This window comes from Salvelinus namaycush, chromosome 18 (assembly GCF_016432855.1).
Source record: "Salvelinus namaycush isolate Seneca chromosome 18, SaNama_1.0, whole genome shotgun sequence".
Lineage (NCBI taxonomy): Eukaryota > Metazoa > Chordata > Actinopteri > Salmoniformes > Salmonidae > Salvelinus > Salvelinus namaycush.
This window is the reverse complement of record NC_052324.1, coordinates 32,534,704-32,606,792: the sequence shown is the minus strand read 5'-3', so window position 1 is coordinate 32,606,792 and position 72,089 is coordinate 32,534,704. Positions and strand designations below refer to the sequence as shown.

Here is a 72,089-nt window from a genome sequence, read left to right as displayed (position 1 = left end):
AGATTTTGAGTGAAAACCTCCTTCCATCAGCAAGGGCATTGAAGATGAAACGTGGCTGGGTCTTTCAGCATGACAATGATCCCAAACACACCGCTCGGGCAACGAAGGAGTGGCTTCGTAAGAAGCATTTCAAGGTCCTGGAGTGGCCTAGCCAGTCTCCAGATCTCAACCCCATAGAAAATCTTTGGAGGGAGTTGAAAGTCCGTGTTGCCCAGCAACAGCCCCAAAACATCACTGCTCTAGAGGAGATCTGCATGGAGGAATGGGCCAAAATACCAGCAACAGTGTGTGAAAACCTTGTGAAGACTTACAGAAAACGTTTGACCTCTGTCATTGCCAACAAAGGATATATAACAAAGTATTGAGAAACTTTTGTTATTGACCAAATACTTATTTTCCACCATAATTTGCAAATAAATTCATTAAAAATCATACAATGTGATTTTCTGGATTTTTTTTCTCATTTTGTCTGTCATAGTTGAAGTGTACCTATGATGAAAATTACAGGCCTCTCTCATCTTTTTAAGTGGGAGAACTTGCACTTGGCTGACTAAATACTTTTTTGCCCCACTGTATATACTCTATTTTATACCATCTATTGCACCTTGCCTATGCCGCTCGGCCAACGCTCATCCATATATTTATATGTACATATTCTCATTCACCTCTTTTAGATTTGTGTGTATTAGGTAGTTGTTGGGGAATTGTTAGATTACTTGTTAGATATTACTGCACTGTCGGAACCAGAATCACAAGCATTTCGCTACACTCACATTAACACCTGCTAACCATGTGTATGTGACCAATACAATTTGATTTGATTTGGAACTTTCCGAAGAACTTGGAATAAATGTCTGCCCTTAGTGTCTCTATTCCATTACTACTGCCATCTCGGCACCACCACTTTTTACCTCTGCCTTGCTCATTGAAACATCCATATCCCCACTACTAAGTGCTTGTTTAGTCAGTACATCAGCTGCCTCGTTCCCCTATCTGTGTAAATGGCCACAAAATCCTGATATACAGTATCCAGATGTCTATTAAACGAATCAGATGGATCAACCCCCTCCCTATCTTTCCGTAGTCTCTCCAACACTTCGAGATCAACTACTGGAGGAGGGAGTAGCCATGGTGGGTTCACAGGAATAACTACCGTGGGGCTAAACTCCCTTCCATAGAGTCCCATCTCCCTCGCCTGGGTATTACCCACCCACCCAAAGCTCATGTTCTGTCCTCTCTCATGTTCCCAGCATGCGTGTAGAATCCCTTTTGCAGGATGAGACACCCATGTCCCTGTAGGTTTACCCAACCAAGCCCCCCACTTCTTCCCTGTCAGACAGATCATCACATTTAGCACCTTCTTACACTTTCCCACCACTCTCTCAATGTGTTCTGCCCAGGTCAGCCTAGAGTCAAAGTACACCCCAAGGAACTTGAAGGCCCCCACTGGTAGCAGCCATCTTGCTCCTCTTACTTCAAAAACAAGCCTGTGCACATTTCCCATTGGATTTTTTTGTTTTAAGCCCTTCAACCATTGGTTAAATCAACTGCCCAGTATTTTTTTTTTCAATATTTTTTATATAATCTGTATGAATCCCAAAAGTCTACTGTAGAGGGCGCAATTTGAACATTCAATCTAGTCAATTGAGGACTACAGTACAGCTCAGGTGGCAATACTTGATATACATTTTTTGCATGTAAGTAGCCTACGATTCTCCATAAATTATGCCCATCTCTGGGAATTTCATATAACTATTTTATGAATGCATCATTGCTTATCTGTTTCAGGGATAGCAGTCAGGGCATCAGGTTTGAACATTGTAACTTACAGAAAGCAGCTCATGTCTTGGCCTAGCACAGCAGGGAGTGTGAACTGGTGAGTGTGGCATTGAAGTTTATCACAGGCTGCTCAGGGCTCTGATGTCTGACCTTGCTGTCACCCTCTCACTTGCAGTATCAGTGCATTTGATTCACAGAAAGCATAATTATTTATATCATCTAGGTTACTATACCAAAGTAAAGTTGTAGAGATGCATTTTATTACAAAATTACTTACATTTGACCATTATTGTTGAGAGAAGTGCTGGATTTATTAGGAATGATGGAAGGAGTAAGGAATGTATAGGTAAAGTTCCCCAAATGCAGGTCAACCCCTATGAGTTAGCACATTCTGATCCATGTGTACAATACTTCTACTCATCCACGTCTCATCTCACAAAGGATGATAGTGGGTGTGATTAATGACGTTGACTATTGACAACTAATTGGCACCAGCCGTCTTTTTTGGCAACATCCTAGGAGGAATTAAACTAATGCAGGTTACTGTGGGAGACGTTATTGCTCCCTAGAGAGAGGCTGGTCATTGAGTAACAAATTGAGGCTGGGAGGGAGAGACGGAAATGAGAGCGCCGATATGTAGACTTCCTCAGATCGTAAGGATCCAGCAAGTGACTTTAAATCATCAGTATTTCCCCTATATGTCCATAGGGAAGATAGTGCTTACATTGGAAAAGCTGCTGCTGAATGTCAGTTTATAGCTGAAACCTGAAACACCCCAGTCAGCCAGTCAGTCTGCCACATCCACTTTCCGACACCCACACAACACTATTTGTGCTTTCCATAATCCTAATTCCATAGAAATACATTCTGTATAGGTCTGAGTGTCATAAACCACTGATATACTGTATCGTGTGTGTCCTTTACTCAGCTTTGTGAGTGTGGCGGGAATTCAGAGCACCAGACCATGTTATTTACTGTCTTCTCCTGCTGTGTTGGTCTACCGCTTAATTCACATTGGTAATGTTAGGAGATCTTATAATGTCTTGCGGCTCCAGTCCCAGTGAGTCCTAGTCATATTCCATATATTGGTCTGTATGAACCAGGTTGCACCTGTTCCCATGGCCGTGGAGGGAGATGGGGGGGGGGGGGGGGGGATATCGTCATGTGTTGCTGCCTATGAGAAAGGAAGGTATTATTTTTAGAAGAAGCTCTTATCTTGTCATGTTTTTCAGATTCCCCTGTCACCAGGTTATCTGGTATAGCATACCTTCAGTGGCAGAAATCACCAATATATAGGCTACCACCGTAGGTCTAACAAATCCAGGTTGCGAGTATACGTAGACAAGCTATAATGACATACAATACATTTATTTGGTACAGATTGTCTATTTCTTGTTGTCCCTACAGACTGAATGTAAGTGGTTGGACTAGGCGTAATCAAACTTTCTTGGCCCGTGACAACAGGGATGGATGGACCAGCCTGGAGACATGGGAAACAGTACAAGTCCATGCACACCATTAGCACCTCATATTACTGTGTCTGGTCATTCTTAGTGCATTGCGTTTCCTTTTGACTTCAACCAGCCCATAGAATGGATGCACAGAATCAGTAAATGTGAATGTTCTGAAGAATTTTAAAAACCTGTTCCATCTGTCTGTCTGTCCCATCCATCCTCCATATCTTTACCAGTTGTTCACATAATCTACCATTACTGCCATGTCTCATTTTTGCATGTAGTTAGCTGTAAAGCAGTCTATTTTACAGTGTAAAATATGAATTCTATACACAGTTGAAACTCTCTTTCACTTAAAATCATGCATTGATTTGCGTAACAATTTGAATTTGGCATGTATTGACTTACAAGATAGATGATAGGTTCACAGGAGGTTGGTGGCACCTTAATTGGGGCTTGTGATTATGACTGGAGCGGAATCAGTGGAATGGTATCAAATACATCAAACATGGTTTCCAGGTGTTTGATGCCATTCCATTATGAGCCGTTCTCCCCTCAGCAACCTCCAATGATAGGTATAGCTATTTAGATAATCACAATGTAATTATTTGGTATCAGTTCAGTGTTTTCATTTTTTAAATATATTTTCTATGTAAATGTTTATTTTTTTTAATCTGATAGTGTATTTACAATGATGCTGGATTACTCTGATTATATGGATTGTATTTTTTACTAAGGTGTTAACCAGGACAGGGTTAATCCGGAGCATATTCATTGGGCCTTTTCTTCTTCACATTCATTGTGTACCTGAGAATGATGAGATACTGCTGCTCGATCATCCTATTTTTCCAACTTAATTGAGGAAAATGTATTTTTGATACTGTCGCAAAGCTAACGAAAAAGCAGCATTCCCCAAGTGAGGATGGCTTTCACTTCAGCAGTAATAAATTCATGAACTTCTTTGAGGAAAAGATCATGATCATTAGAAAGCAAATTACGGACTCCTCTTTAAATCTGCGTATTCCTCCAAAGCTCAGTTGTCCTGAGTCTGCACAACTCTGCCAGGACCTAGGATCAAGAGAGACACTTAAGGGTTTTAGTACTATATCTCTTGACACAATGATGAAAATAATCATGGCCTCTAAACCTTCAAGCTGCATACTGGACCCTATTCCAACTAAACTACTGAAAGAGCTGCTTCCTGTGCTTGGCCCTCCTATGTTGAACATAATAAACGGCTCTCTATCCACCGGACGTGTACCAAACTCACTAAAAGTGGCAGTAATAAAGCCTCTCTTGAAAAAGCCAAACCTTGACCCAGAAAATATAAAAAACTTTCGGCCTATATCGAATCTTCCATTCCTCTCAATTTTTTTTGAAAAAGCTGTTGCGTAGCAACTCACTGCCTTCCTGAAGACAAACAATGTATACGAAATGCTTCAGTCTGGTATTAGACCCCATCATAGCACTGAGACTGCACTTGTGAAGGTGGTAAATGACCTTTTAATGGCGTCAGACCGAGGCTCTGCATCTGTCCTCGTGCTCCTAGACCTTAGTGCTGCCTTTGATACCATCGATCACCACATTCTTTTGGAGAGATTGGAAACCCAAATTGGTCTACACGGACAAGTTCTGGCCTGGTTTAGATCTTATCTGTCGGAAAGATATCAGTTTGTCTCTGTGAATGGTTTGTCCTCTGACAAATCAACTGTAAATTTCGGTGTTCCTCAAGGTTCCGTTTTAGGACCACTATTGTTTTCACTATATATTTTACCTCTTGGGGATGTCATTCGAAAACATAATGTTAACTTTCACTGCTATGCGGATGACACACAGCTGTACATTTCAATGAAACTGTCACGTTCTGACCTTAGTTCCTTTGTTTTGTCTTTTGTTTTAGTATGGTCAGGGCGTGAATTGGGTGGGTTGTCTATGTTAGTTTTTCTATGATTTTCTATTTCTGTGTTTGGCCTGATATGGTTCTCAATCAGAGGCAGCTGTCAATCGTTGTCCCTGATTGGGAACCATATTTAGGTAGCCTGTTTTCTGTTGGGTTTTGTGGGTGGTTATTTTCAGTCTTTGTGTGTATACACCAGACAGAACTGTTTTCGGTTGTTTCTTTGTTATTTTGTTATTCAGTGTTCTGTTTTGATGATTATTAAACATCATGAACGCTTACCACGCTGCACCTTGGTCCCCACCTTCTTCCACCGACGACAGCCGTTACAGAAACATGGTGAAGCCCCAAAATTGCCCTCGCTAGAAGCCTGTGTTTCAGACATAAGGAAGTGGATGGCTGCAAACTTTCTACTTTTAAACTCAGACAAAACAGAGATGTTTGTTCTAGGTCCCAAGAAACAAAGAGATCTTCTGTTGAATCTGACAATTAATCTTGATGGTTGTAAAGTCGTCTCAAATAAAACTGTGAAGGACCTCGGCGTTACTCTGGACCCTGATCTCTCTTTTGACGAACATATCAAGACTGTTTCAAGGACAGCTTTTTTCCATCTACATAACATTGCAAAAATCAGAAACTTTCTGATCTGCACCAAAAATGATGCAGAAAAATTAATCCATGCTTTTGTTACTTCTAGGTTAGACTACTGCAATGCTCTACTTTCCGGCTACCCGGATAAAGCACGAAATAAACTTCAGTTAGTGCTAAATACGGCTGCTAGACTCATGACTAGAACCAACATTTTTTATCGTATTACTCCAGTGCTAGCCTCCCTACACTGGCTTCCTGTTAAGGCAAGGGCTGATTTCAAGGTTTTACTGCTAACCTACAAAGCATTACATGGGCTTGCTCCTAACTATCTTTCCGATTTGGTCCTGCCGTACATACCTACACGTACGCTACGGTCACAAGACGCAGGCCTCCTAATTGTCCCTAGAATTTCTAAGCAAACAGCTGGAGGCAGGGCTTTCTCCTATAGAGCTCCATTTTTATAGAATGGTCTGCCTACCCATGTGAGAGACGCAGACTCGGTCTCAACCTTTAAGTCTTTACTGAAGACTCATCTCTTCAGTGGGTCATATGATTGAGTGTAGTCTGGCCCAGGAGTGTGAAGGTGAACGGAAAGGCTCTGGAGCAACGAACCGCCCTTGCTGTCTCTGCCTGGCCGGCTCCCCTCTCTCCACTGGGATTCTCTGCCTCTGACCCTATTACAGGGGCTGAGTCACTGGCTTACTGGTGCTCTTTCATGCCGTCCCTAGGAGTGGTGCGTCACTTGAGTGGGTTGAGTCACTGACGTGATCTCCCTGTCTGGGTTGGCGCCCCCCCTTGGGTTGTGCCGTTGCGGAGATCTTTGTGGGCTATACTCGGCCTTGTCTCAGGATGGTAAGTTGGTGGTTGAAGATATCCCTCTAGTGGTGTGGGGGCTGTGCTTTGGCAAAGTGGGTGGGGTTATATCCTTCCTGTTTGGCCCTATCCGGGGGTATCATCGGATGGGGCCACAGTGTCTCCTGACCCCTCCTGTCTCAGCCTCCAGTATTTATGCTGCAGTAGTTTATGTGTCGGGGAGCTAGGGTTAGTTTGTTATATCTGGAGTACTTCTCCTGTCTTATCCGGTGTCCTGTGTGAATTTAAGTATGCTCTCTCTAATTCTCTCTTTCTTTCTCTCTCTCGGAGGACCTGAGCCCTAGGACCATGCCTCAGGACTACCTGGCATGATGACTCCTTGCTGTCCCCAGTCCACCTGGCCGTGCTGCTGCTCCAGTTTCAACTGTTCTGCCTGCGGCTATGGAACCCTGACCTGTTCACCGGACGTGCTACCTGTCCCAGACCTGCTGTTTTCAACTCTCTAGAGACAGCAGGAGCGGTAGAGATACTCTTAATGATCGGCTATGAAAAGCCAACTGACATTTACTCCTGAGGTGCTGACTTGCTGCACCCTCGACAACTACTGTGATTATTATTATTTGACCATGCTGGTCATTTATGAACATTTGAACATCTTGGCCATGTTCTGTTATAATCTCCACCCGGCACAGCCAGAAGAGGACTGGCCACCCCTCATAGCCTGGTTCCTCTCTAGGTTTCTTCCTATGTTTTGGCCTTTCTAGGGAGTTTATCCTAGCCACCGTGCTTCTACACCTGCATTGCTTGCTGTTTGGGGTTTTAGGCTGGGTTTATGTACAGCACTTTGAGATATCAGCTGATGTAAGAAGGGCTATATAAATAAATTTGATTTGATAATGAAGAGCCCTTAATGCTTCCTTTGGCAGGACAAGCTTCCTATAATCCATAGCCATTTATCCTGGCAATAACTGTCCTCTTTATCTTCCTGCAGACTGCACACATTAGGAACAGCCAAACACCTATTGAACATAAATATTCACGCTATTCAAATCAAAGGGCCTGAGAAAATATTGTCAGGCCCGTCTCTAGGACAACAGATAGTGTCCATCCCAAATGGCTCCGAAGTCTCTATAGTGCACTACTTAGTCAAAGTACTGCTCTATATAAGGAAAATGGTGCCATTTTGGACGCACCCATAGTGTCGGATGGCCTTTCATGTGCTTCTTATTCCTTATAGCTGTTTGTGCTGACAATAAGGAAAGCACATCGTCTTAATTGAAACTATAATTTCCAAACTATCCTCTATTAGGGATTTGTTATCCAGGCACATAAGTCAATATTTCACAGTCACAGTGACCTTATAAACTATTGGGAAACACTAAATCCGTCATAGTATACTCATTGGTCTGCATGGTGTTTACCGGTAACAACTTAGTATTCAATATGGTATATTGAAACAACCATAGGCAATCATCTGCCACGAGAGAATGAGCTGGAATGAGATGTTTTCCTTATTTTCAAAGAAAGAATACACAGTGTTACATGTTATGATTTATCTCTTTATAAAAATTACAGTTACAGTTGTATACAGTTCCTCAAATTTCCCAAAATCAATTCAAATGAGATGCTCTTCATTCAGTGAGCTATTCAACAACGCAGACACGCTGAACCATGAACATAGCATTCAGTATATTGATGTCCTTCCATCATTTGTAACCTGAAATGGTAATGGATGGGAAATTATCCATCAGGTTTAGAGGGTACGGTGTTACGTTCTTGTACATCTGTGTCATTGAATTTTCAAGACACTCTCCAGAACCAAAACAAGACCAAGGTCACTTGAATTTCAGCATTATCATAGCCAAGAAAAAAAACTTAAATTGTCAAACTTTCCATTAAAGGACAATAATAAAAGAAAGAGTTAGTTATCCTTGGTTTAAAACCGGCATGGCACTAAGGAGTTTGTGTGGGCGCTGTATTGAGTAGTTGTGTGTGTGTGGGGCAGGGGATTGAAACACTTTCATTTTGCTAAAGACCATCTGAGTGAGCACTGTGCACCACCCTCAAATACATCTCCCATTGTCCCAGGACCAAAATAAGATGCATGGGAGTGCCAATTGACTAACACCAAGTGACACTTTGGGTTTAGACACAACAAATGATCAATGAAATCCTCACATTTATGACATACTAAAAGGTTGTGATTAGCTAATAATTTTATTTAATATAGACCCCTTCCCTGATAACAGTTTGTCACTGGAGAGAATTCTCAAGGTCCTTGTATATAAAGACCATCTGAGTGAGCACTGTGCACCACCCTCAAATACATCTCCCATTGTGTATATCTTAGTAATCAGTGATTTTCAAAATGGTAACACCAATGACATAAAACTGAGGGATACATATACTAGTACATTTTATTTTATTTTAATAGCCTTCTTTGTTTTTATTGATCTATACAATATATGGCATATTTCTGTTCACTGTCTGGCTTTCAAAATAATAGATAGTTATCTCTAAGTCTCTACACATCACCAGTGGGAAAACCAATTTTATAGTGTCCACAACGCATACAAATAGATGTTTTGCAGTATAAAGGACTTACATATGTTTTCTTATTAAATAACAGATAAATAAAATGGAAAATGTATTATGTGTCATGTTTTTGGCATTTGAAAGTGTTTTTACATGGCGCCAAAGTCAAGGGACAGCATTTACCACTGCAATTCAATAATTACTCTTTTTCTTCCTGCTACATTGATGAAACGCAGTACCTTGAGGGTCTTCTTTTTCAGAGAAGGATCAACATTATATATCCCAAGAGAATGTCAAACTCTGAGAATGTTAGGGAAGAGGGACCAAGGTGTGGAGAGAGTGGCCTCTTTCATTCAGAGGTAATGCAAAATAATGATTGTGCTGGGCATTTTTAATCTCTGTGCTTTTCTAATAACCGTTTTCTGTGTTCATGCAAGTGACTGACTGAACAAATCCTCACTATCAGTAGCTGCAATTTGGCAGTACGCCCAGACCTTTGTTTTGAGAACAAAATATATCTTAGTTTCAAGGTCTCAGCTTAGAGAGAACAAGCATCGTATTGGTCTGTCACATGTTATGAACCAGTATTGGCCGGTCACATGAATGAAACAAAATGCTATTTATGAATTAATTACGCTTAATCATGCAAATATAACTTGTCTGTGTATAGCCGTAAATAAGACAACTGCTGGGACTGCCCCAGGAGAGCTCCTGATTGACATGTGTACTATGGTGCATTGAGTTGGTTGGAACCTCTCCAGCACGCTGATAATAAAGGATGTTTCATTTAAGATTGACTAAGTCTCCCTGGTGGTATTTTCCATGACATGGTGGTGAATTTCCACGACAGGATATGTCAGTAACAAGAACAAAGCACGTATCTACTCTGCCTACTTACCTACCCCTAATTAAAAGGCCTGATGGAGGGATTTGGAGATTTTTTTATTTTCGAGTGGCCAATCTCCTCAAGAGGATGTTGGGAGGACAAATGCTGAGGGCAGCCTTTGAGGATTATGTGTGTTTGTGTCTGTGTGTGTGTGTGTGTGTGTGTGTGTGTGTGTGTGTGTGTGTGTGTGTGTGTGTGTGTGTGTGTGTGTGTGTGTGAACCATTCAAAAGTTTGGGGTTACTAATACATTTCCTTGTTTTTGAAAGAAAAGCTAATTTATTTGTACATTAAAATCACATCAAATAGATCAGAAATACAGTGTAGACATTGTTAATGTTGTAGATGACTATTGTAGCTGGAAACGGCTGATTTTTAATGGAATATCTACATAGGCGTACAGAGGCCCATTATCAGCATATAAGGGCACAAGGTGAGACCCAAATGCAGACACAGGAGGCAGATGGTAGAGCTCTGATATTTATTATAACAAAGGGAGTAGGCAAAGGCAGGTCAGGGACAGGCGAGAGTTCATAAACCAGGTCAGAGTCCAAACAGTACCAGACGATAGGCAGTCTCGAGGTCAGGCCAGGCAGGGGTCAGAAACCAGATCCGAGTCCAAAAACAGTACAGGGGGATAGGCAGGCTGGTAGTCAGAACAGGCAGAGTGGTCAGGCATGCGGGTTCGGAGTCAGTACAGGCAAGGGTTGAAACCAGGAGGACTAGAACAAACAGAGACTGGGAAAAATAGGAGCAAGGAAAAATGCTGGTTGACTTGACAAACAAGACGAACTGGCACAGAGAGACAAGAAACACAGGGATATATACACCGGGGATAATAAGTGACACCTGGAGGGGGTGGAGAGAATCACAAGGACAGGTGAACCAGATCAGGGTGTGACACAGCAACCATCACTCCTGTGTTCCAATGGCACGTTGTGTTAGCTAATTGAAGTTTATCATTTTAAAAGGCTAATTGATCATTAGAAAACCCTTTTGCAATTAGGTTAGCACAGCTATTATGCTGATTTAAAGAAGCAATAAAACAGCAATAAAGCCTTCTTTAGACTAGTTGAGCATCTGGAGCATCAGCATCTCTTCACGGTTGACGTTGAGACGGGTGTTTTGCGGGAACTATTTAATGAAGCTGCCAGTTGAGGACTTGTGAGGCGTCTGTTTCTCAAACTAGATACTCTAATGTACTTGTCCTCTTGCTCAGTTGTGCACCTGGGCCTCCCACTCCTCTTTCTATTCTGGTTAGAGCCAGCTTGCACTGTTCTGTGAAGGGAGTAATGCACAGCGTTGGACGAGATCTTCAGTTTCTTGGCAATTTCTCGCATGGAATACCCTTCATTTCTCAGAGAAAGATTAAACTGACGAGTTTCAGAAGAAAGGTCTTTGTTTCTGGCCATTTTGAGCCTGTAATCGAACCCACAAATGCTGATGCTCCAGATACTCAACTAGTCTAAAGAAGGACAGTTTTATTGCTTCTTTAATGAGGACAGTTTTCAGCTGTGCTAACCTAATTGCAAAAGGGTTTTCTAATGATCAGTTAGCCTTTTAAAATTAAAAACTTGGATTAGCTAACACAACTTGCCATTGGAACACAGGAGTGATGGTTGCTTATAATGGGCCTCTGTACGCCTATGTAGATATTCCATAAAAATCAGCCGTTTCCAGCCACAATAGTCATTTAAAACATTAACAATGTCTACACTGTATTTCTGATCAATTTGATGTTATTTTAATGGACCAAAAAATTTGCTTTTCTTTAAAAACAAGGACATTTCTAAGTGACCCCAAACTTTTGAACGGAAGTGTGTTTATATATATATATATGTACATGTATATATAATTTTTTGTTGTTACAAATCACCTTTAACAAATTAGCCTATGTTCATTTAATACTTTTAAAATATTTTCATCCACTCCCCCCCACACAGGAAGGAAAAGGGTCATCAATAAACTGACTAAGCCTCATTGTACACTTTTCCTTTTGAGCTAAAGGATAAGGTCACAAATTACCGACTGAGTTTTAGGTTAAATCCACAGGGGTTGTCAACAGCAACCACTTACATCTTGCCACAGCTGCTCATTCCTCTGTTATTCATTAAGTATATAAAGTGGTTTCCATTTACTGGGAGTTCACTATCCAACAAAATCTTATTTTGCTTTAAAGCACAACAGAATTTACTCGGGATATAATGGTTGCCAGTGTGCAGTACTCTTAAGACACTTGGGCTGATCACCAAAGCAGTGTTAATTAAGGCTAAGCTTTAATTCTTAAGACAAATGATGAGCCTCTTGTGCTGAGAGTAGCCCTGTCTACTGAACTCAAAGGCTGCACAGTATATCTTTATATCCACCTTTCACATCTAAAATGTATGCGCCAAGGCTTGTGAATGAAAATCACTATTCAGCAAATACACTTGGACCACAAACTTTACACAAACCAAAGGTTTTATTATTGGGAAGAATCCATTTCAATAACAACAAGGCTATAAATCATTTGAAGCTGAGTGGAAGAGGAAAGTGAATGAAAAAGGGTTGAAGAAGGAGGAGGTAGCAGGTCCATAGAAATACATTTTCACACATTAGAACTATTAGCTTATTGAGAGGTGGCTGACAGATTGAGGGCTTGCAGTTAAAGGGAGCTGTACCTGTGAAATAGTCTCCTCGTCTGAGTATTGATGAGTTTGCCTTCAAGCGACCTCCTCTAGGGAACTGTAGAATGTGTGTGTTTGTATGTTTGTGTGTGTGTGTGTGTGTGTATCTTCTTACTACATCGTTCAACCGGAAACCTCTGTATGTGTATGTGCTGCACGTGTGTGTGTTGGGGGGTGGGGGGGCTGAATTGAGTAGCCTGGTGAATGGAGGCGCCTTTCTCATATTCTCCCAGACAGGACAGGACAACACCATACTCTTCGTGGTAACAGCTCCAGCTAAACACAACGCCATATTGACGTAGATAATTCATAGGGAGAAAAACATCAAACTATGATTTGAGGAAGTTATTTCAAACTGTCAAAAACTTTGCTAATGCTGTAAGTTGAGAGAGTTGGAGTCTTAAAAAAATGTAAGTGTTTACTTCAGATGTTTCAGTCTTATGTGTGATGTGCAAGCACCTCTCTGTCACTGACATCATTTATTACAGCAGATACCTCCATACCATCTCCAAGGTACAGACCTGTGGCAGCGCCATCCATTACAAAAGGCCTGAGGGATACAGCGCAAAGGAAGATAAATGCATAACGTAGCCTATTCTTCATTTTATTCTTCTTCATTTACCTTTCTCTACATTCATTATCTGGACTAATGTTCAATTCTATAAAGGTGCAGAAACTGCAGGACTTCCAATCACAGTTTACTGAGTCTGGCAGTCCTTTGCTAATCTTGAAGAGTAGCCCCATTTTCTGCACAGAAATGTCAATACAGTACTTTTAATGTGCTGTTTTGTGTGTTACTTTTACAATATACCCAATCCCAGGAGGCCAGCTATCCATCTCAGAAGGCAGGACAGTATGACAGAAACTCAGATGCCCCATGGGTCAGGATAGGGTCAGGATAGTCTAATTATACTAAACAAAAATATAAACATGTAAGTGTTGGTCCCATGTTTCATGAGCTGAAATAAAAGATCCTAGAAATTTTCCATTCACAAAAATAGCAAATTTCTCTCAAATTGTATGCACAAATTTGTTTACATCATTGTTAGTGAGCATTTCTCCTTTGCCAAGATAATCCATCCACCTGACAGGTGTGGCATATCAAGAAGCTGATTAAACAGTATGATCATTACACAGTTGCACCTTGTGCAACAATAAAAGGCCACTCTAAAATGCGCAGTTTTGTCACACAACACAATGCCACAGATGTCTCAAATTTTGAAGGAGCTGCAGGAATGTCCACCAGAGCTGTTGCCAGAGAATTGAATGTTCATTTCTCTACCATAAGCCGCCTCCAGGCCACACAGGCCACACAACCCGCAGACCACGTGTAACCACTCCAGCCAGGACCTCTACATCCGGCTTCTTCACCTGTTTGATTGTCTGAGACCAGCCACCAGAACAGCTGATGAAACTGAGGAGTATTTCTGTCTGTAATAAAGCCCTTTTGTGGATAAAAACTCATTATGAATGGCTGGGCATGGCTCCCAGTGGGTGGGACTATGCCCTCCCAGGCCCACCCAGGGCTGCGCACCTTCCCAGTCATGTGAAATCCATTGACAAATGTATTTCAATTGACTGATTTCCTTATATGAACTGTAACTCAGTAAAATCATTGAAATTGTTGCATGTTGCTTTTATATTTGTTCAGTCTAATAGGAGTCTAATAGGAGGCTCATTGAGTCTCAGAACTATGATGACATATTAATTTCATGTACAAAACTATTTCCCCCAGTGTATCAGGGAACCAGTAGGATCCTATATCAGCTCTGAATTTCAAACTACATCCTCAAACGAATAAACATGAACAAATAACCAAATGGTCAAGCCCTATAAATAACCCGAAGCGGGACTCAAGCCCTATAAATAACCCGAAGCGGGACTCAAGCCCTATAAATAACCCGAAGCGGGACTCAAGCCCTATAGAGGTTTGCCTCGATGTTTATGAGACCTATTGATCCTAGAGAAACTGTGAACATCAACAGTCCAAATAGGGTGTGACAAGGACCCTATGGGCCCTAGTCAAAAGTAGTGCACTACATAGGGAATAGGGTGCCATTTGGGACACCACCCCAGTCTATCTGTGCCAGTCGTCCACAGGGAATGGTGACAGGCAGCCACGCTAAAAGTTCAATTTCCAATGCTTTGTTGAAACATAATGTTTCACTTTATTTAATAATGCTTTAGTGATAATAGCTTTTTAGCTTTTGATGTTGATTCTGTTGAAAACAGATAATAGTGGTATCGCCTGTTCAAGGCCATAGCTACATACAGTGAGCTCCAAAAGTATTGGGACAGTGACAATTTTGTTGTTGCTTTGGCTCTATACTCCAGCACGTTGTATTTGAAATAATACATTAACTATGAGGTTAAAGTGCAGACTATCAGCTTTAATTTGAGGGTATTTTTATCCATGTCGCGTGAACCGTTTAGAAATTACAGCACTTTTTGTACATAGTCCCCCATTTAAGGGGAACAAAAGTATTGGCACAAATTCACGTGTATTAAAGTAGTCAAACATTTAGTATTTGGTCCAATACTCCTAGCACGCAATGACTACATCAAGCTTGTGACTCTACAAACTTGTTGGATGCATTTGCTGTTTGTTTTGCTTGTGTTTCAGATTATTTTGTTTCCAATAAAAATGTATGGTCAATAATATATTGTGTCATTTTGGAGTCCCTTTTATTGTAAATAAGAATATAATATGTTTCTAAACACTTCTACATTCATGTGGATGCTACCATGGTTACAGATATGCCTGAATGAATCGTGATTAATGATGAGTGAGAAAGTTACAGGCGTACAAATATCATACCCCCAAGACATGCTAACTTCACACCATTACAATGACATGGGAGGTTAGCATTTTGGGGGGGGTATGATATTTGTGCGTCCCAAGCCAGATTGTCTCCGTGTGGGCACACACACAAAGCACTCAAAGCAAAACAGTTTAAGCACCACCTTAGTCCCAAACCTGATACATCCAAATAACCAGTGAGAAAAAAAATCTAGAATTGAACTAATGCTGCTCGGACCTCACGCATCCCTTCAGTCCTGGCAGATTCTCTCGGTTTACACGCAGAATCTGCCCACGAGATTATCTGACCATGAGGCCATAAATAATGTACAAAATAAGAAAGGTCTGATCACCAGACCCTTATATAACTCCCTTCACATTGGTCTCCATACAGTCTCCCCATCACCTCACCACTCGGCTGCTGTGCATTTGATACCTATGTACCCCAGGGCGTCATCCCAAATGGCACCCTATTCCCTACATAATAATAACATTTGATTTGATGCACTACTTTTGACCAGGGCCCATAGGGAATAGGGTGCCATTTGGTACGTTACTCGGGACTCTCTCTTTTAGCACCTCTTCTCCTCTGTTTAACCACATTTCTTGTACCTCCAAAGTCCAAATATGTTCAGTCACACTGACCTGCTACTGTTAGACCATTCATCAACGTTCAACTGTCCAAACATCAGAGGTGTTAGGGAGACAGGATGGCCACAGTGGTTTGGAGAGCTTCCAGTGACCCTGGCCCTGGTTGTGACCTGTAATTCCATGGCCAGGTTAGGCTAGAGGACATGGCTATATTAGTGCTACAGAAGACATTGATCAGAGTTGTTTATAATTATAAATTGTTAAAGGCCCAGTGCAGTCGAAAACGAGATTTTTCTGTGTTTTATATACACTCATGGCCAGTTTATTAGGTACACCCATCTAGTACCAGGTCGGACCCCCCTTTGCCTCCAGAACAGCCTGAATTATTTGGGGCATGGAAACATTGTTCAATTGGTATCAAGGGACTTAACGTGTGGCAGGAAAACATTCCCCACACCATTACACCACCGCCACCAGCCTGTACCGTTGATACCAGTCAGGATCGTGCCATGGACTCATGCTGCTTACTCCAAATCCTGACTCTGCCATCTGCATGACGCAACAGGAACCGGGATTCGTCGGACCAGGCAATGTTTATCCACTCCTCAATTGTCCAGTGTTGGTGATCGCATGCCCACTAGAGCCATTTCTTCTTGTTTTTAGCTAATAGGAGAGGAACCTGGTGTGGTCGTCTGCTGCAATAGCCCATCAGTGACAAGGGCGGACGAGTTGTGCGTTCCGAGATGCCGTTCTGCACACCAATGTTGTATTGCACCGTTATTTGCCTGTCTGTGGCCCTCCTGTTAGCTTGCACGATTCTTGCCAATCACCTTCGACTTCTCTCATCAACAAGCATTTTCACCCACAGAACTGCCACTGACTGGATGTTTTTTTGTTTGTTGCACCATTCTCTGTACACCCTAGACACTGTCGTGGGTGAAAAGCCCAGGAGGGCGGTTGTTTCTGAGATACTGGATCCGGCACACCTGTCACCAACGATCATACCACGCTCAAAGTCGCTTAAGTCACTCGTTTTGCCCATTCTAACATTCAATCTAACAGTAACTGAAGGCCTCGATGCCTGTCATCCTGCTTTATATAGCAAGCCATGGCCAAGTGACTCACTGTCCTTAGGATCGAGACATTTTTGTGAACGGGTAGTGTACCTAATAAACTGACCTCTGAGTGTATTTTTCCACACTATGAGGTTGGAATAATAATGTGAAATTGTGAAAATTATGATAAGTAATGACCTTTTAGTGTAAGAGCTGATTAAAAAGGCTGCCTGTAATTTCAGCCTGTTTTGGTGGGATGTAGTTTTGGCCTGCCTGGTAACATCACCAGGTGGTAAATGAGTTAATAGACCAATAAGAAAGAGATTTCCAAACCGCTCTGTCAATAACAGTTAGTTTTCAGTTTTCCCCTCCACACTCAGACAACTCTCTGACAGTCCTACCAAGAATTTTACTTGAGAAATTGCTCTTTACTAGAAGTGATTTTTTTTTAAATTTTTGACCATTTAAAAAAAAAAGAAAATCACAGTAATGTCCTTAATTGTTACCCTGAAATTATTTGATAAAAACGGCTGCATTGGACCTTTAATATCTGCCAAGGAAATGTATTCCTGTCTGAACAATAAGTTAATAAAATAATTTGGCAAAATTATTGATTTGCATTGTACAGAATGCAATTCTGAATCCGCACACCATCAGTTCCAGTGTAGACTGTGGTACTATTTGTTCAGACTTTGAATGTGCTGTGGTGTGTCACCTAATAACCAACCCACTCCTCTGACAAGCTCACTCTATAAGACTAAGATATCAGATAAATGTTGAAGTCACTTTGGTGCATAGGAGAGGGACGATGCCTGTCACCATAACATCTTTGCTTCCTGTTATTTGAACAGTGATAAGGATGCTCTTCATGCTCCCAGTGCCCAAGAGGTCAGGGAACCTCCAGTAGAGGATGGTACATTGGGCCCTAATCTCAGTTAATCCACAACTACAGTATCATGTAATTGGTCAGCTGCTGGATTAAGTTCTGGGCCCATACATGAGAAGAGATAAAGAGATGATAGAACTAGTAGTGGAACCAGAATGAGGAGCTCCACCCAATCTCTTTGAAAGTTACGGGCTGAATGTCCCCTCCCTTTCCGAAATTTGAAAGATATTAACATCTGCGAAATCATGATTTGTCCAGATAACCAGTGACAAGAAACCCAAACACCGGAACTACTGCTGCTCGTTATCCCAACTGTAAGTCGTTCTGGATAAGAGCATCTGCTAAATGACTCAAGAGTAACTCCCACGCATCCCATTCCTTCCTGACAGATTCTTCGGTACCAGTTATATTTACGTAGATCTGTCCATGAGAGATGAATTGGGCCCTGACGACAAAAAACTGGTTGGCACGGTTTGAACCAGGGGTAGGGGTGTCTCCATTTTGGATACTCCCTGAGACTGTATAGCATGTGTACACTGTTTCCACTATACAGTGATACCAGTGCAGTCTGTGTTGATGATAGTTAGTGTTGGGTGACAACAAGGCTAAAATCTACTTCTGGGCAAGTGCTTCCCCAAGCACCCCTCAGCAAGTGGTGTCCCAGAGTCTGGACCCCTTATGTCCCTCATGTCCTAACAGGGGCATAATGTAGACGTTTTGCGGGGAGAGGATGTCGCTGGGCAGTGACCCAGTAGAACTCTGCGGTTTATCCTGTGACAGGTTTCACACGCAGCTTGTGGCCAAGCCTACAAATAACAGCCAGGCGTCTTGTTTGCTCTCATTCTCTGGCCTGTTTCAGATTACTCACTGAGCCTTTGAAGTTTGCTGATGGACAGGCAGGGTTTTCCCCTTCCTCTCCTGCCAGAAAAAGATTGAGTCATCATCAGTTCCGGCGCTGCTACATATCTAGTGTAACCCCAGAATTAGACGCATGCCTAGCTCAGGATTTTATCATAGGTCACATGTTGCTGTATCTCCTGAATTCACAGCAAGCCCCTGGGTATCAGAATGGTCATACATCAGTTGGGTTGCCATAGTGATCCCTTGGTTTTGTTCACTGGATCACTGTGTCAGCTCTACAGCACTGTGCTGTATACAGTGACTGCCTTACTTGCATTTTAAAGATGAAAGCAATCTATAGCGTAGTAGCATAAGCATTATGCCTTGTATCAATTCACACAAAATTGCAGAAAGGAAATTGACATTGTCATTAGTTTGATTTCACCAAGGCTGGCTCTGGAGGTTTAACGCCTGTCTGAGACGTTGTGTCATGAACCTGCCGCTCTCACTCACCGAAGGGTTTCACTGGTACGTTCCTAGCCTGCCATGGACCATTGAGCAATAAAAAGCTCTGTAACTAAATCCAGAGACTAATCCAGCCTGGACAATCGCTGGCAGACCTTCTAGCTGTGCAGAGCAGAGGCCCTGGCTGCAGACTGTCCCCATGCAGCACGGTTCTCATATCACAAGGCTGTCACAGTGTGGGTCCAGGAAACCATGGGGCACAGGAATGGTGTGGGAAGATTGAAGCACAAGGGAATGTGTTTTAATAGGAATGCCAGCATTTAGGATGGTCACTGGTATTTCCTTGATTGTGCAGCAGTTAAATGTGGTCTTGGTCTATAAAATGAAAAATGTCTATTGAAACACTTTAAAAAAGTGACAGCAGAAGACGAGGTAGACAGAGTTATTGACTTTGAAATAAGAGTTGTCTGGCCATCAGACATATTTGTTAAAATGATCACTGTCTGAACATTTGATTTGAGAAATAAATAAACATAGGCTACTTGATGATGAGACTGGTTTTGAATTGTAGCCAGGCATTTTGATCAATTGCCAATCCTGTAGAATTAATTCTTAAAAATTAGCCTATAGTGGATAATAGTTGTCAAGTATGCCCTAAACTTTCATTATGAAATATCTTTATGGTTCTAATCATTCAAAACGAAAGTCATGCTTATAGTTAATGGATTAGCCTAAATACCTAAATACGTTAATAATCAGACATTCTCCAGCATTTTAGCTGATAATCTGGAAACATACTGTATGCTACTGTCTACTATGTTTGCATAGCACATTTACCTTTTATTATAATAAGTTTGATTAATTTAGCAGACGCACCTATCCAGAGTGACTTACAGGAGAAATTCGGGTTAAGTGCCTTGCTCAAGGGCACATCGACAGATGTTTCACCTAGTCGGCTCGTAGAGTCAATCCAGCGACATATCGGTCCAACGCTCTTAAAACCACCTAGCTTCCTGCCGCCCCAATCACTGATTTTCTTAGAGGTAGCCTATGTTGTTTTTCATCTCAGCAAGGCAATGTGGATCAGACAATAAGCCTACTCAGTCAAATTATTGCTGAGATGTGGATTTCAGCACCACACGCACGTGGACAGCTCCTTGCTGCAATTATGCGCACTAAATTCTTGATTGCGCACTAACACTCCGTCCGACTTATTGGCTCTTGCAAAGTTGTCTTTTGATCACCAGTGAGGTGGCAGAGACAGGATCGCATGTCGACCCAACACCCCAGGTTACAATACTGCTTACTGAACTCGTCACCTGACCTGTAAAAACACACCCATAATGGAATATACGATTGGTCCAAGGTGTCAAAGAGCCAATCAACTCTTGCTCGGACGGTGCAACATATTCGCATAGTTCGGAAGGAAGACCATGAGCCAGGCGCACGCGGGTCTTTGATGGGATATTGCCTCTATCAGTTTTTTTTTCTGGTAATAGAACTCGTGAATAAGAATAGAAGAGAATTTATTGCAATGAAAGATGGAGATAGTCAATTATGAAATGCAATCAACCGGTAACATTTCTCCGGATTTAATTTCTACACAAACGTGACAAATAAAATTGGCTGCACTGAAATTCGAAATAGTTGGCTATAGTGCTAGTGTAACAGTATAACTTTAAACCGTCCCCTCGCCCCGACACGGGCGCGAACCAGGAAACCTCTGCACACATCAACAACTGACACCCACGAAGCGTCGTTACCCATCGCTCCACAAAGGCCACGGCCCTTGCAGAGCAAGGGGCAACACTACTAATAGGTTTCAGAGCAAGTGACGTAACTGATTGAAACGCTACTAGCGCGTACCCGCTAACTAGCTAGCCATTTCACATCCGTTACACTAGACCTATGCTAGTTTTTATTCTGATAATAGTAACTTTTACATTTCATTACGATGAAATGGCAACGAAATACCAGCTTGAAATAAACTTGAGAAAAATGTCACAGACTAGATATAGCCTCGCCCAAATATCAAACGTGTGTATTTAAGAAACGAAGGAAGACATCGGTTGTCCTATACCTTGAAACAACTTGAAATAAAGAGGCAGAATTATTTTTGAATGAGTGATCCAGTTGGACAGGGGGGTATGGCATTCCAACCGTTTTTACCAAACACTGCTTCGGATATCACCATCGACACAATGCTGGCCCGACAACCTCCGTTTTTCCCTGTCATTGCGCTAACTTCCCACAGGTCTCTTCCCTTGCCTGTTGCGCAAAGGCACCCCACGCTGGATCTAGGCAATGCCGAAACGATCCTCCGCTTATCCTCGCTGGAACACCATGCTGCCACCCAGTCTGCCAAGCTCAGGCCTCCTAAAACGGGGGGGACAGAGAATGCCACCGAGGATGATCCAAAGGTTAACTTGGAGGCGAGGGACCTTTGGACACAATTCCACAAATTCGGCACTGAAATGGTCATAACAAAATCAGGAAGGTAAATGTTATGACATATCATCAATAACCATGTAGATTATAACGTTGATCGTTTTTAATTTAGAGGACTGTAGGATGATTTGAAATCGATGTGTGTTCCCTTTACTCCAGGCGCATGTTTCCAGCGTTCAAAGCCAGATGTACTGGCTTGAACAAAATGGCAAAATATATTTTGCTGATGGATATTGTGGCGGCCGACGAGTGCAGGTACAGGTTTCACAACTCACATTGGATGGTGTCAGGAAAGGCAGATCCTGAAATGCCAAAGAGGATGTACATACACCCAGACAGTCCCGCTTCTGGCGAGCAATGGATGTCAAAAGTGGTCAATTTTCACAAACTAAAATTGACAAACAACATCTTGGACAAGCATGGGTTTGTACGTTCCAAATATGCGTTTTGTGTTAATAATGTAGTATTTGCATGTGTAGTTTGACTCATTTAATGTATTGTTACATTAGCTACAATATAACTGAAATATACTATTTTTTATTGAACTGCGTAAAGTTCCAGTTGATGACTAGGCCTAATGTATTCTTTAAAATGTATTTTGTCTCCAATTGCAGACGATTCTTAACTCAATGCACAAATACCAGGTTAGGTTTCACGTTGTGAGGGCCAACGCAATCCTCCAACTGCCATATAGCACGTTCATGACCTATGTCTTTTCTGAGACAGAATTCATCGCTGTAACTGCATATCAAAACGATAAGGTAGGCCCTTCGTAATTTTATAAAGCAAGTTTCAGAATAACATTATATTTTTCGTATTGGTAGACCTCAGGAAAATGGAAATTAAACGCATGACATAAATGACCCATAAAGAGTTTGTAAAGAGTTTATGTTGTGGCCTAAATTAATTACTGACTTATTGCTAAATAGCCTACTCTATTGCGGATTAGTTACCCAAGGCTCAATATCTGGCAAGCAATGAAATGTAGATTTTATGTTGTCAAATGTATTGTTCTAAATCTAAATGTGCAATATTTTAATAAGGTTAACTAACAGCTTATAAAACCTTTACGAACTTCTTGTGAAAAAAATATTTTGTTTGAAACTATTCCTGAGCTATCCCTGTAATTAGCCTAAGAGACTCTGATTATTAGTGTTAAAATGTGATAAATTACTGGTCTAATGTTTAGAAACATTACAGTCATTTCTATATTTTCAGATTACACAACTGAAAATTGATAACAATCCTTTCGCCAAAGGATTCCGTGACACTGGCAATGGGAGAAGAGAAAAAAGGTGAGACAAAAAAACCCGACAAAACGTAAATTAAAATAATAAATAATTTTATAAACTCTTAATTGTCAAAACTGAAATATGTTATTTTTTGAGTAGGAAACAACTGGGGATTAATACACAAAGGTCCAATGAGACGCAAATGCAAGAAGACAATGACATATCTTGTGACTCTTTGGATGAGGCTCCACTGAAAAGCGCAGGAAACTCAAAATCAACCGGTTTGTATGATAACGAAATGAATAGCTAAAAATGTTGCTTTAATTCTTACTATAAGAATTGTTTAGCCTCAACTTGTTCTCAGTTTACAAACAACATTGTATTTTTATAATCATGTTAGATGTTTGCGAAAGTGCCAACGAAAGCAGTCAAGAAAGCAAGGATGGGCATTACGTTGGACAAGACTTGCGAAAAATCTCAACTGCCACAGAGAAACCGAAACCTGGTCCAAATATTATCACAGCGCACTGCAAAACGGACAAGGCTTTAGCGGACTCATTCGGCGCCGAAACAGACCCAGATAATCCAAAACAGGACCATATAAATGCCATAACTGGCGGTAGGACACGTTGCTTTAGAGCAGAGGAGCCGAATGCAACGGAGTCATTCCAGCCTCTAACCGTGGAAACGGACCAAAGAGCTCACATCACAGGCCTAGAATGCAGTAATTTTCTTCACTGCTATTCTTATCCACCGGATTTAACAAGATATATCATCAACCCCTTGGGTGTCGCACAATGTCTCCTACACCCCGCTGCCCATGTCAACATGCAGGGGAGAACTTTCTCCAGTGTAGCAGCCATGGGTCACAGGCTGGCAGCTGTGTCATCTGGCGGAGTGTGCGCCATGGGCACGGCTGGTATCCTGGCATCTTCTTTACAAAGAGTGTCAGGAACGTCAGGATTACCCGTGAACTTTCAGCAGCATGATATGGCATCACAGGTATGCCAGTCATTTATTAATCCAGCAACGATACTCAATTGGCTGCCTTTATATGTGTGCCCATGACGCACGTAAATTAAGTAGTCTAATTTAAGTCCTTATTATGAAAATAACAGTAAACTTTACTAGCTCTAACCGCTCTTTCTTCATTTCCCATGCAGGGCCTCACCGTTTCGCCAATTGGTGATATTTCCCCCTACCCCTACTCCTATTTGGCAGCAGCGGCTCCTCACTCCACCACAGCATCGACCCCAGTGCGCCCTCGTACTCGGTTCAGACCCTACTCCATTCCCAATAGCGTACCAGACAACTGTTCGACACCACTGACATCAATTCATCTTATGACTGATAGAGACGTGAATTGTTACATTTTTGGAAATAGTCCGATTGCTGCCAGATTGAACTGTAGGCCTACGTCAGAGGTCAACATCGATTCCTTGCCACTTGGTTATTGTGCGCCACCGGCAAAAAGCGTATCCAGCAAGGATGGCATGGATCAGCTTCAATGTATGCAACAGTTGGTCGGTGGCATAGACTCCTAGACAGAGACTTATCTTCCTAGGGCATAAATCTAACAAACTGATTAAAATTATGAGATTTTTCTTTATTGCATACAATTACTTCTATAGAAACAGTTTTGAACCTCTATATTTTCCAACCAAAGAACGAGTGTAGTTTCAAATGTAAATATGATTTATTTCGGCTTAGAAGTCTTTGAGAAATTGGAGAAATTCGTCTTCTATTCATTCCCATTTTTATGGAGGAATATTTTTGCTGACTTGTTAAACATTGAAAAGTCAATGGTGTGTCAATTACCAATATAATTTGCAGTTTCAATATTTTATGAAGACAATATTGTCAAAATAACCATTACATGTTTTTGTAGATCCAAAACATTGTCACAATATTTTTAGGGAGAATATTGTATACCTATAAATTATTACAACCAATTATTGGTTTATCAGACATAGGCCTATAGCTCTTTGCATGTTTGTTAATTTGAATAACTGCACTTGAATGCGTTTTATGAACTCCACAAAATAATGTTGAACGAAATAAAAGTATTCTGTTAAACAGTCTATTTATGTTTTAATGATTGAGGAAGTTTTTGAATGGATGTTCATATCTATGCACTTTATGTTTTAAAAGTTTCATATTATTTAAAACGAAAAAAGTTATACATTAATTGGCTACATCCGTACTGTGTACGTTTTGAACACTTGAAAATGATACCTACTTTGCAAAATTATTTAATTTGTTTATCCCAATGTTGGCTACTTTCATTTGAATACTTATAAAAAAAAATGTTGTTCCAAAGATATGTATTTTTAAGTTATTGTTCTTCATTAGATGATAAATGATATTGTTGGATATATCGTTCCGTTATCTCTTTAAACAGGGGTTGTAATTTGGCTTGTAACCACAGCGGAACCCTTTTGCTGCTATATGGAACCTTTTATTGAAGATTCTATAAAGAACCGGGCTCATAAGGTTCTAAATGGAACCTGTATGGTGCTAAAAAGCAGGGTTTCCCAAACTCGATCCTGGGGGGCCCTGGTTGCATCACTACCCTAGCACTACACAGCTGATTTAAATGTGGGCAGGACCGAGTTTGGGAAACCCTGCTATAAAAAACATTTCCTCAAGTTCTATATACTACCAACAAAAGGTTACAACCCCTTTTGGGACTATGACACTTTTTATGGTTCTTTACAGAACATTTATGGAAAATGGCTTCATAAATAACCGTTCTCAATCTCAAAAGGTTCTTTAAAGAACCATACAGGATTTTTTTATTCTGGTTTAATAGCTACATTGTATTGTTAAAATCCCCCCTGGGTGCCAGTGGTGTAAAGTACTTAGGTAAAAATACTTTAAAGTACTACTTAAGTAGTTTTTTATGGTATCTGTACTTTACTTTACTATTTATATTTTTGACAACGTTTACTTTTACTTCACTAGATTCTTAAAGAAAATATTGTACTTTTTACTCCATACATTTTCCCTGACAATCTAAAGTACTCCTTGCAGTTTGAACGCTGAGCAGAACAGGATAATTTGGAAATTCACTCACTTATCAAGAGAACACGTGGTCATCCCTACTGCCTATGGTCTGGCGGACTCACGAAACACAAATGCATCTTTTGTAAATAATGTCTGAGTGTCTGAGTGTGCTCCTGGCTATCTGTAGTAATGTCTGAGTGTCGGAGTGTGCTCCTGGCTATCTGTAGTAATGTCTGAGTGTCGGAGTGTGCTCCTGGCTATCTGTAGTAATGTCTGAGTGTCGGAGTGTGCTCCTGGCTATCTGTAGTAATGTCTGAGTGTCGGAGTGTGCTCCTGGCTATCTGTAGTAATGTCTGAGTGTCGGAGTGTGCTCCTGGCTATGCATACATTTTAAAATAAGAACATGGTGCCGCCTGCTTTGCTTAATATAAGGAATTTGAAATGATTTATACTTTTACTTTCGATACTTAAGTATTGTAGCGACCCGCACAGACAGCTATGTGTTATGTGTTAGGCTAGTAGGTGGTTGTGTTGTACTTACTAGTACCCAGTGTTCGCGGGGTCCGACATGCCAATCAACCTGCTATCTGCCAATCACGGGAATGCCTGGAATGTTCTGATGCCGGGCATCCTGGCGGTTGGCGGAGTGGCGTGGAGGGGGGTTGGGCAGGGGGATGGAGCATTGGAAGTTAAGACCAGGTTTAGCCTTTGTTCTCTCTCTTATGTCTGGCCTTCACAAGAGAAGGTCACGGTTGGCTTGTGGTTATCTTTCATTTATTTGGCGTGGGCTACAAACAGTAGCCTGTGTAAAGTAGGGTTAATAAACCGTCAATTCGTAAACTCAATCCTCTGTTTGGACAATTGTTCCTTTATGATCTAGTCAGGTCATTACATTGGTGTCAGAAGTGGGATTGAGTTTACGAATAGGGGCACACTGAGCTTCCAGGGAGGGCCGGAAGTCACCATGGCCCCCCCTAATGTCACATTCACTCAACCCAACAAACCCTTTACTCCAACAGTTAAAGCAGCAGAGACTTATGGCTGCCCCCCCTCCCCCACATCTGTGTGTGACTTTTCCCCAGCCCCCCTGTCACCTACGGCGGTGTGTTACATTCCCCCAGCTACCTCCACGACACAGCCCTCTGTGAGCCCTAGGCGCACCCCCCCAGCCCAGCTACCCCAGATGGGAGAGGAGAGGACACTGTCTGCAGTGAGGGAGATATGGGGGAGGAACTGTGTTGGTCTTGACCCCGAGCAGCAGGAACGGTTGTGGCAGTTGCTGTTTGAATTCAGAGACAGCTTTGCGCTGAGTGAGGAAGAGGTGGGTCAGACTCATCTGGTGCAGCATGAGATCGACACAGGTGATGCTCGGCCCATGAAGATGCGTCCCCGCCGTATCCCGCTGGCACGCCAGGAGGCGGCAGACAAGGCTGTTTTGGAGATGCAGCGGGCAGACTTCATTGAGCCCTCAGACAGCCCCTGGGCGGCGCCAGTCATCATGGTTCCGAAGAAGGGGGGCAAGCTGAGGTTCTGTGCGGACTACAGGCGGCTGAATGAGGTAACCAGGAAGGACTCATACCCCATACCACGTATCGATGAGTCGCTGGACCTGGTTAGGTGGTCCTCCTGGTTCTCCTCACTAGATCTCCGCAGTGGCTACTGGCAGGTGCCCCTCTCCCCAGAGGCCAGAGCCAAAACTGCGTTCTCCACTAACAGAGGACACTGGCAGTTCAAGGTCCTGTGCTTTGGCCTGTGCAACGCTCCAGATACTTTTGAGCGTTTGATGGACAGGGTGCTGGATGGCATCCCCCGACAGCAGTGTCTGGTATACCTCGATGACATCCTGGCCCATGGCAGCTCCTTCCAGTCAGCCCTGGGGGCGCTACGGCGTGTGCTGGAGAGGGTGGCTGCCGCAGGTCTGAAGCTCCACCTCGAGAAGTGCCACTTCATGAGGAGAGAGGTGTCCTTCATGGGCCACCGAGTGGGGAAGATGGCGTGGCTGATGGCGTGCATGGAAGGAGCTACGGGAGAGGAGAGGTGGCAGGTGGTGGTCCCGAAAGGACTGCGGGAGGCTGTGCTCCAGAGTACTCAATGGGGGGGTGGGGACTGGACACTTTGGGGTCACAAAAACACTGCGCCGCCTCCGTCAGGGCTTTTACTGGGGGCAGCACAAGAGGGATGTGGAGGACTTTTGCCGCTGCTGTGACAACTGCACAGCGAGAAAGGGCCCCCCAGGCCGCTCTCATGCTCAGCTCCAACAGTTCCCAGTGGGGGCTCCCATGGAGAGGGTGGGAGTGGATGTAGTTGGGCCGTTCCCCACCACAGACAGTGGAAACCGCTGGGTGCTCACGGCCATGGACTATTTTACAAAATGGCCCGAGGCTTATGCTCTGCCTGACCAGGAGGCAGAGACCATCGTCGACGCCCTGACAGCGGGGATGTTCAGCAGGTTTGGAGCCGCGGAGTCCATCCACAGCGACCAAGGCAGAAACTTTGAGTCCCGTGTGTTCGCCACCATGTGTGAGAGGCTGGGTATGCACAAGACCCGCACTACTCCTCTCCATCCTCAAAGTGATGGCCTTGTGGAGCGCTTCAACAAAACGCTTGGACAGCAGCTGGCCATCGTTTCTGCCAAACACCAGCGTGACTGGGACAAGCACTTGCCTATGGTCCTCATGGCATGCCACTCTGCTGTTCAAGACTCCACCTCCTGCACGCCTGCCCTCCTCATGCTGGGGAGAGAGATCCGCACCCCTGCGGAGATGGCGTTTGGTCGGCCCCTGGATAACCCTCATGTTCCCCCGGGGCCGGAGTATGCCCGGAGACTCCAGGACCGCCTGGAGACAGCCCACACCTTCGCCAGAGAGCAGCTGGTGAATGCAGGTGTGAGGCAGAAGAGGAACTATGACGTGCACACCCGGGGAAGGCACTTTGTGGCTGGGGAGCTGGTCTGGGTCTACAGCCCCCTAAGGAAAAAAGGCAGATGCCCCAAGTTGGACAGTCACTGGGTGGGACCCTGCAGTGTCCTGGAGAGGGTAGGGGAGGTTGTTTACCGGGTGCAGCTTCCTCCCAGGGGGAGAAAGGTGGCACTGCACCGGGACAGGTTATCCCCATACAGAGGGGCCTCTTCACCCCAAACCCCAGGGACCCCCACAATTCCCCTCTCTGGCAATGACATTCTCCAGGCACCCACCCCCAGGTGCCGCAGACAAGGCTCCAGACAGCCCACTCCCCCTGTCTCCCTCCCTGCGTCACCGCGTGGTTCCCAAGAGCCACGGACTGTATTACCCGTTCCCGCTTCCTTGTCCCCCATATCCCTGCCTTCATCCCCTGGTTCCCAGAGGGGCACTCTGCGACCATCACGGCCACGCAGGCAAAGGAGACCTCCGGGTCGCTTCAGAGACTTTGTTTGTTCCCTCGGGGTCGAGGGACTTTGTGGTGGGGGGGCTGTATAGCGACCCGCACAGACAGCTGTGTGTTATGTGTTAGGCTAGTAGGTGGTTGTGTTGTACTTACCAGTACCCAGTGTTCGCGGGGTCCGACATGCCAATCAACCTGCTATCTGCCAATCACGGGAATGCCTGGAATGTTCTGATGCCGGGCATCCTGGCGGTTGGTGGAGTGGCGTGGAGGGGGGTTGGGCAGGGGGATGGAGCATTGGAAGTTAAGACCAGGTTTAGCCTTTGTTCTCTCTCTTATGTCTGGCCTTCACAAGAAGGTCACGGTTGGCTTGTGGTTATCTTTCATTTATTTGGCGTGGGCTACGGCCAAACAGTAGCCTGTGTAAAGTAGGGTTAATAAACCGTCAATTCGTAAACTCAACCTTCTGTCTGGACAATTGTTCTTTTATGATCTAGTCAGGTCATGACAGTATATTTTAGCAATTAAATGTATTGTTGATACTTAAGTATATTTAAAACCAAATACTTTTAGACTTTTACTCAAATAGTATTTTACTGGGTGACTTTTACATGAGTAACTTGTTATTAACGTATCTATACTTTTACTCAAGTATGACAATTGGGTACTTTTTCCACCACTGCTGGGTGCACGTTTTGGTTTTTACCCTAGCACTAAACAGCTGATTTAAATGTGGGCAGGACCGAGTTTTGGAAACCCTGCTATAAAAAAACATTTCCTCAAGTTCTATATACTACCAACAAAAGGTTACAACCCTTTTTGGGACTATGACCCTTTTTTTTATGGTTCTTTATAGAACCTTTATGGAGAATGGCTCTCTAAATAACTTTTCTCAATCTCAAAGGTTTTTTATAGAACCATACAGTTTTTTAAATTCTGGTTTAATCAAAACAAATAAAATTTTATTTGTCACATGCGTCGAATACAACAGTTACAGTGAAATGCTTACTTACAAGCCCCTAACCAACAATGTAGTTTTAAGAAAATACCTAAAAAAAAGTAAAAGATAAAAATAACAAATAATTAAAGAGCAGCAGTAAAATAACAATAGAAAGGCTATATACAGGGGGTACTGATACAGAGTCAATGTGCGGGGGCACCGGATAGTCGAGGTAATTGAGGTAATATGTACATGTAGGTAGAGTTATTAAAGTGACTATGCATAGATAATAACAGAGAGTAGCAGCAGCGTAGAAGGGGGGGGGGGGGGGGCAATGTGAATAGTCTGGGTAGCCATTTGATTAGGTGTTCAGGAGTCTTGGGGGTAGAAGCTGTTTAGAAGCCTCTTGGAACTAGACTTGGCGCTCCAGTACCGTTTGCCATGCAGTAGCAGAGAGAACAGTCTATGACTAGGGTGGCTGGAGACTTTGACAATTTTTAGTGCCTTCCTCTGACACCGTCTGGTATGGAGGTCCTGGATGGCAGGAAGCTTGGCCCCAGTGATGCACTGGGCCGTACAAACTATCCTCTGTAGTGCCTTGTGGTCGGAGGCCGAGCAGTTGCCATAGCAGGCAGTGATGCAACCAGTCAGGATGCTCTCGATGGTTCAGCTGTAGAACCTTTTGAGGATCTGAGGACCCATGCCAAATCTTTTCAGTCTCCCGAGGGGGAATAGGTTTTTATCTTGCCCTCTTTACGACTGTCTTGGTGTGCTTGAACCATGTTAGTTTGTTGGTGATGTGAACGCCAAGGAACTTGAAGCTCTCAACCTGCTCCACTAGAGCCCTGTCAATGAGAATGGGGGCTTGCTCGGTCCTCCTTTTCCTGTAGTCCACAATCATCTCCTTTGTCTTGATCATGTTGAGGGAGAGGTTGGTGTCCTTGTACCACACGGTCAGGTTTCTGACCTCCTCCCTATAGGCTGTCTCATTGTTGTCAGTGATCAGGCCTACCACTGTTGTGTCATCGGCAAACTTAATGATGGTGTTGGAGTCGTGCCTGGCCGTGCAGTCATGAGTGAACAGGGAGTACAGGGGGGGACTGAGAACGCACCCCTGAGGGGTCCCCGTGTTGAGGATCAGCGTGGCGGATGTGTTGTTACCTACCCTTACCACCTGGGGGCAGCCCGTCAGGAAGTCCAGCATCCAGTTGCAGAGGGAGGTGTTTAGTCACAGGGTCCTTAGCTTAGTGATGAGCTTTGAGGGCACTATGGTGTTGAATGCTGAGCTGTGGTTAATGAATAGCATTCTCACATAGGCGTTCCTTTTGTCCGGGTGTGAAAGGGCAGTGTGGAGTGCAATAGAGATTGCATCATCTGTTGGGGCGGTATGCAAATTGGAGTGGGTCTAGGGTTTCTGGGATAATGGTGTTGATGGAGCCATGACCAGCCTTTCAAAGCATTTCATGGCTTCAGACGTGAGTGCTACGGGTCAGTAGTCATTTAGGCAGGTTACCTTAGTGTTCTTGGGCACAGGGACTATGGTGGGCTGCTTGAAACATGTTGGTATTACAGACTCAGGGAGAGGTTGAAAATGTCAGTGAAGACACTTGCCAGTTGGTCAGCGCATACTCGGAGTACACGTCCTGGTAATCCGTCTGGCCCTGCGGCCTTGTGAATGTTGACCTGTTTAAAGGTCTTACTCACATCGGCTGCGAGAGCACGTGATCACACAGTAATAGCTACATTGTATTGTTAAAATCCCATAGGTTTCATTATTATGTTTATTAATAAGTTGAATCAGATGTGCTATCTCTGGAACAGCTGGGGATCCCTGAGGAGAGAATTGAGAACTACTGATTTAATAAACCATCCTCAACAAGGCCATACATAAGTCTTTCACAAAACACCATCATTGGCCATAATCATATATAACATGAAAAAGCATAACACAACAGATTAGAGAAACTGGAATGACACTCTCACTGATGGCTGCATAAAAAGAGCTGTGCACAAACAACGCCCCAAAATATTATAATGAGCCATCGCCCCTACTTATCACATAATCAGGAAATAACCCTTTTTTGAAATGTGAATAACCATTAAAGGGCTCAAAGGGTTCTTTGGGTCAGTATGGTTCCACATAGAACCACCACCCTTCCCAAAGAACCCTTGAGGAACCCACATGTTTTAGTGTGTAGAGGTTGATCTGATATAGGCATATACACATATAGATATATTTGATTTCTAAAATGTTTATTTGTCTAATTTGGAACGTCTTACTTTAGGAAATATTTTAAAGGTACAAAGGTAGGCTACTAGCATTTTGGAGCGCACACGCTCATGCATGTCTCACTCCACCACAATAGATGGCGGCATTGGCATTGAGTTGCGTTAGAGTTCACTGCCGTAAAAAAAGTAGAAAAATTATAAGATTCGTGTCACATCCTGTTTCTCCTCAGCTGGAGGAAATAACAAAACAACGAGACTTTTCATTGTTCTCATCTTTGAAATACGCTACGGATATATCGGTATGATGTGAAACACTAATAAATTCAATCTGTATTAGCCAACCTATTCGACAGGAAACTGTTAGATTGCGATCAGATATTATCTTCGTTCTGTTAGCGTGTTAGCTAGCCAGCAAGCTAGTCATTGCTTTCTAACGGACGATTTTTCCAATCTAATGTAGCCAACAATCTAGAACGCTAGCTAGCTATAACATAGCCGCAGTTCAACCAAAGTTGAGAAGATGGCTAGGATTTCACTTAATTACATTCTGATGTGCGGGCAAGTTCTCTTGCTATTGTCAGTGTTGCTTTTGCAATGTTTGGAAGGAATATACTCCCAGAATTCATCAGACTCACCCGGACAGAGGGCAACAACAGCTGCATTCAGTTCCAGTGAGCAGCCGCAAGATAACGTGACGACGTATCACATCATACCAGTTGAACGCGTGAATTATACTGAACTGTATGAATACAGGCCTCCGTCACCAGTTGTCCTCTGTAGCTATCTGTAAGTATTTTATTTGTGTTTCAATAACAACAGTGCAACATCAATTTGCTTTCAGAGACTGCCCTCTCAAAATTGATGTGTGTCACCCTCTTGCTTTTATTTTTCGGAGGTGTTTAGGGCACTTTTTACCCTGCCTGTTTTCTAAACGCCCATATACAGTTCTTCACGTGCTACACAAAATACACAGAATAAATACGTAATTTCACCTTTTTCTGTGCATGTGAAGACCAGATGAGTTCATCCACTGTCAAGATCCAGTGGACCATGCACAGAACTCCACTGCCATTCTGGAGATGGGACACGGTTGTTGGAAGGTATGTCAAACCGTAGTGGATAGGCCCCCCACCCCGCTCTGTGGCCTTACATTATGATCATTTGATAACTAGTCATATAAAGATAGATTACGGGCGTAGTTGAACATTCAGGTCAGATTCTTGCTATTTCATGTGTAGACTTTATTGTGTCATCTCATCTGTCGTTTTTCTAAATCACCACCTTTATTTAGTTTGGGGGGCAGGTACACAAAGACGTGAATCACACACCAGTCATCTGCACGGCACTGGATGACATTGAATGTGCTGGACCAAGGGAGTTCCTGAGAGGGAATGAGCCCTGCATCAAGTAAGGGAGAATCTAGCTACTGTACTTGACTCTGCAGTTTCTGACAAACTCATGCATCATTGATTGTTGTTATATGACAATAGTCAATCCCAGTTTACGGTACGGATATACACCATGCCTGACTTCACTAGCATTCAACAGGTTTGAAATACCTGCTTGGAGGTCAATACTATATACACTGCTCAAAAAAATAAAGGGAACACTTAAACAACACAATGTAACTCCAAGTCAATCACACTTCTGTGAAATCAAACTGTCCACTTAGGAAGCAACACTGATTGACAATAAATTTCACATGCCGTTGTGCAAATGGAATAGACAAAAGGTGGAAATTATAGGCAATTAGCAAGACACCCCCAATAAAGGAGTGGTTCTGCAGGTGGTGACCACAGACCACTTCTCAGTTCCTATGCTTCCTGGCTGATGTTTTGGTCACTTTTGAATGCTGCCGGTGCTTTCACTCTAGTGGTAGCATGAGACGGAGTCTACAACCCACACAAGTGGCTCAGGTAGTGCAGCTCATCCAGGATGGCACATCAATGCGAGCTGTGGCAAGAAGGTTTGCTGTGTCTGTCAGCGTAGTGTCCAGAGCATGGAGGCGCTACCAGGAGACAGGCCAGTACATCAGGAGACGTGGAGGAGGCCGTAGGAGGGCAACAACCCAGCAGCAGGACCGCTACCTCCGCCTTTGTGCAAGGAGGAGCAGGTGGAACACTGCCAGAGCCCTGCAAAATGACCTCCAGCAGGCCACAAATGTGCATGTGTCTGCTCAAACGGTCAGAAACAGACTCCATGAGGGTGGTGTGAGGGCCGACGTCCACAGGTGGGGGTTGTGCTTACAGCCCAACACCATGCAGGACGTTTGGCATTTGCCAGAGAACACCAAGATTGGTAAATTCGCCACTGGCGCCCTGTGCTCTTCACAGATGAAAGCAGGTTCACACTGAGCACATGAGCACATGTGACAGACGTGACAGAGTCTGGAGACGCCGTGGAGAACGTTCTGCTGCCTGCAACATCCTCCAGCATGACCGGTTTGGCGGTGGGTCAGTCATGGTGTGTGGTGGCATTTCTTTGGGGGGCCGCACAGCCCTCCATGTGCTCGCCAGAGGTAGCCTGACTGCCATTAGGTACCGAGGTGAGATCCTCAGACCCCTTGTGAGACCATATGCTGGGTTCCTCCTAATGCAAGACAATGCTAGACCTCATGTGGCTGGAGTGTGTCAGCAGTTCCTGCAAGAGGAAGGCATTGATGCTATGGACTGGCCCGCCCGTTCCCCAGACCTGAATCCAATTGAGCACATCTGGGACATCATGTCTCGCTCCATCCACCAACGCCACGTTGCACCACAGACTGTCCAGGAGTTGGCGGATGCTTTAGTCCAGGTCTGGGAGGAGATCCCTCAGGAGACCATCCGCCACCTCATCAGGAGCATGCCCAGGCGTTGTAGGGAGGTCATACAGGCACGTGGAGGCCACACACACTACTGAGCCTCATTTTGACTTGTTTTAAGGACATTACATCAAAGTTGGATCAGCCTGTAGTGTGGTTTTCCACTGTAATTTTGAGTGTGACTCCAAATCCAGACCTCCAAGGGTTGATAAATTTGATTTCCATTGATCATTTTTGTGTTATTTTGTTGTCAGCACATTCAACTATGTAAAGAAAAAAGTATTTAATAAGAATATTTCATTCATTCAGATCTAGGATGTGTTATTTTAGTGTTCCCTTTATTTTTTTGAGCAGTGTATATACTTACCTGTCCTGGACTTGGAAATTGTTTTGGAAGCTAACATGGATTTACCACTAGAGAGCAGTATTTACAAACCAATAGGACACATTCCTTTACATCATGTTACACTTTTAATGGCCCATGGCTGGATGGGATACCGCTTATGTCAAATTGACAGTTGTTTTTTGTCGGGCATTTTAGCTAACCCTAACCCCTTTCCTAACCTTTTTAAATTATCATAACCCACTATATTAATTATCCTTACCTGCTGTGTACATTTTCTTAACCTGATACGTAAAGTCAATTTTGGTCAATTCTGACATAAGCTGTGTCCCATCTGATCAGAATAATTTTAATTGGCTCCTAATTGTCTAATTGTCTTTTCTTCCGGTTATTGACACCTCTCCTCTCTGCCTTGTTGTAATTTCAGATACACTGGCCACTATTTCATCACCACCCTGCTGTACTCATTCTTCCTGGGTTGCTTTGGAGTGGACAGGTTCTGCCTGGGGCATACAGGCACAGCCGTGGGCAAGCTGCTGACCCTAGGAGGCCTTGGCATCTGGTGGTTCGTGGACCTCATCCTCCTCATCACCGGAGGCCTCATGCCCAGTGACAACAGCAACTGGTGTACCTTCTACTGAGACCAGAGAGCATGGGTTGAAGACCTTTCAAAGGCATACTTCGAGATTTTGGCAGAGAGGCCCTTTATCCACTTCCTCAGTCAGATTAACTCGAGGATACCATTTTTATGACTCTGTGTCCAGTATGAAGAAAGTCAGAGGTAGTTCTGCGAGCCAATGCTAACTAGCATTAGCGCAATGACCTGAATTCTATGGTTATCTACTAGCATGTTAGCATTGGCTCGCGAAACTACCTCTGACTTCCTTCATACTGAACACAGACATAACAATGGTATCCACAAGTATATCTGACTCTGCGGAAGTAGATAAAGGGCCTTATTGCGAAATCCCAAAGTATCCCTTTAAGGTGGGTTTGCGTTGCGGAGATGCGGGACGACTAAGTATCATCGCTTATATGTGAATTACAGGTCAGAGCAGTCTGACCACGTGTCGGAGGCCTTTATCTCCGATTCTCCTAGAGAATCATGTCACCTGATGGGGTATCACTTTATGCTTGCGCACGCCATAGATGGCAATTATTCGCTTGTCTGCTGTTTCCGCAATTTCAATCCAGCTTTAGTCTTTCATCAGTCTTTCGTCTCATCATGGCATAACAAGAGGAGTATTTGTGAAAGATGTGTGATGTGGACCAGGGGCGTGGTTGGCGTGTGGCTGGTGTAGGTTTTATTTTGTTGTAAAGGTTAGAGCACTGAACTGTTGAAGCAAAGGAAATGGGTTGTTGCTATGTTATCTATATGAAAGCTTAAATCTAGGCTATAAGTTTCATTATGCGATTTATACGTGCACAAACTGCACAACGTCTGAGATATTACCATGTCTGACCATCTGATGAGGAGTCTAAAAACATTTGTGTTCAATCCAATCACTGAAGCTTTGTAATGGCGTATAAATCAACCATTTGAGCTATTCAGTATTTGTCACATACGTTTAAGACTTTTCCAAGTCTCATCAAACCATTGTTGTGTTATAGGATTGAATTCCACTCTTGATTCCTAATAATTTACCCCACTTAACTAAAGCCCAAATTTCACATTTGACATTATATGTACATAGTACCTGTATACATATTGTTATTTTGGCCTCACCTTTTAGCTTTTGTACCCGTACTGGTTGCAGGGTTATAGAGATTACATCTCACCTACAGATACTGCTCACATAGCTTACTCCAAATGTAGTTCTGATTTAGTGTTCCAAATGAAAACAATTAGATTAAAATACATTTAGACGGAGTAATGCTGTATGTACCCTCAATTCTGTGATTGTTTTTTATTAGTTTGTTATGCATTGAAATGTTTAACTTTATTTTTCCTATGTCCTTTCAATATCAATGTCTTCTGTAAATATGGTCAAAGTCTACCAGTTAATTTTATGGTATGTGTCTTGCAAAACTATGTAAAATGACAGGTTGAGAAAAACGGAAGAAGGAACGCAAACTGTCTGTGTGCTATCCCTGCACAAGTATTTGTGGTTCAATAAAATGTTTGGTTAAATGTATTTCTGGTTCCTTTTTTCTGTGCATGCTTCCATGTTTTTCAGATCGATTGTGTTTTTTCTGTACACTTGATGACAAGATAGTGCTACTATTAAAAATTCCAGTACACAGAAGAAAATAAAAAAGGTTTCAAAGCCAAACACTATAAAGATTTTAGTTTAAGTGCCCACAAATGTCATTCACCACTTCGAGGTAAGGATGTTATTGTACATTAATAAAAACACAATTGGTACTTGCCTCTAACTGCCTATACAAACTGTAGAGCTGAATATCTTCTCTAAACACATTGAATTCAATAGTTTTGGTAGAAAAATAGGCGCAGCACAGTTTAATTTTTATTTATTTTTTACTTGCATACTTGCATTGATTTTTAGACTAAGCTGTACATGCTGTGCCATTTTCAAGAGAAAGAGCGACAAAGAGAGAAAGAGTGAGAGAAGTCGGTGGCTTCAAATCCAACAGATCATAATTAAATCAGCACCATTCTCTACTTTTGTAGCGTTAGCCAGGCTAGCTTATTATTGGACCACTGGAACAAAATCTATTAGCCTTTGTTTGAGAGGGCTGCTGCATGCAGGTTTGTGTTCCATAGCTGTGGGGGCTACTTAAGGTTATGACCAACAACAACACAGCACACAGCCATTGAGACAGATGTAAGCTCCTGGCTGGCCTTACTGCATGGTGTAAGAGAGGATGCGTCCCAAATGGCACCCTATTCCCTATATAGTGGCAGGTTAACATTTATTGTGAGCAATTTCTGCTAGAAAGGACAGCTGCAAAGTCAACATTGGCTTTATTGTAACAATTCATTAATTCTTTCTTAGCTTTTTGGTCTTAATTTAAGGTTAGGCATTAGGGTTAGCATTGTGGTTAAGGTTAGAGTCAAGGTTAGGTTTAAAATTAGATTTTATGCCTTTGTAGCAGTGCCAGCTAGTGACCACTCTGCAGAGCTGCCTCCAGGACAAAAAACGCGAACCTGCGCCATTTTGGGTGAAGCCAGGAAGAGGAAGTAATCAGAAACCTGCTTGTGGGTGGCTGCTGGCTGGAGTGTAGAAGAGGTCTGGACCAGAGTTTAGAAAAACAGCCTTGATATTTTCCTTTAAAAAAATCCTGATGCCTCCAAACCCCTTTGTGCACAGCACAGCTGATAATTCATTTGACCAAGACTCAATGGGTCTACAGACAAGTATCCAACTGCGCAGCAGATATCATACAGATTTGTTTCAGGTTTAGTCTAAAACCTTTTAATAGTGAGTATTGCTACTGTATTCTTATTATGCTAATACTTACTATTTACCCCATTTAAATTGCTTTGTTAATCTGAATTTCATAACTTTACAATTTCAAAAAGTGCAATGTAACCGGTAACTGTCAGATTCAGGTCAGTAGGCCACTCAAATTGACTATTTATTAACATAATACACAAAACTATTATCATCTGTGAATAACATAGTTATGATGATATAATCCTTTAATTAGGCCTACTAGGGATATGGGTCTTCGCACTATATGCCAATAATGAGAAATTGTCTAAACTTGACTCAGCTTGTGTACTAAATAGCACCCTATTCCCTAATAGTCCACTACTTTGACCAGGGCCCATTGGGTTCTGTTCAAAGTAGTGCACTATATTGTGGAATATGGTGCCAATTGCGACTCACCCCTGGAAAGGTGATACCTTCTGACCAAAAGCAGGTGTTTACTCACAGAGCTGAGAGTTAAAGCATCCACTCAATACATTTTTTATAGAATACCAAATTATTGTGTAGAAATGTGCCAAATCATCAGAAATCTGAATGAGAAAAGCTATCACTAAATGCACATTAGGTGGTATATTAGTGAAATAGGTAGTGAAGAATTAAGTCATACAAACCCTTGATTTTTCTGTCGTATGAATCGGTAAGGAACTGGTGTACTCTGTCTGCAGGAATTGCAAAGGATATTCCTGCTCTGACCTTCAGAGTATTTATGCCGATGACATCCCCATCCTTGAAACACAAGTACAAATTGAAAATAACAAAGTTTGAATATAAACAGAACTGTAGCATTAAAATATTACATTTTAATTGAAAAGTTACTTTGAAAATGGCAAACATTTTCTGTTGTTCTGTTCTGTCATTTCCTGCTGTTCCAATAATTTGATGTTTTCATGTGTGACGCTAAGCATAGTAATTCTTATTGAGTGAATAAACCGAATGGGACATTTGTATCCTTTGGTGAATTTGAAAGGAAAGCAGTATTTTTACAACATAAAGCTTGAGCCCACTGCCTTGATATGTAAGTATTTGTGAACAATTGTGTTTGATATAAATGCACTGCACCATTGCAATGTTGTGTATTAGTCTTCTTTTTATATTCCACAAGGACTGGAAACATAATAATAAAGGGGGCAAAAAAGCCCTTAAGCTTCGTCAAGGGCGACTGTGGGAGTATTTTTCTGCTTTGAGATCAATAGTCAAACATAAGTCTGCAAAAATCTAAGAATAATTTCCGTGGCAGATTTTAAAACAACAGAGATGTCGCAGCAAAACATAGAATAATGACCTTGAGCATAAAGCCCTATATAGAAAACATAGAATAATGACCTTGAGCATAAAGCCCTATATAGAAAACATAGAATAATGACCTTGAGCATAAAGCCCTATATAGAAAACATAGAATAATGACCTTGAGCATAAAGCCCTATATAGAAAACATAGAATAATGACCTTGAGCATAAAGCCCTATATAGAAAACATAGAATAATGACCTTGAGCATAAAGCCCTATATAGAAAACATAGAATAATGACCTTGAGCATAAAGCCCTATATAGAAAACATAGAATAATGACCTTGAGCATAAAGCCCTATATAGAAAACATAGAATAATGACCTTGAGCATAAAGCCCTATATAGAAAACATAGAATAATGACCTTGAGCATAAAGCCCTATATAGAAAACATAGAATAATGACCTTGAGCATAAAGCCCTATATAGAAAACATAGAATAATGACCTTGAGCATAAAGCCCTATATAGAAAACATAGAATAATGACCTTGAGCATAAAGCCCTATATAGAAAACATAGAATAATGACCTTGAGCATAAAGCCCTATATAGAAAACATAGAATAATGACCTTGAGCATAAAGCCCTATATAGAAAACATAGAATAATGACCTTGAGCATAAAGCCCTATATAGAAAACATAGAATAATGACCTTGAGCATAAAGCCCTATATAGAAAACATAGAATAATGACCTTGAGCATAAAGCCCTATATAGAAAACATAGAATAATGACCTTGAGCATAAAGCCCTATATAGAAAACATAGAATAATGACCTTGAGCATAAAGCCCTATATAGAAAACATAGAATAATGACCTTGAGCATAAAGCCCTATATAGAAAACAGAATTATGACTTTGCAAATCTCTTTCCTAAATGAAAACATAAAAATACACAGCATATGTTGATTACATATTACATACCTCTCAAATACAATCTAAAGCAGTAAGTCCCCCAACAAGTGGTCACCCTGAGTTGCCATAGTGTAAAAGAACAGAGCAGTAAACAAAAGTTAATGGCCATTGTATTGCACTGCAATGTTTAATTCAAAACAGAGACAAGAAGAGACAATGGAGACATACACTCTTAGAAAAAAAGATTCCAAAAGGGCTCTTTGCCTGTCCCCATAGGAGCACCCTTTTAGGGGGCACCCTTTTTCTACCAGGAACCAAAAGGGTTCTTCAAAGGGTTCTCCTATGGGGACAGCCGAAGAACCCTTTTAGGTTCAGTATGTATAGTATGTACAGTATGTAATGATATGTAAAGAGATGCACATGCGGTAATATAATGCTCCAAATACTGCTGCTTGGCTGCCATATTTCACATGTGCATCCTAAATCCAAGTCACTTGGCTCTGTCATATCCTCACATGGTCTCTCCTATCATTGCTATGCAGACGACACACAATTAATCTTCTCCTTTCCCCCCTCTGATAACCAGGTGGCGAATCGCATCTCTGCATGTCTGGCAGACATATCAGTGTGGATGACGGATCACCACCTCAAGCTGAACCTCGGCAAGACGGAGCTGCTCTTCCTCCCGGGGAAGGACTGCCCGTTCCATGATCTCGCCATCACGGTTGACAACTCCATTGTGTCCTCCTCCCAGAGTGCTAAGAACCTTGGCGTGATCCTGGACAACACCCTGTCGTTCTCAACTCACATCAAGGCGGTGACCCGTTCCTGTAGGTTCATGCTCTACAACATTCGCAGAATACGACCCTGCCTCACACAGGAAGCGGCGCAGGTCCTAATCCAGGCACTTGTCATCTCCCGTCTGGATTACTGCAACTCGCTGTTGGCTGGGCTCCCTGCCTGTGCTATTAAACCCCTACAACTCATCCAGAACGCCGCAGCCCGTCTGGTGTTCAACCTTCCCAAGTTCTCTCACGTCACCCCGCTCCTCCGCTCTCTCCACTGGCTTCCAGTTGAAGCTCGCATCCGCTACAAGACCATGGTGCTTGCCTACGGAGCTGTGAGGGGAACGGCACCTCCGTACCTCCAGGCTCTGATCAGGCCCTACACCCAAACAAGGGCACTGCGTTCATCCACCTCTGGCCTGCTCGCCTCCCTACCTCTGAGGAAGTACAGTTCCCGCTCAGCCCAGTCAAAACTGTTCGCTGCTCTGGCACCCCAATGGTGGAACAAACTCCCTCACGACGCCAGGTCAGCGGAGTCAATCACCACCTTCCGGAGAAGGAGCTGAAACCCCACCTCTTTAAGGAATACCTAGGATAGGATAAAGTAATCCTTCTAACCCCCCCCTCCCCCTTAAAAGAGTTAGATGCACTATTGTAAAGTGGTTGTTCCACTGGATATCATAAGGTGAATGCACCAATTTGTAAGTCGCTCTGGATAAGAGCGTCTGCTAAATGACTTAAATGTAACTGTAAATGTAAATTGCACCCTATTTCCTATATAATGCACTAGTTTTGAACAAGGCTCTGGTCAAAAGTAGTGCACTATTCATGGAATAGGGTGCCATTTGAGTTGCAAGCCTACGACCTACATTGATGATGACGTCCGTCTGGATGTACTCCATGTGAGTCTTTGAGTACCAGTTCCAGGCCGTTCCAATGGGCCCTGCTGATTCATGTCATGACAGTGTTCTGCAGGGAGAATAACGGTTAACCAAAGCTTCAATTTCAACTTATATCCAGTGCTGGCCTTTTTCATGTTTTTGTGATCTATTTGTGGTTCCAATCATTCTTTCATTTGTTCACGCAAGAGGATAAGATTTGAGCATGTTCTCTCCCTTTACCTGCAGGGAGAAGGGACTGTCCACCGCCACCACAATCTCCCTCAGCCACAGGTCAGGCGAGTGGCCCAGCAGGACTGGCAGTGTACTCTACAGAACAAGATAAACATAGAGATCATATAACTTCTAGAATTCATGTTTTTACTGACCAAGATGGCTGAGTTTTTCCTCATGCTAGGATATACATTCTAGTGTTATTTTTAATTCTGTGAAGATTCACACAATGGGAAAGGCTTTTAGACCGCTCTGTTAATACATTGGCCCTTTAACAGAAGACAGTCCCTTCAGCACTGCATCATCAGTAAGGCCAACAAGGCACTCTCAATTTAACCTTCACACCCAGACTAATCCGGTCTCTGCCTACCTTCTCTTGTCATGGGTTGAAGTATTTTTATTGCTGGAATCTGACACGTAGTGTTTATTGCCATTGCCAGCCCTTCTAGGGAGTAAAGCCTTGTTCCATCACAGCCTCACTTTGAAGGCAACTTTTAGGCTCTGCTACTCCCTATAAAGGCTTAACGTCTACCATCACACATCCATCCTATCTAATCCTCTGCGTTTGTATTCCACACAAAAGTTTATAGTCTTCTATAGTATAGTGTGCAGAGTGATGGGCTGAATCAAAATGGTTGTCTTCCCTGCGTGTTTTGGCCCTGGCCTGGAGTGGGTTTTAGTTGACTGTGTTTTGGCCAGGGATCCCATAATGCCACACAGAGGAGCTGTTTACACAAGCGGCTGTCATCGCGGTGACAAATGTTTTAGTTACAGCAACATTTGCGAATACTGGAAGAAGAAAAAAGGCTGAAGCTTTGAATTTATAAGACCAGAACCAATAGCCCCTACAGGAAAACCTGACAACAAATTGATCATGTCAAGGAGTGGAATCTGATTTTAGTCAGGCGAAAGGCCCTCGCTCGCTGACTTTCCCCCTGTAGAACATCTGCCAGACTGTTTCTGTAGGATTAATTAACTCTCTGCCTTTTCAATGCTAGTCACTGATTTCAAGCCAGCAGGCCAATGGAAAATACCAAGCAGAATTTAGCATGAGGACCTGTGGGATGAGAGAGAGGGCCGTTGGAACAGCCTCGTTTTAGGAATGAGGAGGAGGAGAGAGAGGACTCACATTCGACTCAATTTTGATTCCATTTCCTTGACGGAGGCATCTTATTGAACACAGCTCTTCAGCTCCACTTTGATTCTCTGCTTGTAGGAGAGGACATGGGCTTTGGTGACTATCCAGCAATTCTCTGACACGATGAACTCTGAACCACTTGACACAGGGACCTCCTGGTATGAAAATGGGAACCTGAGTGATAAAGACACCAATCATGTTGCTGTCTAAAGTTACAACAACCATGTGTCATCATATGTTGCTCTCATGATACCAAAACACAGAGGAATCAGTTCCAACGAAGGCTTTAAAGGGTTTAAGAAAGAAAAAATCCATTATTGACCGTAACTGTGTTAGAGGAGTCACTTCAATATGTTGCTGCCGAACGCATTGAAGATTACATTAATGACAGAAAGTGTAAAGGACTCCAATACCAAGCTGCTTGTACCTTTTGAAAAGCTTTAGGTGTACAACAGCTGGGGCTATCTTATCCACCCCATCAGCAATGAAGCTGAATTTGTTCAGGGCACCTGAGGGGGAAAAATACAGAAAGACAGAAAGAAAGATTTATTCATGTGAAACAGAATTCCGGCGTAGACATTCACCTTGGAGGTAGAAATGACATACATTTCATACATGAGTATGTTAAAGCTGTAAACATTTCATATTTATTGGGATAATATTACTATATGGCATTTTTAAAATACAAAAACGCATAAAATCTGTCGGACTTTTTCAAGTTATAAAGTAGTGGCCGGGCAGGGCAAAGTGGTAGGCTGAAGCCCTCTGAGCCTGACATATGGGTATGCACATTTTGAGATAAAGTTTTTATTACAGCTTCTTAAACGCTTACATCTTTGGCAAAACAAATGGCGTGTTCACCACAAAAGTGCATAGTGTAAACTTACATGCCAGGGTAAGTCACTATTCTTCTACCTGTTTGCTGGCATGGCTTGTCAGGTTGGTTATCAGGCTCCAAATCAGCATGCTTGGCTGGCGGCAGACCACATGTGGAGCTACCTCTATAGGCCACCTTGCTCTCCTCTTCTACTTAAAGGTTCATTATGACTCTCTGTTACATCAGGGGAATTGTAAATCCTTGCCACCCATAGCTATTCCCCTGCAGTATCTTCTCCTCCTGTTATAGGGCATGTGTTCTCACATGAAGGCTACAACACGCTGCTCTCACACGCACATTCACATGTAGGCTACTTTTCCTAAAGCTTCTGTGCACTACACGGTTTTCTTTAATACATTCAGACACATGATTTTGAGATTGATATTTACATTGCAGAACAATGTGGAAATGCTAATTTGGACAGGTAACGTTACTCCTTTTGACATAGAACTGGATTGGCAGGACATCAAAAAAAATTCACACCACAAAACAACATCATCAAAGTTAATACTATACACTCTCTAATCTCTATGCCATTTTACTACCAGACCAAAATGTTGAACACTTTCTCCATAATATGACTATCAAAAGTTGGAGAACCTGTCCCTTCCACTGGTGCTGTCAGAGACCTGGGCCCGTTGGGAGCCTGAGGTTGCGTCCAAAATGGTGCCCTATTCCCTTAGCAAAGCGCATGTCCTCCTGCCTGAGGATCTATCTATTTCAGCCATCTATTTTCCACTTATAGAGGGGGCTGGTGGGAGGAGCTATAAGAGGACAGGCTCATTGTAATGGCTGGAATGGTATTAATGGAACGGTATCCAACATATGTAAACCACATGTTTTACACCGTTCTATTTATTCCATTCCAGCCATTACAATGAGCCTGTCCTCTTATAGCTCCTCCCACCAGCCTCCACTGACCACTTGTCACTTAAATCTCGTTGGATTGATTGCTTTCATTTTACTCCTGCTACTCTTTCATACTCTTGTTTTTGCCTGTTGTTTTTCCCCGTTAACGTTCAATGACCCGTCAAACACACCTCGGTAATGGCTGAAGTGGGCTCAGTGGAATACATTGTCTTTCCGTTGCATCTATAAGAACACTTAAGCTTTGTCTGAGATTAAACACATCCTCTCGACGCTTACATCACAAGAAAGAGATGAAAGATAATTTTATTTAAGTGTTCATTTTTTGTGGAATTGAAAAAGTAATAATTTTATAGAGTGAATTCGGACTAACATCTATCCAACATATTAGCCTAACACACAATACATTTCTGAAATCCTCAAAATGTTACCTTATCACACATAAAAACAAATGTTGATATCGTATTCACAGGAGACATGACACACCCATTTGTGTACAATGAGTCAAACATATATTTTCTGTTTACATTTGGAACAGCAGGTTAAAAAAACTGGCACACCATTATTATAGTCCTCATGGTAGCCCACTGACAATTCATTTAGGTTTTGTGTGACTAGGAAACATAGGAGGATTTCAGAAATGTTATCATGTGTTGGGCTAATATGTTGCATAGATGTCTGAAGAAGTTACAGAGACGGAAATGCAAAAGGTGTCCCATGTTTTCTGAATTCACTCAAACAGTACTAATAACAGTACTACAAGAAAACAACTAACAGGATATAGTACAACAAGAACCAGAGCCCTGCCTAACCTAACTACAGGGGGTCCCCAATATAAACTGGATCTCTATCCTCTGTTGGAAAAGCCTATAAGACTGTTCCACTTTAGTTACTCCATGCTGTCCTACTTTAGCTAGCTATGGTTGGTAAAGCAGGACACCTAAAAACTGACTGGATTACAAAATGTAAACATAAAATTGGCAACTTTTTTATAACAGTTTTATAACCTTAACATTAAAAAACAGAAAATAAACTATGTCACTGATCTTACCTTGTGCTTCGCAGGGTCACACCAATGAAGTGATTTGATTTTGATCATGTTGGTTCTCTACAAGGGGGTTAGTAACAATAGTTTTGGTTTTCTCTTGTCACACCAAGAAATAAACGTGTCAGGATTACATTGTCCCCCAAAACATTAAATATAATTTAAAAAAAAATTAAAACAGATGACATTGTCCCAGTTGATATGATGTCCCACCAGGGGTGAAAGTAGATTTAATTTCTTACCAGTCCGCGAGCGTCTAAGACACTCATCTCTGCCTTGACAAAATGTAAGTGTTCTCCTCAAACCACAACGCAATTTGGACCGTATACCACCCGGTTTCCAGTCAATTCACAAATAGTTTTCTGGCTGACATGCAGTAATGTTTCATAATGGTGTAGTAGCCTACAGTTTTTTTGGGCATGTTGTAATAATTGTGATAGACTCACGTTTTACTGGTCCGGCGTACCCCCACTATTTATTTTACCGGGACGCCTTACCGTCTTACTTTCACCCCTGTGTCCTACTCTTTCCGAATTCACCCAACAGTTGAAATGTTTACAAATTAGACGCTCTGATTTGAAAGCAACTTCTGAAAATGAACACTGATTATAGTGATATTATGTATGATCTCGCAAACAATGTAAAATATGTATAGATATGTGTAATCTAGAGCGAAACTTTTAGATTTTTAATCCGAGGGTATCCTGCTATTGCCACACTTGTTGAATTATGCAGCAGAACATGACACCAACATTAATTAATGAGGCAGTCTAGACAGCACAGGTGAGTTAGGCCTAGACAGAGCAAGTTTTTGGTGGTTACAGCCCTGTCTCACCCCTAAATTATTCATATATGCAAATACATACATACTGTCTCCCTAGGGTCCACTGCCAAACCCTGATAGATGGCCAGAGCTTGGAATGCCTTGTAAAATACGAAAATGCTGGGTCCACTGCACACATCACAAACAGAGCATTTCAGATGACATGCTCTTTGAATGGATTCCTCTAGATATTATTTGGAAAAGGTTCTCAGCTAGTTTATTTGCCCATTTTGAAATATAATTATATTCAAAGTTGTTATTTAACTTTAGTGAATGTGCCATCCATTACTGTGATGTTAGGCCATATTAAAAAGTTATACTCCTGTTTGTTAGGCTAATACTAAACTATAACCTCTGTAACAACCCACAGAGATATAAGCATAACAAAAACAGCTTTTGTACAGTGAGCACAAAACAGCACAAAAACAGTCAATAGATTCAGTGTGGCTACTTTTGTATGCTGGTGCTATTACTTAGAAATGCTCAGGAAAGGTGATTAAATAATGTGTTAACACCTTCCTTGCCTGTAGTGTACATATGAGGCTGTGTGGACTGTATCAAGCATCTTAGAGTAGGTGTGTTGATCTAGGATCAGGTCCCCCCTGTCCATTCTTATTCATTGTGATGTAAAAGGAACATCTGATCCTAGACCAGCATTCATACTCTAAGACACTATGAATTCAGGCTCTGTTTTTTTAACTGAATAAAGTGTTGAATGTTGCTGCAAAGGTACACAGCTCTGTTTTGTATGCAACTCTGGCTCCCATGTGGAGGAATCCTGTCATGCAGTGAAGTCTTTATCTTAACCCCTCCACAGAAAAGTACAATAATGCAACCATCTGCAATAGGATTGTGAGTTTACTCAACAACATTTTCACACACAAACCTTTTTGTTTTACAGTGTATAGGCTGCTTCTCATTTTGGTGATTACTCAGTCCAATCACCTCATTGTTGTCCCAGTCCGTTAAACATGATCTGATACCTTCCAAAGCGTACAGTAATTGGAAGCCATGTGGTTTGCACACCTGCTTTTCTCAGAAGCCATGTGGTTTGCACACCTGCTTTTCTCAGAAACCAGGAGGGGATCTAATGCATGATGCATTTCTTTATTTCTCCATCCACATTCCACTGTGGCTATAGCAACAATAAGTAACCACTTGTTATTAGTAACAGGCCTAGATTGTGTTGCAATGGAGACATTTCCATATAGGCTTTCTTTCTTTCATATAGGCATAACAACAGTTTTGTTGAAAATAATGAAACCATCACAATGTTTACCACTTTTGTTACTTGGCTATTACAGAATGGAACAGCAAACTTTCATTGGTTATCCTCTCAGATCCATTAAGATATCAAAATCTTGATCGCTGGGAAAGTACTGATGCTCCAATCCATACCAGATCATTCACTTCTGCTCTCTTTGACTACTATGACTGTGTCCAATTCACCCCAAACAGTGCTAGTAAGTAATAGTGTTCACCCCAAAATGCCACCCTATTCCCTATCTAGTGCACTACTTTTGACCATGGACCATGTAGGCCTGTAACAATGACCAAATATCAATTTAATATGCTCTGGATGCATGCTAGATGAGGCAAGAAAGAAACAGGGATTGTCTGATCATATTGTAAAGAAGACGCTAATCTGCCCCTACACGCTTTGTATTTCCTTATCATACGCTATGTTAACACAATCAACCGTAATCAAATATAGTTAAGCCCTCCTTTATTCAATGAAATACAATTTTATTGGTGCCCACTTGGCACAGGACATCAGTTCAATGTCTACGTCGGTACAACAGAGCTGATTCAGCCCGTGTGTGCCCAGTGGGTGGGCTTGGTTGGCAGTTATGTAATGTTGTAAAGTTCTGCCAAGGGTCTGGCAGAGGTGTTTTTTCTCCATTGGAGAATAAAAACGGAATCAAGCTTTTCCTTACAAATTGGATCACAGAGCGAATGAAATGTGAAGTATTCCTCAGTAGACAGTAAGATAAGATGATGGCTTGACCTTAGAGAGAACCAGCAGCAGTTTAGCCTTCATACTTTAGTCTGAAATAGGCTAATTACAATCTCTGACAGACAGGGCATAGGCTACATGCAGCATGGCTTACACATTGCAGCAGAGCATAAATACCCATGTTGGGCCATCTTGACAGGCAATTAGGGCTGTAAAATCCAGTCATTCAACAAGATATTAAGCAGCGTAGCAACTAAATATCTGTATATAATTTGACATACTTCTTAGAGCCTGCAAGAGTCTTATTCAGGAATAATATTTTATTTTTCTCCCTCATCCTATCAGTGCAAGGTGCAAATCTGAAAAAGGAACACTATCTGTCTCATATAAACGCCCAAATGAGTTGTGCATGTGACCAATTTAGATAGCAGTACTTGTTTTGGTTGTTATGCCTATAACAAAATAACAAAACCATTCCAATAGCCTAATTATTCAAATTATTTGAAGTAGTTTATAAATGAAGTTGCGCTAAGCAGAAATCGCTCTGCCATTTCCTAGTTGCAAAAATTTTAATAGTTTGCCTAATTTCAGTTTATGTGACAAAATAAGATCGTATAGTGCAGAGAATCATTGTACCATCTAAACCGCTGTGAAATATATTTTATGTAAACAAAAATATTGTATTTTAAGCTGTTGGAAGCTGGTGTACAAAACCGAAAGTAGAAGATGCAAAAATGAAATTTAAGAACGGGAAGCATAGAAATAGCGCACATAGAACAGATCTACAGCTTCAATGAGAATGACAGATCTATAACTCACATTTCTATGTGAAGATGGTCAGGTCAACAAAAAGTTACATATTGCCACTGAAACACACATGAGAAAATACAGAAACACATAAACAAATGTCTTTAGGCTACTTTGTATGATTGACTGGAAAATAAGAAATGTAGCCCTGGGCTATGAAACATTTCTTCCTTTGGCCCTAACCCACCACTAGGCTACTTACCCGCATCACAGTGACCTTTCTGAATCAATATGACTGAGGGCTTTTTACTGAGTTCTGCTAGATTGTTTTTAGTTCTCAAGCAGCACATACTGGGGTAAGTCCTTCCATCACTCCCACACACAGGCTCTGCAAGGGTGCAAACACATGAACCGCGAACTCCCTCTGGATATTCGCATGTCATCCCTTCGTCACAAATGTCAATTCCACGCTCCACGCCCAAGGCTTCTCCAGACGCAGCTGTCCTTCAGGACATCGTAGTATTACCGCGACTCAGTTGCGGCAGGTCAACGGGAGGCATCACAGATCTCAGGATGCGAAGTATATATACATTTGCATATTGTGTTATATTTGTTAATAAAAAAACAATATGCAAAAACATATCATACAAAATAGTATACCAAATAACACATACAAACTTTATACACAGGGGTATATACATTTAAACAAAATCCAAAAGGCTTCACAGGCATTTAGGGTAGAGGTCGACCGATTATGATTTTTCAACGCTGATACCGATACCGATTATTGGAGGACCAAAAAAAGCAGACACCAATTAATCGGCAGATTTTTATATATATATTTGTTATAATGACAATTACAACCATATTGAATGAACAATGAACACTTTTATTTTAACTTAATATAATACATAAATTAAATCTATTTAGGCTCAAATAAATAATGAAACATGTTCAATTTGGTTTAAATAATGCAAAAACACAGTGTTAGAGAAGAAAGTAGAAGTGCAATATGTGCCATGTAAAAAAGCTAACGTTTAAGTTCCTTGCTCAGAACATGAGAACATATGAAAGCTGGTGGTTCAATATTCCCAGGTCTTCAATATTCCCAGTTAAGAAGTTTAAGGTTGTAGTTACTATAGGAATTATGACGCGTCAACTATTTTTCTCTATACCATTTGTATTTCATGTACCTTTAACTATTGGATGTTCTTATAGGCACTTTAGTATTGCCAACCTAATCTCGGGAGTTGATAGGCTTGAAGTCATAAACAGCACTGCGCTTCAAACATTGCTAAGAGTTGCTGGCAAATGCAGTAAAGTGCTGTTTGAATGAATGCTTACGAGCCTGCTGCTGCCTACCACCGCTCAGTCAGACTGCTCTATCAAATATCAAATAATAGACTTAATTATAATATAATAAACACAGAAATACAAGCCTTTGGTCATTAATATGGTCAAATCCGGAAAACTATCATTTCGAAAACAGAACACTTATTCTTTCAGTGGAATACAGAACTGTTCCGTATTTTATCGAACGGGTGGCAACCTTAAGTCTAAATATTGCTGTTACATTGCACAACCTTCAATGTTATGTCATAATTATGTAAAATTCTGGCAAATTAGTTCACAGTTCGCAACGAGCCAGGCGGCCCAAACTGTTGCATATACCCTGACTTTGCTTGCACTGAACGCAAGAGAAGTGACACAATTTCCCTTGTTAATATTGCCTGCTAACATGAATTTCTAAATATGCAGGTTTAAAAATATATACCTCTATGTATTGATTTTAACAAAAGCATTGATGTTTATGGTTAGGTACATTTGTGCAAAGATTGTGCTTTTTCGGCAATGCACTTTTGTTAAATCATCACCCGTTTGGCGAAGTTGAAGTAGGCTGTGATTCGATGATAAATTAACAGGCACCGCATTGATTATATGCAACGCAGGACAAGCTAGTTAACCTAGTAATATCATCAACCATGTGAAGTTAACTAGTGATTATGTGAAGATTGATTGTTTTTTATAAGATAAGTTTAATGCTAGCTAGCAACTTAACTTGTCTCCTTGCAGCCACAAGGTCCTTTTGACGCTGCACTCGCATAACAGGTGGTCAGCCTGCCACGCAGTTTCCTCGTGGATTGCAATGTAATTGGCCATAATCGGCGTCTAAAAAGGCAGATTACCGATTGTTATGAAAACTTGAAATCGGCCCTAATTAATCGGCCATTGCTTTATCGTTTTTCAGACTATGCAGGACACGGATATTGTCTCTTTCGAAGTAACCGCGCATTAAGTGCAGAGGCTAAGAGAATCCAAACTTTGTCATGGCCCAAAAAAGTTGATAGCCCCTGTACATTCGTAACAATTAATGAAAATGTTCAAGTAATTCTTCTGTTCTTGTTGCTTACGCCTGTCTATATCACCTACTTCCTGTCTTATCTAAATTGAACAATTGTGCCTTCTTTGGAAAGAACTCACTAGATACAGACGTCAATTCAACATCTATTCCACTTTGGTCCATGGAAACATTGTTGATTCAACCAGTGTGTGCCGTTGGGAAAATGTCAAGGTCCAGCTTCCAGTTGGTCTATTTTGCAATTTAAATGTCATTGTAATTATGTTTCCAGTGGCAGCCTGATGATGTTGAGCTCCCTCTGTGTTGTTCAGTCCTCTGGTCGGTCCCCCCAGGTAAGCTCCCTAGAATGCAGCTGCGTGAGTATATGTAGAGCATTTGGAGAAGAGATCCACAAGAAAGAACCCTCTTTCACCACAGCAGTCTTCTGTGTGAATGATCAACAACATTTATAGTACTGTAACTCACGTGATGACATATGACAACCTAGGCCAACTTTTTTGGGATTGAAGATTGATGATTTCAGTGGGTTTACTTAAACCTTTCTGCATGAGTTATTGACCAGCATATCAGTATTAGATTATGTTTGATTGATCAGGACAAGGTATGAGCTGCATGATATCTGGACTTAAAAAAGGCAAACAAATACAAAAGCTTAAATAAAGTAAATTAATAATGCCAGTAACTTTACGTTATATTTTTCCACATAAAGCTCTCACTTTACCACTAATAGCCATCTATCAAATGTCACCAACCAAACAACATCATCAATCCATCATACACATCCACATGCATATTCTAACATGAGCAAGGACTATGTATTTATCCTAGTCTGAGGTACCTGCAGTGTCATTCAGCACAGGGCTGGGTTTTATCTACTAGGCAGCTGAAGATGGGTGTGGGTAGTCTTCGTCCTGTGTATTGTAGGAGACCCTTTACTCTGCAATAAAAATACACAGTCCTGGGATTGATGAAAAGGAGCGAAACCCACCTGGTGTATTCTAAGCATGTAATCTTTCATGCCGTCCCTAGGAGGGGTGCGTCACTTGAGTGGGTTGAGTCACTGACGTGATCTTCCTGTCTGGGTTGGCGCCCCCCCTTGGGTTGTGCCGTGGCGAAGATCTTTGTGGGCTATACTTGGCCTTGTCTCAGGATGGTAAGTTGGTGGTTGAAGCTATCCCTCTAGTGGTGTGGGGGCTGTGCTTTGGCAAAGTGGGTGGGGTTATATCCTTCCTGTTTGGCCCTGTCCGGGGGTATCATCGAATGGGGCCACAGTGTCTCCTGACCCCTCCTGTCTCAGCCTCCAGTATTTATGCTGCAGTAGTTTATGTGTCGGGGGGCTAGGGTCAGTTTGTTATATCTGGAGTACTTCTCCTGTCTTATCCGGTGTCCTGTGTAAATTTAAGTATGCTCTCTCTAATTCTCTCTTTCTTTCTCTCTCTCGGAGGACCTGAGCCCTAGGACCATGCCTCAGGACTACCTGGCATGATGACTCCTTGCTGTCCCCAGTCCACCTGGCCGTGCTGCTGCTCCAGTTTCAACTGTTCTGCCTGCGGCTATGGAACCCTGACCTGTTCACCGGACGTGCTACCTGTCCCAGACCTGCTGTTTTCAACTCTCTAGAGACCGCAGGAGCGGTAGAGATACTCTTAATGATCGGCTATGAAAAGCCAACTGACATTTACTCCTGAGGTGCTGACTTGCTGCATCCTCGACAACTACTGTGATTATTATTATTTGACCATGCTGGTCATTTATGAACATTTGAACTTCTTGGCCATGTTCTGTTATAATCTCCACCCGGCACAGCCAGAAGAGGACTGGCCACCCCTCATAGCCTGGTTCCTTTCTAGGTTTCTTCCTGTGTTTTGGCCTTTCTAGGGAGTTTTTCCTAGCCACCGTGCTTCTACACCTGCATTGCTTGCTGTTTGGGGTTTTAGGCTGGGTTTCTGTACAGCACTTTGAGATATCAGCTGATGTAAGAAGGGCTATATAAATAAATTTGATTTGATTTGATAATCCTTGGAGCAGATGCATAATTAGGAGACAAAACAATGCTGTATAGAGAGATCAGCTCAGTCTATGATTTTTATAAATATAGCCTGTTTCAGTTGTCATTGACAAATGGACAACAAATATTACATTTTTTGTGTTATTATTTTTCACATTATTACATTTTAAAGAGGAAATGTATGATGGCGAAAGGAGTGCCTCTGCGCATCACACTCGAGCTCAAGTTCAAGCCCTGCTCTACCTTGCACGCTCTTGAGTAGCCTAAATTGTAATTGCAATATGCCTACTTGTGTAGGCCTGTAGCACGTGTCAAACTCATTCCACAGAGGGTTCGAGTGTCTGTGGGGCTTTGCTCCTCCCTTGTACTTGATTGATGAATTAAGGTCACTGATTGGTAAGGAACTCCCCACACCTGGTCGTCTAGGTCTTAATTGAAAGGTAAAACCAAAAACCAGCAGACACTAGGCCCTCCATGGAATGAGTTTGACACCCCTGGCCTATAGAATACAAGGTCCCATGTTGCTAAGTAGGTAACCTAGCTTACCCGTAGCCTGTTTCCTTAGACCAAATACTGATATCCTGATGCCTAGTCATCTTACCCCTATACATATTTACCTCCATCACTCGTGTCCCTGCACATTGTAAATATGGTATTGGAACTGATCCTGTATATACAGTAGTATGCTTACTTACTTATTGTGTTCTTTATATTTCTTCTTATTTCTCTTTTTTTTAATAGTATTACATTGTTATTGATTATTGCATTGTTGGGTTTTGAGTTTACAAGAAATGCATTTCACTGTATTTTTGCATGTGACTTTAAAACTTGAAACTTGATAAAGTTCAGTTTGATTAAATTCATCTTTCTATTTTTTTGTGTCTTTTGACGACATCGTCAGAGAAACGGGTGATGTGAGTCATCTGATGTGTTTGCTGTGCCTGACTTCATCATACTAATACAGATCTGCGATATGCTGGAAATCCTGCTGACCCAAATGGCACCGCAGGGAAACTGCCAGCTTGGTCCAGGATGTTAACCAGAGATATTACGCTTTTTCCATGTACATAAACCGCTGAAGACAGATTTAGGATTAAGACAAGTCAGAGCTGACCTGGATTCATGTCCCCCAAATACACACACCATGTATGCTACTGTACTTTTCTGCACCTACAACTAAATGTATATATTTTTATTTAAAATGTATACATGAATGTTGGATTATCTTGGTGATCTACAACATAACATTCTGTATAAAATGTGTGTGTGCACTGACAGATAATGTATAATTTTGACAGAGTGAAGCTTACTTTGCATAGAAACACATCACAGAATTTTTCGTCTTACAATTTGGCTTATAGATGAGCAGAGGTTGCGCTTGTATTTTCACATGGTAACCAATGGCCATATAGTTGTGTGTGTGTGTGTGTGTGTGTGTGTGTGTGTGTGTGTGTGTGTGTGTGTGTGTGTGTGTGTGTGTGTGTGTGTGTGTGTGTGTGTGTGTGTGTGATGTGAGGGCCCAGACAAAGGTGAATTTGGCTCCTATTACTGTCTACAGTGACTGTGCTGTGAGCAGGAGATAATTGGCTTAGTCATGGCACTGGCACGGTGGGTCATGTTCAAGGCTGAGTGCTCACATCGGGGACAGTTGAATTCAATTGTTTCAGTGTCAAAATACTGTACCGTGACCAAAAAAAAAAATCGCAATTTATACTTTCTGAAGGCACTGTACTGTAGCAGGGCTTGCTTTGTCAACAGATGAAGTCAAAACAGACAGTTACCACCAGCCAGTGATCTAGTCAAGTCACTAAACCTCAAGACCGAGTCGTGTCCAGTCCGAGTCCTTTATACTCGAGCCACGAGTCGAGTCACAAGTCCCTTGGTAGTGCTAAAAGCTGTGGTCCAACAATTGTTGAAGCTACATTTCGTTACATTCGTGTTGAACATTTGTAAAGCATGACTCAGGCACATACTCTACACAGACCGGTGGCCATAACCAATCAGAGCTGCAGTAGGCCTATAATAGACTATTGCCATATATGGATTTGTGCCATTCACTTTGAACTGGACTCAGTATGATTACAGTATGAGCGGTTGTGAGTAGATGGGCTTGTTTTGAGATCAAAGCAAGAGCTGCATCTAGCCAAGTGTGCAAATTTGTTCATATTCTTTGCTAGTTAGTGAGTTATTAGCCCAGTGTCAAGAATGGGGGAGTGATTGCTTCCTACAAGAGCACAAAACGTGTACATTTCTAGACATCTTTGAAGTAAAAATAGCTTTTTTTATCTTAAAGGGGAAGTGTTGTATTTTGAGACAAGCTTGAATAAGCTAAGTAGCCAATAGGTAGAGGGTAGCATAATTTGTCTGATTCTCTGTAATAATGGTATAGGAATGATAATGAATTTTGTTTTGTAATGTTGTTTCTTGCATCAAACAACACAACATCATTTTAAGTCACCTTGTCTGAAGGACAAGTGGACAAACAGGTTAATGTCAAGCCCTGCATGTTTTTTCTTTTTAAGTCTCATGGAATGTAAGCCTACATTGAACACCACACATTGTCTGTTACTGTAGGCTGAATGATAGAACAGCTATTTCCATGTTAAAATGTTATGGGATGCATTTTCTCCATTGTTTTTGATGGTAGGCTAATCTGGTAGGCCTACATTATGATCAAATAGCCACAGTAGCCTACTTGGCCACGTAAAACTGTAACTTAAAGTGGGTAAAGGCTCAGAATTTTCACATTGTTCAAGTTAGCGCTCAGCAGACCTGAAAATATGCCCAGTGGCGAAAACAATTAGAGGGAACATTGCTAGTATGTAAAATTGTTCAACAAAGCTAGATTTCCTGACAATAAACTCACTACCAGTCGAGTCCAAGTTCGAGTCTCCACTGGTCGAGTCCGAGTCGAGTCACGAGTCATGAAAATCCTCCTGGACTCGAGTACTATAACACTGACATCAGCTAAGTATAGCTGAAAAAAGTGATATTGTACATAAAATACTGTAGGCTTGCTAACTTAGTTGATTCCATCAGCAATAATGAAGAGAGGTTTAAGAATGTGTGCTGCTGTAAAGGGTGTCATGCTGGTTGCTTAGCGAGTACCACTTTTCCCTGATTCGGCTTATACCGAGGCTTGAACTCAGGACCTCTGCCTCGCAAACACACGTGACCGCCCTCCTGAAGCATCTCTACCCGTCGCACAAAAAGGCCTTCTTCATCTGCGCAAGGTGCAACTCTTCAGGCTTAGGAATTGAGTTTTACAGATCCCCATCTTCTACACTATTTGTTAGTCTCTTGCTGCATCATCATATGGTCAGACACAATATCATCCACACAACTGTCTGGTTGTGTTGGAATTAGGAGATTGACCCAATGGAGGATAGGAGTTAGTTCTATCCTTATACAATTTTGATTGGTCAGAAGACATTATAAGACGTTGCTTATTACTTTTATTATTCCGTGTTATTACTTTCCTATTATATCTACATTTTCTTTCTCTCTGCATTGTTGGGAAGTCAGCATTTCACTGTTAGTCTACACCTGTTGTTTTACGAAGCATGTGACGAATACAATTTGATCAGATTTTTTTTTCATCGTTTGATGTAATTTCATCTTTTTTGAAGTAAGTAAACACTAATATAGACAGACACATGCTCTTCGAGGAGCTCCACTTTAAAGGCCCATACTCAATCGAGAGACTTTGATCATGTCCAGACATGGTTAAAAGGGGGAGACATGAAAAGCTAGATACTTGAAAAGGTTCTATTGAGACATGGGGGGGCAACAAAACCTGTCACAATGCCCTTCAATTTCACTTTGCCACAACGATAGTTTAGAAGTTCCTCTAACTTGTGTCTACAACACTAAGCAGGGGATGCATTATGCAAGAAATACATTACAATGGGGTGTAGAGTTCTGTACAGTACAGTTATTCTTTGTTAATCATGTTTATTGTGTGAATTTCTCAATTCGCCATACAATTGCGTGCGTTGAGTCTTAAGTTCATAACTATTTGAACTTGATTTGAACTTCTCTGGCTAGCAAGATGTCCAACATCATCAATATGATCTTCAAACCTCTGATAAATCAATGACAACAAGGATCAAATAAGTCCTTTTAACATGAATGATTCAGTATGCGCTGAGAAACATCTTTGATTTTGTGGACAATCATTATGACACGCTGTACTTCAGCTGTACACCTTTGAAGTACAGAAGCTTTCAACACTTTAATTTCCCCTCAACTTTTTCAGTAGGCTAAGCATATGATATGTGTGATGGCAGGCTTGTGATTTAACAATAGAAAGCAATCACGCAACAGTTTTTAAATTATCAAATTGTTTGTCTGTTTGATGCTGAAAAAACGTAATTTAACTATTTACAGGTATATATATATACTGCTGACTGAAGAAGAGTCGGTTGATACGTGACACTGCTCATTCTCTTACAGCTCTTTGTTCACTTTACCTATTTTGTACATAATGTATGTAAACTTTCTGTAAATTCCTCTGTCTTTAAATGTTGTCTATCATTAGCAGCACCATATCTTTAAGTACAATTTTGAGTATGTGTGAATGTACTTGGTGAATGAAGTTGATTCAGATTCTAAATATACCTATCATAGGCATGTCTGCTTCTATATGTATTCTCTGTATACAGTGCATTCGGAAAGTATTCAGACCCCTTGACTTTTTCCACATTTTGTTATGTTACAGCCTTATTCTAAAATTCATGAAATCATTTTTTCCATCAGCAATTTACAGACAATACCCCATAATGACAAAGCGAACACAGATTTTTTTGAAATTTTTGCAAATGTATTAAAAATAAAAAACAGAATTACCTTATTTACATAAGTATTCAGACCCTTTGCTATGAGACTCGAAATAGAGCTCAGGTGCATCCTGTTTCCATTGATCATCCTTGAGATCTTTCTACAACTTGATTGGAGTCCATCTGTGGTAAATTCAATTGATTGGACATGATTTGGAAAGGCTCACACTTGTCTATATAAGATCCCACAGTTGACACTGCATGTCAGAGCAAAAACCAAGCCATGAGGTCAAAGGAATTGTCCGTAGAGCTTCGAGACAGGAATATGTCGAAGCACAGATCTGGGGAAGGGTATTAAACAATTTCTGCAGCGTTGAAGGTCCCCAAGAACACAGTGGCCTCCATCATTCTTAAATGGAAGAAGTTTGGAACCACCAAGACTTCCTAGAGCTGGCCACCCGGCCAAACTGAGCAATCGGGGGAGAAGGGCCTTGTTCAGGGAGGTGACCAAGAACATTGATCACTCTGACAGAGCTCTAAAGTTCCTCTGTGGAGATGGAAGAACCTTCCAGAAGGACAACCATGTCTGCAGCACTCCACCAATTAGGCCTTTATGGTAGAGTGGCCAGACAGAAGCCACTCCTCAGTAAAAGGCACACGACAGACCTCTTGGAGTTTGCCAAAAGGCACCTAATGACTCTCAGACCATAAGAAACAAGATTCTCTGGTCTGATGAAACCAACTGTACTCTTTGGCCTGAATGCCAAGTGTATCGTCTGGAGGAAACCTGGCACCATCCCTACAGTGATGCATGGTGGTGGCAGCATCATGCTGTGGGAATCTTTTCAGCGGTAGGGACTGGGAGACTAGTCAGGATCGAGGGAAAGATGAACGGAGCAAAGAACAAAGAGGTTCTTGATGAAAACCTGCTCCAGAGTGCTCAGGACCTCAGATTGTGGTGAAGGTTAACCTTAGAGTAGGGGGCAGCATTCGGAATTTTGGATGAAAAGCATGCCCAAATTAAACTGCCTGCTTCTCGGGCCCAGAAGATATGATATGCATATAACTGGTAGATTTGGATAGAAAACCCTCTAAAGCTTCCAAAACTGTTAAAATAGTGTCTGTGAGTATAACAGAACTGATTTGGCAGGCGAAAACCTGAGAAAAATCCATTCAGGAAGTAGTTTGTTTTGGGGTTTTGTAGTTTTCTATTCAATGCCATTACAGTATCCATTGACTTAGGACTCAAATTGCAGTTTCTATGCCTTCCACTAGATGTCAACAGTCTTTAGAAATTGTTTCAGGCTTGTATTCTGAAAAATGAGGAAGTAAGAGCATTCTGAATGAGTGGACCCTAAAGTGTCACAGAGCTTTTTCATGCGCGCCACCGAGAGAGTGCGTTTCTTGTTTACCTTTTAAATTTAAGGCGTTATTGTCTGGTTGAAATATTAGCGATTATTTCGGCTAAAAACAACCTGAGGTTTGAATATAAACATTGTTTGACATGTTTCTATGAACTTTACGGATACAATTAAAAAAAAAATGTCTTCCTGTTTTGACTGTGTTTGAGCCTGTGGATTACTGAAGAAAACGCGCGAACAAAACGGAGGTTTTTGGATATAAAGAGACTTTATCGAACAAAAGGAACATTTATTGAGTAAATTAATGTCTGCTGAGTGCAACCATATGAAGATCACCAAAGGTAAGGGATTAATTTTATCTCTATTTCTGACATGTGTAACTGTTCTATTGGCTGGCTACTGTCTGTAATGATTTGTCTAGTGGGCTATGTTCTCAAATAATCGTAAACCATTTTTAAAATCTGACACCGTGGTTGGATTCACAAGAAGTTAATCTTTAAACCTATGTAAAATATGTTTTGTTTTCTGAATTTTTATAATGAGTATTTCTGTATTTGAATTTGGCGCCCAGCAGTTTCACTGGCTGTTGAAGAGGTGGGACGCTAACGTCTCACGTGCCCAAGAGAGGTTAACCTTAGGGACAACAACCCTAAGCACACAGCCAAGACAACGTAGGCGTGGCTCCGGGACAAGTCAGAGCCCGGACTTGAACCCGATCGAACATCACTGAATAGACCTGAAAATAGCTGTGCAGCAACGTTCCCCATCCAACCTGACAGAACTTGAGAGGATCTGCAGAAAAGAATGAGAGAAACTCTCCAAATACAGGTGTGCCAAGCTTTTAGCGTCATACCCAAGAAGTCTCAAAGCTGTAATCGCTGCCAAAGATGCGTTAACAAAGTACTGAGTAAAGGGTCTGAATACTGATGTAAATGTGATATTTCCTTTATATATACAGTTGAAGTCGGAAGTTTACATACACCTTAGCCAAATACATTTAAACTCAGTTTTTCACAATTCCTGACATTTAATCCCAGTAAAAATTCTGTGTCTTAGGTCAGTTAGGATCACCACTTTATTTTAAGAATGTGAAATGTCAGAATAATAGTAGAGAGAATGATTTCTTTCAGCTTTTATTTCTTTCATCACATTCCCAGTGGGTCAGAAGTTTACATACACTCAATTAGTATTTGGTAGCATTGCCTTTAAATTGTTTAACTTGGGTCAAACATTTCGGGTAGCCTTCCACAAGCTTCCCACAATAAGTTGGGTGAATTTTGGCCCATTCCTCCTGACAGAGCTGGTGTAACTGAGTCAGGTTTGTAGACCTCCTTGCTCGTACACGCTTTTTCAGTTCTGCCCACACATTTTCTATAGGATTGAGGTCAAGGCTTTGTGATGGCCACTCCAATACCTTGACTTTGTTGTCCTAAAGCCATTTTGCCACAACTTTGAAAGTATGGTTGGGGTCATTGTCCATTTGGAAGACCCATTTGCGACCAGGCTTTAACTTCCTGACTGATGTCTTGAGATGTTGCTTCAATATATCCACATAATTTTCCTTGCTAATGATGCCATGTATTTTGTGAAGTGCACCAGTCCCTCCTGCAGCAAAGCACCCCCACAACATGATGCTGCCACCCCCGTGCTTCACGTTTGGGATGGTGTTCTTCGGCTTGCAAGCCTCCCCCTTTTTTCCTCCAAACATAACGATGGTCATTATGGCCAAACAGTTCTATTTTTGTTTCATCAGACCAGAGGACATTTCTCCAAAAAGTATGATCTTTGTCCCTATGTGCAGTTGCAAACCGTAGTCTGGCTTTTTCATGGCGGTTTTGGAGCAGTGGCTTCTTCCTTGCTGAGTGGCCTTTCAGGTTATTTTTGATATAGGACTCGTTTTACTGTGGATATAGATACTTTTGTAGCTGTTTCCTCCAGCATCTTCACAAGGTCCTTTGCTGTTGTTCTGGGATTGATTTGCACTTTTTTGCACCGAAGTGCGTTCATCTCTAGGAGACAAAACGTGTCTTCTTCCTGAGCGGTATGGCGGCTGCGTGGTCCCATGGTGTTTAGACTTGCTTACTATTGTTTGTGCAGATGAACGTGGTATCTTTAGGCATTTGGAAATTGCTCCCAAGTATGAACCAGACTTGTGGAGGTCTACAATTTATTTTCTGAGATCTTGGCTGATTTCTTTTGATTTTCCCATGATGTCAAGCAAAGAGGCACTGAGATTGTCTTTAAAAAGCTTGGGAAATTCCAGAAAATTATGTCATGGCTTTAGAAGCTTCTGATAGGCTAATTGACATAATTTCAGTCAATTGGAGGTGTACCTGTGGATTTAGTTCAAGGCTTACCTTCACAGTCAAGTTAGTGCATGGTAACTTCTGACCCACTGGAATTGTGATACAGTGAATTATAAGTGAAATAATACTTTTGTAAATAATTGTTGGAAAAATTACTTGTGTCATGCACAAAGTAGATGTCCTAACCGACTTGCCAAAACTATAGTTAGTTAACAAGAAATTTGTGGAGTGGTTGAAAAACGAGTTTTAATGACTCCAACCTAAGTGTATGCAAACTTCCGACTTCAACTGTATATATAAATGATCAAACATTTCTAAAAAAAAGTTTTTGCTTTGTCATTATGGGGTATAGTGAGTAGATTGGCGAGGGGAAAAAATGATTTAATACATTTTAGAATAAGGCTGTAACCTAACAAAATGTGGAAAAAGTCTAAGGGTCGTAATACTTTCCTGAAGGCACTGTATATTACATGTAATAAGTTAACTAACGTTTTTCTGCATCGTAATGGCCGCCTACTTGCTTTCTTTCAATGCATTATATTTTACATTTTATTGTCGACATCCTGGTCAAATTAAGGTTAAGAGGAAAAAATATATTGCATTTATTTGACCAGGAAAGTCACATTGTATTTTACAACAACTACCTGAGACGACATATGGTTAAACATATTGTTTGTTTGATGAGGTCTATAGACTACACAGCTAGCTGATGGTGATTCTGTCAGGAAGAGTTTTATTCTGGGCTAGTTTTTAATGACATTGATGTGCTAAAAGGCATACAGGGAACTAGATATCCTCTTCATTAGGCCGCACCAGATGGACAGAATAGTTTTATCTTCATCCGGTTCTAATTCGTCTATCAGGAGAGTCCTTTGATTGTGGTCTTGTGGTGAGTGGTCTCACTCTACACAAGTCATGACATGTTATAAATAGCCCGTTGGGCAGAACACTAAGATAAGCCTGCATTGGCTAAGTAAATGAGTATTAAATAAGTTTATGAAATATCAAACTGTGCAATATCTCATTCTCTGTTTGTTGTGTCTGAAGCACCGCTATAGCCCTAATGGAATTCCCCTAGGGCAGGCCTGGGCAAATGGAATATGGCCGCGGAATCATGCTCAGATCACATAAAGAATTTGCGATAGTAAAGTTTTAAAAACTTATTTGTTATTCAAATTAAATTTGTTTTTCAAAGAAAAGGAAAGTTAACAATGAATGTAGGGTGTTCCAGCAATAGTGGACATCGAAATATGTATTTATTGAGGTATCAGGGAAAGCTGTGTGCTTAGTGTGCAAAGAGAGCATCGCTGTCTTGAAAGACTATATCTTGTCCCGAAACTTCCAGACGAAGCATGCAGAGAAATATAGGAATATGACCCGCCAAGTAGAAGCCAACACTCTCACCCACCTTCCGACACTACTATTCTGTTCCCTATCAGATGACCAACAGGAGAAGTATACATCGCCTCTGCGTGCTTTGAACGGTGACTTTTCTTGTCGTTTTGAATATTTCAAAATGCTGGAAAATTACATGCTGTTGGTTTCCTCCCCTTTCACCTTCAATGTGGATAACACTCCCACTGACCTGCAACTTGAGTTTATCAAAACAATGTCACTGACAAGGTTCTACCGAGTTAAAGACAGTTTCAAGTTGGATATTCGACGGATATTAGCACTTTCAAACCTCAATAGCTTTCAAACCACTTGAGCCACAGACTCCAAATAAGTGTCATGATGTTGTAAAATTGCGCACAACATTGCACAGGTCTTATTTTCACAATTTGGACATTAATTCACTTTCCAAAGCTAATAAACATGTGGAAATGTGAGCAGCGTTTTGTATTCCTAGTTGAATTAGTTAGGGAGCGTAAACAAAGTACCTTCTTGTTTTACATTCAAATATCAATAGCTCCTTGGGCATGTTACCTACTTGACTCAAACAAAGTTCAGAATGTCCACTGACTACCCTTCTATATTGCACACCCGTTGGTTTGTCCATTTTCATCTCACACGTTTTTACATGAATATTTCAAACATTCTAACTTCAATAGCTCCTTGGTCATGTGACCTACTGACTTCAAACAAGGTTGAGAATGTCCACCCAGTGGGCCTACACATTGCGCACCCTTTAGTTTGTCCATTTTCATCTCACAAGATTTTACATAAATTTTTCCAAATTTCAAAAGCTCCTTGGTCAAGTGACCTACTGAAATCAAACAATGTTCAGAATGTACACTGACTACCCTTCTATATTGCACACCCTTTAGTTTGTCCATTTTCATCTCACAAGATTTTACATACATTTTTCCAAATGTAAAATTTCAATAGCTCCTTGGTCATGTGACCAACTGACTTCAAACAAGGTTCAGAATGTCCACTCAGTGGGCCTACACATTGCACACCCTTTAGTTTGTTTAGTTTGAGCTATGGAAATTTGGAAAAATGTATGTAAAATCTTTTGAGATGAAAATGGACAAACTAAAGGTTGTGCAATGTAGAAGGGTAGTCAGTGGACATTCAGAATCTTGTTTGAATTCAGTAGATCACATGACCAAGGAGCTATTGAAATGTAAAATTTGGAAAAATGTATGTAAAATCTTGTGAGATGAAAATGGACAAACTAAAGAGTGTGCAATGTGTAGGCCCACTGAGTGGACATTCTGAACCTTGTTTGAAGTCAGTAGGTCACATGACCAAGGAACTATTGAAATTGTAAAAAATTCATGTAAAATCATGTGAGATGAAAACGGACAAACCAAAGGGTGTGCAATATAGAAGGGTAGTCAGTGGACATTCGGAACCTTGTTTGAAGTCATGTAGGTCATATGACCAATGAGCTTTTGAAATTCAAAAATGTAAATAAATAATTTAAAATAGTGCGAGATGTAAATCAACAAAAACAAGTGTGTGCAATGTGTGTCTATGCCATCGGGTTAGCTACAACCAGTTTTGAAAGTTTTAGGAGTAATGGTTAAAGATCTATTGAAATTAGAAAAAATTGATTTGTCACTATGTCCCTAACTGCTGTTGGTGGATGTAAGGAAAACTACAGGCGAATATCCGTCGAATATCCAACCTGAAACTGTCTTTACCTCGGTCAAGGTTCTATGCATCTCTCGATGAACAAACTTTGCAAAGATTAGGAATCACGCTCAGAAGATGTTTGTAGTGTTTGGGTCAATCTATGTATGTGAATATACATTTTCAGTGATGAAATATAACAAGTCAAGGCACAGATCATCTCTTACTGACTCTCACCTCTCAGCAATCCTGTGCATAGCGAGGTCAGAAACTATACCTGACTTCACTGCTCTAGTCAATGCCCATCAGAGACTTCACTCCTCACACTGATTGAGTAGTTTAAATGTAATGTTGAGCTCTCTCTCTTTCTTGTGTTTTGGTGTATACCCGTTAACAAGAGTTCTGTCCGTGGTGCTGAATGCACAGTGTACTTTTCCTTCCGTGTAGTTCATTGCATGTTTAGTAATGAAAATACCTACCAAAAGGAGACCATGGATGTGGTTTATTTCTGTGCATGTTAAAAAAGTCAAATAAGTAGCATATCTGGAAGTGATTTACAGTAGATATATCTGTTAACACAGTCATACACATGATGTATAATCCTGTAATATGATTCTGGCCCGTGATGGCAAAAATATATTCTATATTCGACTCTCTCTCTCTACCGCACCTGCTGTCTCTAACTTTGAATGATCGGCTATGAAAAACCAACTGACATCTACTCCTGAGGTGCTGACCTGTTGCACCCTCTACAACCACTGTGATTATTATTATTTGACCCTGCTGGTCATCTATGAACGTTTGAACATCTTGGTCATGTACTGTTATAATTTCCACCCGGCACATCCAGAAGAGGACTGGCCACCCCTCAGAGTCTGTTTCCTCTCTAGGTTTCTTCCTAGGTTCCTGCCTTTCTAGGGAGTTTTTCCTAGCCACCGGGCTTCTACATCTGCATTGCTTGCTGTTTGGGGTTTTAGGCTGGGTTTCTGTATAGCACTTTGTGACATCGGCTGATGTAAAAAGGGCTTTATAAATCAATTTAATTGATTGATGTGGCCCTCCATGGGAAATAATTGCCCAGAACTGCCCTAGGGGGACAAATAAAGTTGTTTGAATTGAATTGAATGGAATTTACAGATTTTACTGTATTTGACATTAGTTTGGCCTGACAGGATGATTTTCTAGGCACTTAAATATGTCCATGGATGTAGTCAGGTGTATTAAAGCCTACTCATTTCGCTGTTCTACATCCACAGTTTACATAAGCAAACTAACACAGGTTTGAAAGCTTGTACTGCGCATTATCTTTATGCTGATTGGAAGATGACTAGCCATAAAAGCCTACCGGGATGGAATGACATTTTATGATTATTTTGTAATGATTATAATTACTGTGTGTCCACGCTGGGAAAGGGTAGGTTACAGTTAAGAACATTAAAGCAGAAATCCGCAGTTGAAACTATAACAAAGTGTTTTCCCCGCCACTGTTTCGGTAAAAAGCTGAGGGATGGGGCTAGAGAAATGTAACCCCTCTGAAATTTATAGACAGAGCTATGGATGCAAGATAACAGTTGTAACCATGTTTTGAGGCTATACAGCAGGGGTGTCAAACTCATTCCACGGAGGGCCGAGTGTCTGCAGGTTTTTGGTTTTTCCTTTCAATAAAGCCCTAGACAACCAGGTGTGGGGAGTTCCTAACTAATTAGTGATGTTAATTCATCAATCAAGTACAAGGGAGGAGCGAAAACCCGCAGACACTCGGCCCTCCGTGGAATGAGTTTGACACCTGTGCTATACAGTGTTTGTTTACATTTACTTTGTTTACAAACATTGGAGTAATACAAGCTTATATTTTGGGTTCTCATGAGGTACGACAGTTGAACTAAGCTCACGAGGCCTTTATAAATTATATTCTTTAAGAACAGTGGATACATATCATTTACTTATATATTCCAAAATGTATGTAGCAACTGCAGATTCCCCCATTGACATCTGAGAGGAATGAAATGACATGACATTTCCAAAATGGGGGAGTGTGACTGCATAAGTCATTTTTTCATTTATAGCTGCTGTCATTCTGCCTGCTCGTTCTGCATACCAATCCATTATTTCCTCTAGAAAACTCATAATTCATAAGCTCATTATGGACGTTGTGGATTAAAAAGCTGTAAGAGGCCTTTGTAATGCAATTTCCTGATCAGAAGTGGCCTAGTTTAAAAAGTCAAGAACATTTTGAAATAAGTTTCTGTCTTTCTTCTGCTGTGGTACTTTTACTTTTAAAGTGGGTTTAAGTAGCCAAAGTTGTCCGTGTTAGTAAATGGACAGTTCAGATCAGAGCTTGGTACGCTCGGCTACATAACCTTTTTCCCAATGCATTTGGTATGTTACACAGCTCTGCTGTGGAGTTATCATGGAAGCCTTTTTCCCCAAATAGCTGTATCCTGTAGGCCAGGGCTGCCCAATCCTGGTCCTTGAGTGGCAAAACACTTCTGGTTTTCATCCTCTCCTTCTAATTAGGGACCTGGGACACCAGGTGAGTGTAATTAACTACCAGGTAGAAACCAAAAACAGAAGTGTTTCTGCCCTCCAGGATCAGAATTGGGCAGCCGTGCTTTAGGGCCTATTTGATTATCCTGGGTTGTTGCCTTTGCTTCAGATCCAGACCTGACTCGTTAGGTACATTGTTATCTCAAGCCACCAGTCACCAGTAGGGGTCAGAAGTAGTCCATGTTGTCATGCTTCTCCTTCTGTTGCTCTCCTGGTGTTTCATTTATGAATTTGGGGACAAGGTGCAGAGCGGTGAAGTGAAAGCCTTTGACCTCTACTGGCTACACCTCTACAGGCATACATGCATGAGGGAAAGGCTACTGCTCCCTGCTAGTCCCCTGGTCAGCCATCTGGGGACTCTAACCTCTTTCTCTCTTTCTATCTTCCTGCAGCAGTGATGACCGCAGGACTAATTTGCTATGCGTTGCCTTGACACCCGGTATGAATCTGAACCCAGATGACTCAGCTGAGCTTGAAGGTCTATAGAATAGAACATTTGTATGTGTTATGGATGTCACGTTGCATGCTTAGCGAGTACCACTTCCCCTCGATTCGGCTCATACCTGGCTGCAACTCGGGACCTCTGCTTTGCTAACACACGTGACTGCCCTCTTTGACAACGTTCCAACGGATTCAGTCACCCAAAAGTTGCCACTTGCTTCAATCTATAGCTAGAGGAGTCCTGATATCTCCAGGAATGATACGTATAATCTTTGTCTTAATCTGTTGTTGTCTAGTACTGTCTTTTTGCTAGCTAGGGCCATCTACTTTAAGTGCTGTCTCTCTTCCCAGTAGCCTACTTGGTGTGTGAACTGCTGACCGCTCATAACTTGCAGATGATTGTTGACACATCAACCAGGTTTAAGGGGCAGGGAAATTTGTGACTTGTTGTTATCGTAATCAGTGGCTGCATTGGAGGGGGGAGTAGTTTCTCCTCTGCTAGGAAATTAGTGTTAGTACTTCACTCGCCCCTGTTTTCTCAGTGGCAGCTGTAAGCGTCTAAGACGGTTCTGCTTAGTTGGAGGAAGGAAAGAGAGGAAGGCTCCCCACCACTCTCTCACTTGAGTATCTTACCTAGTTATTTTCAGATTTCATTTTTCTCTTTTGTAGCTTTGTGTGTTTTCTATACCTGTTCATGCCTGTCCCTGTAGGCTTTACAGATGCTCCCCACCTCTTGGCTGCAACCCTTCTAATTTAGTGTACCCTGCATGCACAACCCATGTGGAATTCCTGTTCTCTGGCAATGTTTGGAACCGCGGTCAAGAACACCGAGTTCATCTCAAGCTGTGTTGCCCTTCAGTCCTTAGACTTTTTGGCCCTAAAGGAGAGATGGATCACCTCAGAGAACACTGCTACTCTCTTCATCTGACTATGTGTTCTCTCATAGTCTGAGAGCATCTGGTTGTCGCAGTGGTGGGACAGGGCTACTAATTTCTCCTAAGTGGAGATTTTCTCCTTTCTCCCTCACTCACTTGTCCATCGCCTTATTTGAATTCCATGCTGTCACTGTCACTTGTCCGCTCAAGCTTAACATTGTTGTCATATATCGCCCACCAGGTGCCCTTAGAGAGTTCCTCAATGAGATTGACACCTTGATAAGCTCATTTCATGATGACGGCTCACCGCTCTTCGTACTGGGTGACTTCAACCTCCCGATGTCTGCCTTCAATTAATTTTCTTTCCCCTCCTTGTCTTTTTTGACCTCACCCTTTCATAGTCCCCTCCCACTAACAAGGCAGGCAATATGCTTGAACTCATCTTTACTAGAGGCTCTTCGCCTACCACTCTCACTGCAACTCCCCTCCAGGTCTCTGATCACGACTTTGTTTCCTTTTCTGTCTCCCTCTCCTCCAACCTACCCACTCAGCCCCTACCCAGATGGTCATGTGCCTTGTTGAAATCTTCACTCTCTCTCTTCCACTACTCTCTCCTCGTCTATCCTATCATCTCTCCCTTCTGCAAAAAATCCATCTCCCTTCTGTCTCCTGATTCTGCCTCTTTGACCCTACTCTCCTCCCTTTCCGCATCTAACCCCAGGAAACCCTTTTCCACTTCTGCCTCTAACCCTAGGAAACCCTTTTCCACTTCTGCCTTTAACCCTAGGAAACTCCTCTCCACTTCTGCCTCTAACCCTAGGAAACCCTTTTCACTTCTGCCTCTAACCCTAGGAAACCTTTTCCACTTCTGCCTCTAACCCTAGGAAACCCTTTTCCACTTCTGCCTCTAACCCTAGGAAACCTTTACCACTTCTGCCTCTAACCCTAGGAAACCCTTTTCCACTTCTGCCTCTAACCCGAGGAAACCCTTTTTTCCACTTCTGCCTCTAACCCTAGGAAACCCTTTCAAGATGGATTTCAAGACGGGTCACTCAACCGAGACTGCTCTCCTCTGTGTCACGGAGGCTTTCCTCACTGCCAAAGCTGACACTCTCTCCTCTGTTATCATTCTCCTAGATCTATCCGCTTCCTTCGACACTGTGAACCCTCAGATCTTCCTCTCCACCCTCTCAGGGCTGGTTGTCTCAGGGTCTGCATACTCTTGGATTGCATCCTACCTGGCAGACCGCTCCTACCAGGTGACGTGGAGAAGATCTGTGTCTGCACCACGTAGTCTCACTACTGGTGTCCCCCAGGGCTCAGTTCTAGAACAAAAGGGAAAGACAAATGAAAGAATGATTATGGAAAACAGTATTCACTGAGTATACACACAGTTAAGAGCTTTACAGTGGCAGGTGCTGTATGCTCTTCCACAATCTGCATCCCAAACCATATCCCCTATTTAGTGCACTACTTTTGACCAGAGCCCAATGTATATGGCACAATTTAGGGAATAGGGTGCCATTTGGGACACACACACAGTCTACCTGATCACAGGGTTGATTTATGGCGGTCATAGTTCTGATGACTTTTGTCCTTCCTGACTCGTCCTCTTCTTAAATTATCTTTGTTTATTACATATTTTGTATATGAGTATGTCAATTTAACAATCTCACTAGGCTAAGACATGGACTTGCAGTGTGAAATACTGGCCGCCGAGCAACTTGTAGGTTTCCTTTGGTAAATTTACAGGGAAAACCTTGAGCTCCAACAAGCAGAATTTATGTCTGAAATCATTTTTATCTGACAAGCGGATGACTGAAGATTCATCTTTGTTGTTCCGTGGCTTATTGAATTTCACTTCATTTTATGTGAAAGGGTTCTGAACTGTTGG

General features: G+C 41.9%; 2 protein-coding genes across 2 annotated transcripts; both read left to right on the top strand.

The window, feature by feature from the left end:
- Positions 1–21,376: 21,376 nt before the first annotated feature.
- Positions 21,377–32,714, top strand: LOC120062915 (T-box transcription factor TBX3-like). The gene is made up of 9 exons (XM_039012975.1): positions 21,377–21,753; positions 21,864–22,131; positions 22,319–22,465; positions 22,923–22,999; positions 23,096–23,180; positions 23,771–23,938; positions 24,100–24,209; positions 29,128–29,223; positions 32,702–32,714. Exons 1-9 carry the CDS (start codon positions 21,377–21,379, stop codon positions 32,712–32,714), a joined length of 1,341 nt encoding a protein of 446 aa, XP_038868903.1.
- LOC120063364 (TM2 domain-containing protein 2-like) lies at positions 32,666–37,749 on the top strand. Its single transcript, XM_039013709.1, has 4 exons — positions 32,666–33,257; positions 33,484–33,571; positions 33,763–33,878; positions 36,042–37,749. Exons 1-4 carry the CDS (start codon positions 32,992–32,994, stop codon positions 36,253–36,255), a joined length of 684 nt encoding a protein of 227 aa, XP_038869637.1. The 5' UTR covers positions 32,666–32,991; the 3' UTR covers positions 36,256–37,749.
- The last annotated feature ends 34,340 nt before the right edge of the window (positions 37,750–72,089 follow it).

Bases quoted from the DNA above. Each gene is read 5' to 3' on its own strand.
- LOC120062915 (XM_039012975.1), top strand. From the start codon at position 21,377: ATGAGTGATCCAGTTGGACAGGGGGGTATGGCATTCCAACCGTTTTTA. The intron at 21,754-21,863 runs GTAAATGTTATG...CCTTTACTCCAG, and splicing joins GTCATAACAAAATCAGGAAG to GCGCATGTTTCCAGCGTTCA. The intron at 24,210-29,127 runs GTTCAGACCCTA...GACATTCTCCAG, and splicing joins CCAGTGCGCCCTCGTACTCG to GCACCCACCCCCAGGTGCCG.
- LOC120063364 (XM_039013709.1), top strand. From the start codon at position 32,992: ATGGCTAGGATTTCACTTAATTACATTCTGATGTGCGGGCAAGTTCTC. The intron at 33,572-33,762 runs GTATGTCAAACC...ACCTTTATTTAG, and splicing joins TGGGACACGGTTGTTGGAAG to TTTGGGGGGCAGGTACACAA. The intron at 33,879-36,041 runs GTAAGGGAGAAT...TTGTAATTTCAG, and splicing joins GGGAATGAGCCCTGCATCAA to ATACACTGGCCACTATTTCA.